This window comes from Nicotiana tabacum, chromosome 1 (assembly GCF_000715075.1).
Source record: "Nicotiana tabacum cultivar K326 chromosome 1, ASM71507v2, whole genome shotgun sequence".
NCBI classification, from domain to species: Eukaryota; Viridiplantae; Streptophyta; class Magnoliopsida; order Solanales; family Solanaceae; genus Nicotiana; species Nicotiana tabacum.
The window spans coordinates 87,116,559-87,188,647 of record NC_134080.1 but is presented as its reverse complement, the minus strand read 5'-3'; the positions used below and the strand labels follow the sequence as shown (position 1 = coordinate 87,188,647).

The 72,089-nt window shown below is 38.9% G+C and overlaps 1 protein-coding gene across 2 annotated transcripts; it reads right to left on the bottom strand.

The window, feature by feature from the left end:
- Positions 1 to 34,427: 34,427 nt before the first annotated feature.
- LOC107827303 (uncharacterized protein At1g32220, chloroplastic-like) lies at positions 34,428 to 68,314 on the bottom strand. 2 transcript variants are annotated; one of them, XM_075252109.1, is made up of 10 exons: positions 68,162 to 68,314; positions 66,787 to 66,904; positions 66,619 to 66,707; positions 58,168 to 58,223; positions 57,993 to 58,048; positions 52,838 to 52,931; positions 49,940 to 50,019; positions 36,952 to 36,994; positions 35,379 to 35,470; positions 34,428 to 35,012 (listed from the first exon to the last, which is right to left on the bottom strand). In XM_075252109.1, exons 1-10 carry the CDS (start codon positions 68,206 to 68,208, stop codon positions 34,833 to 34,835), a joined length of 855 nt encoding a protein of 284 aa, XP_075108210.1. In that variant the 5' UTR covers positions 68,209 to 68,314; the 3' UTR covers positions 34,428 to 34,832. The 2 variants fall into 2 exon arrangements, with proteins under 2 accessions (XP_075108210.1, XP_075108217.1); XM_075252116.1 differs by having other exon boundaries at positions 58,168 to 58,218.
- Positions 68,315 to 72,089: the final 3,775 nt, after the last annotated feature.

Sequence of the window (72,089 nt, the reverse complement as noted above, 5' to 3'; positions counted from 1 at the left end):
AAGGCCGAAAGTGATAGTACCAGGGGTTGCTAAAAACCCATTGTATTCGTGGAAGGAGCCCGTACAGATCGGGTTATTATCACACCTGTAACCCAGCTGCCAGTCATCAACAACAAAGCCATCCCATGGAACTATGAACGGGTGACTGTAATGTACAAGGGAAAAGAAGTCAAGGAAGAAGTGTGTGAGGTACAAGGCTTGACTCGTTCGGGAAGATGTTTTACGCCCGAAGAGTTAAGGAAAACTAAAAATAATCCAACACCAATAAAGAGAGCTGTGACGGAAGAAGAGGCTAAAGAGTTTTTAAGAAAAATGAAACTCCATGATTATTCTGTTGTGGATCAATTGAAGAAGACACCCGCTCAAATTTCATTGTTGTCATTACTGATCCATTCAGAAGAGCACCGTCTGGCTTTGATGAAAATCCTGAATGAGGCTCATGTTCCTGAAAAAATCACTGTAAATCATTTGGGAAGAATAGCCAACAGAATCTTTGAGACAAACAGAATTACATTTGCTGATGATGAATTGCCTGTGGAAGGTACCGAGCACAACAGAGCTCTTTACCTCACCGTGAAATGTGAAAACTCCGTAGTAACCCGGGTATTGGTTGACAATGGGTCAAGTGCAAACATATGCCCTCTCTCCACTTTAAGCAAATTAAAAATTAAAGAGGAGAGGATCCAGAAGAATAGTATCTGCATACGGGGGTTTGACGGTGGAAGCAGAGATTCATGTGGCGACATAGTGTTGGAACTAACTATAGGGCCAGTTGAATTCACAATGGAATTTCAAGTGTTGGACATAACTATTTCTTACAACTTGTTGTTGGGTCGACCATGGATCCATGCTGCTAAAGCAGTCCCGTCAACACTACATCAGGCTGTCAAGTTTGGATGGGATCATCAAGAAATAGTCGTGCATGGAGAAGAAAGTTTAAATGCTCACAGAAGTACCATTGTACCGGTCGAGGGAACAGAAAATGACCAGGGACCATGGGTATACCAAGTGTCCGACACAGTGTCGGTAGAGAAAATTCCAGAGGGGAAATACCTTCCGAATCCAAAGATATCCTCTGCATCAGTCATGGTAGCTTATGAAATGTTAAAAAATGGCTTTATACCCGGCAAAGGTCTAGGCTTATCTTTGCAAGGAATTATACAACCAGTATCTCTCCCCGAGAACTGGGGAACATTCGGTTTGGGGTTCACACCCACTATAAATGACGTAATAAAAGCCAGGAAGTTGAAACACCAAGCATGGGTTCTTCCAAAACCAGTCCCACGTCTGTCAAAATCTTTTGTCAAGATCGGTGTTAAAAACCGCCCGATAATAACAATTCCTAAATCCCGGGTCAATCCTGAGGAGAATTAATTGAAAGATTCGAGAAATTGTTTAATGATGTGAATATGTTGGAAAGCGGAGAAGGGTGTAGCAACGCAGAAGTTCAATTCGTTGGGCCAGAAAAAAAGCTCAATAATTGGAAAGCCACTCCTCTCCCAATTCGAAAGGAGTCTTGGTAGTTTATTTTGATTTTCTTTCAAGTTTGTTTGGGTTACTTCAGGGTTGTAATCCCAAAACTTATCTTACAGTTTGTTTGAAGTGTGCAAACCTTGTTATCTTTCATCATCTAATAAAAAAGCAGTTTCCTTTTTATTATCATTCCTGATAGTTTTCTTTTCTTTTTCTTCTTTTTTCTGTACAGTTCTTTTTACGCTGGCTCTAGTGATATGACATGCATGAGGAATCCTCAGCCCAGTCTTAAAAATCAATCTGGTTCCGAAGTAATAATTCAAGAAATATATTGTGATTATGAATCAGAATATGTTGAAGATGAGGTTTTTGAAGAGATTAGTAAAGAGTTAATTCACTTTGAGGGAAAAATCAAACCTAACTTGAGTGATACCGAGGACATCAATATAGGGGACGCGATTAATATCCGAGAAACTAAAATAAGTGTCCATCTCGAACCAAAGATCTGAGAGGAGTTAATTAAAGCACTCATAGAATTCAAAGATGTTTTTGCATGGTCGTATGACGACATGCCGGGCCTGAGCACTGATTTAGTGGTTCACAAATTGTCCACCGATCCAACGGTGCCTCCTGTCAAGCAAAGGCTGAGAAAATTCAAGCCTGATATGAGTGTGAGAATTAAGGAAGAAATCACCAAACAATTAGAAGCAAAGGTCATTCGAGTCACTCGATATCCTGTTTGGTTAGCTAATATCGTTCCTGTGCCAAAGAAAGACGGCAAAATTAGAGTATGCGTCGACTACCGCAATCTCAACAAAGCCAGTCCGAAGGATAATTTCCCATTACCCAATATCCATATTTTGATCGATAATTGTGCCAAGCATGATATAGGATCTTTCGTGGATTGTTATGCTGGGTATCATCAAATTCTAATGGATGAAGAAGACGCAGAAAAGACGGCATTCATCACACCATGGGGAACTTATTGCTACCGGGTAATGCCGTTCGGTTTGAAGAACGCCGGAGCAACCTACATGAGAGCGATGACCACAGTGTTTCATGATATGATACACAAGGAGATTGAGGTATACGTGGACGATGTGATCATAAAATCAAAGTATCAGGCCGACCACGTTGGGGATTTGAGGAAGTTCTTCTTAAGACTTCGCAGGTACAACCTCAAGCTTAACCCTGCCAAATGTGCATTTGGAGTTCTATCCGGAAAGTTGCTGGGATTCATAGTCAGTCGACGAGGTATCGAGCTAGACCCATCAAAAATCAAAGCCATCCAAGAATTGCCACCTCCAAGGAACAAAACTGAAGTAATGAGTTTGCTGGGAAGGTTAAATTACATCAGCAGGTTTATTGCTCGGCTCACAACAACCTGTGAGCCAATTTTCAAATTGTTGAAAAAGGATGCTGTGGTCAAATGGACCGATGAGTGTCAATAAGCGTTCGATAAAATAAAAGGGTACTTGTCGAACCCACCCATGTTGGTCCCGCCAGAGCCAGGAAGACCGTTGATTCTTTACTTGACGGTCTTGGAAAATTCATTTGGTTGTGTATTGGGGCAACATGACCTCACTGGCAGAAAAGAACAGGCCATCTACTACCTTAGCAAGAAATTCACAGCTTATGAGGTTAAGTATACTCATCTGGAAAAGACATGTTGCGCCCTGACTTGGGTAGCTCAAAAATTGAAACACTACTTGTCATCCTACACTACTTACCTCATTTCTCGTCTGGATCCATTGAAATATATTTTTCAAAAGCCTATGCCAACGAGAAGACTTGCAAAGTGGCAGATATTGCTCACAGAATTTGACATCATCTATGTGACTCGGACTGCAATGAAAGCCCAAGCACTGGCTGATCATTTAGCTGAAAACCCGGTCGATGAGGAATACGTGCCGTTGAAAACCTATTTTCCTGATGAAGAAATAATGCATATCGAGGAGGTGGAGCAAATTGAAAAACCTGGCTGGAAACTTTTCTTTGATGGAGCCGCTAACATGAAAGGAGTCGGGATAGGAGCTGTAATCAGCTCTGAAACAGGGCATCACTATCCTGTTACGGCTCAACTGCGATTTTATTGCACCAATAATATGGCTGAATATGAAGCTTGTATTTTGGGGTTAAGGCTATCCGCAGACATGGGTATCCGAGAAATCTTAGTCATGGGAGATTCAGATCTTTTGGTACATCAAATTCAAGGAGAATGGGAAACCCGAGACTTGAAGCTCATACCATACCGACAATGTCTACATGATCTTTGTCAGCGGTTTCAATCAGTGAAGTTCCAACATATTCCAAGAATCCCTAATGAGGTTGCCGATGCATTGGCTACCCTGGCATCAATGTTGCATCATCCGGACAAAGCTTATGTAGATCCGATACATATTCAAGTCCACGATCAGCACGCTTATTGCAATATGGTTGAAGAAGAATTTGATGGTGAACCATGGTTCCACGACATCAAGGAGTATATCAGGATGGGGATATATCCCGCACAAGCCACAGGAGATCAAAAGAGGACCATTAGGCGATTGGCAAATGGATTCTTCTTAAGCGGAGGAGTTTTGTATAAAAGAACACCAGATCTTGGATTATTAAGATGCATAGATGCCAGACAAGCTACAACTGTCATGTCTGAAGTACATTCGGGAGTTTGCGGACCCCACATGAGCGGATATGTGTTGGCAAAGAAAATCCTCCGAGCTGGTTACTATTGGCTTACCATGGAGCGAGATTGTATCAGTTTTGTGCGCAAGTGTCATCAATGCCAGATACATGGAGATTTGATTCATTCTCCACCATCCGAGTTGCACACAATGTCGACACCATGGCCCTTCGTTGCCTGGGGCATGGATGTGATTGGACCGATTGAGCCAGCAGCATCCAATGGGCACAGGTTCATTCTGGTAGCTATTGATTATTTTACCAAATGGGTTGAGGCCAAGACATTCAAATCAGTGACCAAGAAAGCTGTGGTCGATTTTGTCTACTCAAATATCATATGTCGATTCGGAATCCCAAAGGTGATCATCACAGATAACGGTGTTAATCTTAACAACAACTTAATGAAGGAAGTATGTCAACAGTTTAAGATTACACATCGCAACTCTACCCCATATCGGCCCAAGGCGAATGGAGCAGTAGAGGCAGCCAACAAAAACATAAAGAAGATACTTCGGAAAATGGTAGAAGGTTCAAAACAATGGCATGAAAAATTACCATTTGCATTATTGGGATATCGCACTACTGTTCGCACTTCAGTAGGAGCAACTCCTTATTTGTTGGTATATGGCACTGAAGCAGTAATTCCTGCAGAAGTTGAGATTCCTTCCCTTCGGATCATCGCTGAAGCAAAGATTGATGATGATGAATGGGTCAAAACCCGTTTGGAACAGTTAAACTTGATTGATGAAAAACGATTGGCCGCAGTATGTCATGGTCAATTATATCAAAGAAGAATAGAAAGAGCATACAACAAAAAGGTGCGTCCACGGAAGTTTGAAGTGGGTCAGCATGTGCTGAAACGTATTCTTCCACATCAGGTTGAGGCAAAAGGCAAATTTGCCCCGAATTGGCAAGGACCATTCATTGTGACCAGAGTATTATCAAATGGTGCACTATGCTTAACAGACATTGAAGGCAAATGCATAGCATAGCAATCAATTCTGACGCGGTAAAGAGATATTATGCATAACTTTTTGAATGTTTGTATTTAGTATTATTTCGAAGATTGAAATGACAAAGACAATTTATTCTGCTATCCAAACACTATACCATTTGTTTCCCCTTCGAGCCATATTTGTTTCTTTCTTACCCTCTCTTGGAATCAATAAAAAAAAAATCATCACTATTATCTAGTGAACTACGTTTGACCTGATTCCTCAAAGAAGGATACATAGGCGCCTCACGGCTCGGTCATAGGGTGCACAATATACATAATGTGCACAAGAAGAAACATCAAGGGACCCCAATCAAAAAAAAAACTGGGGCAAGAATTGTATTGGAAATAAGAAAATATTCCAAGAGTTGTAATTTTAAACTCATACCACAACTGTTAAACTTTTGATACCTTTCCATTTCCAACCACGTACCAAAAAGACCTTTCGATCAATCTTAGAAAAATGCTTAGTCAAACAAATGAAGATGGTTCATAACACTCTGGTACAAACAAGAAAAGAAAGTAAAAATGAGAGAGTCTTATAGGTGAAAACCCACACGGGCACCATAAGGCGATGGAAGTTGAGAGAAAGTAAAATGAGAGAGTCTTATTGGTGAAAACCTTCGTAGGCACCATAAGGCGAAAAAGAAGTAAGAAATGAACAAATGAGGAAGGTTTATCGGTGAAAACTCTTTGAGATATTACAAGTCCAACAGGTCTGTAAAAGGAAAAATGAAGATGGATTACGGAAATTCTGGGGAAAACAAAAATGAGACAATTAAGAGGAAATTGATTAAAGACTGGGTTGATTAATCCAAAATGCATACCCTGATCATTGGCGCCAGTGATTCCAATCAGATAAGTCCTTTATTCCTTTTCCAACAGTCATCCAAATTTGGATTTTTCTTTTCATTCTATAATTGTCGAAATCAGCGTATTTCGTCACTAATAATCTTACTTTTCTAAAGCTTTGAGATAAGTTTTATTCCAAACAAATAAGAAGGAATGTCAAGGTATATTACCAAGATTCAAGGTTTCATGATGCAAAATAAGTCCATGAAAGGCGGGAGATAAAAACAATAAGATATAGGAGGAAGAAAAGTAAAATCAAAAGTGGATCAACAATGTCAGGAAAGACATATGATTACGGTTAAAAGGGTCTGAAGGAAAACATACAGAGGGGAATCCTATAGTCAAGGATCAATTACAAAGACAAAATGGTCTTTTTCAACCATTCCAAGACGATAAAACAAGACGAAGAAGAAGCCTCACCATCAGCAAGAATACCCCAGTTAACCACCCTGCTTTGAACTAACGAAGTTTTCTTTGATTTAAAACGGGGGCAAAGACAATATTTGTGTCAGGAAATACCTGATAAAGAATTAAAGAAATCAGGCGTCCACCTGGAGAATGAGGAGGAGAATTAAAGAAGTCAGGCGTCCACCTGGAGAATGAGGATGAAGAATTGAAGAAGTCAGGCGTCCACCTGAAGAATGAGGACAAAGAATTAAAGAAGTCAGGCGTCCACCTGAAGAATGAGGATAAGAATTAAAGAAGTCAGGCGTCCACCTGGAGAATGAGGATAGGAATTAAAGAAGTCAGGCGTCCACCTGGAAAATGAGGATATGAATTGAAGAAGTCAGGCGTCCACCTGGAGAATGAGGATGAAGATTAAAGAAATCAGGCGTCCACCTGGAGAATGAGGATGAGAATTGAAGAAATCAGGCGTCCACCTGGAGAACGAGGATAAGAATTGAAGAAGTCAGGCGTCCACCTGGAGAATGAGGATGAAGATTAAAGAAATCAGGCGTCCACCTGGAGAATGAGGATGAGAATTGAAGAAATCAGGCGTCCACCTGGAGAACGAGGATAAGAATTAAAGAAGTCAGGCGTCCACCTGGAGAATGAGGATGAAGATTGAAGAAGTCAGGCGTCCACCTGGAGAATGAGGATGAGAATTGAAGAAATCAGGCGTCCACCTGGAGAACGAGGATAAGAATTAAAGAAGTCAGGCGTCCACCTGGAGAATGAGGATGAAGATTGAAGAAGTCAGGCGTCCACCTGAAGAATGAGGACAAAGAATTGAAGAAGTCAGGCGTCCACCTGGAGAATGAGGATGAAAATTAAAGAAGTCAGGCGTCCACCTGGAGAACGAGGATAAGAATTAAAGAAGTCAGGCGTCCACCTGGATAATGAGGATAAGAAAAGAAGAAGTCAGGCATCCACCTAGAGAATGAGGATGAGAAAAGAAGAAGTCAGGCGTCCACCTGGAGAATGAGGATGAGAATTGAAGAAATCAGGCGTCCACCTGGAGAACGAGGATAAGAATTAAAGAAGTCAGGCGTCCACCTGGAGAATGAGGATGAAGATTGAAGAAGTCAGGCGTCCACCTGAAGAATGAGGACAAAGAATTAAAGAAGTCAGGCGTCCACCTGAAGAATGAGGATAAGAATTAAAGAAGTCAGGCGTCCACCTGGAGAATGAGGATAGGAATTAAAGAAGTCAGGCGTCCACCTGGAAAATGAGGATATGAATTGAAGAAGTCAGGCGTCCACCTGGAGAATAAGGATGAGAAAAGAAGAAGTCAGGCGTCCACCTGGAGAATGAGGATGAGAAAAGAAGAAGTCAGGCGTCCACCTGGAGAATGCGGATGAGAATTAAAGAAGTCAGGCGTCCACCTGGAGAATGAAGATGAAGAATTGAAGAAGTCAGGCGTCCACCTGAAGAATGAGGACAAAGAATTAAAGAAGTCAGGCGTCCACCTGAAGAATGAGGATAAGAATTAAAGAAGTCAGGCGTCCACCTGGAGAATGAGGATAGGAATTAAAGAAGTCAGGCGTTCACCTGAAGAATGAGGATGAAGAATTAAAAGAAGTCAGGCGTCCACCTGGAGAATGAGGATGAGAAAAGAAGAAGTCAGGCGTCCACCTGGAGAATGAGGATGAGAAAAGAAGAAGTCAGGCATCCACCTGGAGAATGAGGATGAGAATTAAAGAAATCAGGCGTCCACCTGGAGAATGAGGATAGGAATTAAAGAAATCAGGCGTCCACCTGGAGAACAAGGGAATACAATTGAAGTATTGAAGTCAAAAGCCCGCTCATATGAGAAAGGAGCACACTTAGAATCAATAAAGCAGAGGAATCCAACAAAATCCCCAGCAAGAAACAACAAGAGTCCCAAACAGATGAAGAAAATACGGGACACAATGAAAAGGAAAATGGAATAAGTCAAATGCCCAAGAATCACCAAGATATCAAGATAACAAGAAACGCAAGGGCTTGATCTAGATAAGATTTTTATAATTCATGTACCATAGTCTAGTTTAGTTTTGTATTTCCTTTGAAGTAAGGTGTAAAAAGAAGGTCAGCAAGCAGTAAAAACAGCACGAAGCAGCAGTAACATCACAGTCCCACGGTAGTCCCAGCTACCCAAAACTTCCCGAACTACATTGACCTGATTCCTTTATAGCCAAGGATATGTAGGAAACCTTTGAAGCAGAGGTTCGGTCAAATCTTTCAGAAACTGCTTCCCACGGAGTATTTGAATGGGCAAAAATCGCTCGTATCCGCTCACTTTATCTTTGCACGAAAACTCTTCGAGTTTCCGCACAAAGAGGGACAGCTGTGAGCACGTGATTTTTGCCTTACGAAAACTACTCCAAAATAAATAAAAAAATAAAATAAATTTCTTTTACTGTGTAATTTTTGAATTTGCGTGGTGTTAAATATTTGTTTTATGTCCGTAAATGTTTACTTTGTCATAATAAAATGAAAAATAAAATAAAATACATGTTGCATGCATATAGGATTTAATTATGTATTTGAAAGATAATTTAAATAAAATCACAAAAAATATGCATACGTTTTATTTTTAAATATGTTAATGTGTGATTAATGTTTTGACTATGTGTTAAATAGTTGTTATAAAGTAATTAATATTTTTGTGTAAGGTTAAAATTGTTTTATAATTTTTATTAGGATTTTTTTATGATAAATAATAAAATAAAATAAAATAAAATAAATTGTAGAAATAGAATCGGACATGGATTAAAATCCAGGCCCAAAACTAAATTACCCCCCTCAGCCCAATCCAGGCAACCCAGGTACCGGTCCAATTCAAACGAGTCAAAACGACATCGTTTGGTCGTAGTTTATCAGGGGCCATTGGATCAAAGCCAACCAACGGCTGAGATCCCACGAACCTTAACCCACAATCCTTACCCGATCCGATACCCGGTCCAACCCGTCCCCCCAGCTTAAACCAAACGACACCGTTTGGCTAAGTGAATTAATCCTGGCCATCTATTCTCATTGATCCAACGGTCAAGATTAATCCACCCCACCCCTATATAAGGACCAAACCCCTACCCCGGCCCCCTAGCCAAACACCCCCCTCCTTCCCTGTTCATCGTCCCTTCCAAAACTCACCCCGAACCCTAGCCGCCCTAGGATCCCACCGCCTGAAACCCGGCGGCATCAACGCCGCCGGTCACCAAAATAACGCCCTAGAATCCCCTGAACATCCTCTATCCAGATATGCTAGCCACTTGGCTCGAATCTTCTTGAAGGTTATCGAATCTTCATTTGAAGATTCGAGCCGAGTTTAGATCTAAACCAAACAACCCCTAGTTGACACCATAGTACCCCCTAACATGCCTTGTTATGGATCTGATGTTTGCTTGGCTCGAATCAGTTCCGAGCTTCTCGAATCTTCTTTTGAAGATTCGGACCAAACAAGAACAAACTCAGATCAATTCTAAACTGACACCAAATGACCCCTAGGCTACCTTCACCCTCGTGTTATTGTTGGTTCCCCTCGAATCTAACCTGAAATGGTTAAACCCAAAATCGAACCTTCTGAAACCCTAAATTTTCCAACCTTGGCATCTTTTTCACTTCAGACGAAAGATTGAGGTTTAATCGACCTTAGTCAAAGTATTTTCAGTAGAAAATACTTCGACTAAGGTCTGTTTGATTTCAAACAAAGTCCAAATCCAAGTTGAGTTGAGTCCGGTTGAATTTGAAGGTTCGGAGGTAATTTTCTGTTTCTTATGTGTATTCTACATGTATTCTATGTTCGTTTCATTAGTTTGTTTAAATTTTTATAATTTTCTAGTTCATTCTGTTATACTGTCTCCTACCCGTCTACTTGATTCTAAATATAAATTGTTTCTGTTGGTTGTGATTATTTACAATGTAAGTAATCGACTCGATTAAGTTCGTCGATTAGTTATATTATGAATTCTCATTTATGATAATGCTGATTGAAACAGTCTGCTTCTATTGTTTTAGACTGATTATGGACAAATGTTGTAAATAGTCAACTGATTAATACTCTTCAATTAAATCATGTTTGTTTGCAAATCAGTAAATTCAAATGTATGATGTGTATATATTGTTTTCTGAACAGGGCATTGTCAGTATATTGACAATGCTCCTGTGTATGTTTGATCTTGATTCAATGTTTAAGTCCAGTCTGAATTGTTATAATGATTTCATTGATATGTTGTTATGATGTTAGTTCTGAATTCAGTGTGATTTTACAAATGTTGATTAGATGTAATTGTGTTAGAAAATTACATCCTTAGTTAGGATTCAGTCCAAAAACTTTAGGATTGGTTATAGCTGCTTAAACAGATTTTAAAATCTGTATTGTTAGATTCTGAATTTAAGGCAGTAATAACAGTAATTACAGTAGGAAATCTGGGACATTTTTTGGGACAGAATAGTGAGGGTAATGTGATAGAATAAGTGGACTGAAAGTGGGATGTTGGTTGGCTATAATTTAAGATACTAATGGGAAACAAAGGGTAATGGGCTGCTGAAAATCAGGATAAGAGGACTTAGATTTAAAGTATTCAAAAGCAGTTTTAATGGAAAACTTTCTGATTTTTAAAAGGAGAAAAGGGTCCTGGCAGCACTATAAGGGTACAGGACAACCCTGTATAAATAGAGGGGGATTGGGACTGATTTAAAGGGGCTTTTTCAGAAAGAAAAACAAGGAAAAAAGAGAGCTTTCAGGCAGATTTGAGCAGATTTTAAGAGAGAAAAAGATCAGTCTTTAAGAGAGAAAGAAAGAAAAAAGACAGAAAGAAAGAAAGGAGAAGAAAAAATCAGATTTTAAGAGGAGAGTTCAAAAAATAGGAAGAAGAAAACAGAAACAAAAAAAAATAGTCAGAAACAGGAATCCGAAACAGGAAGAAATTGAAATCTGAAAAAATGTTATCCTTCTAGAATCTACCCGTTGTTTGTTTTTTTAATATTATTCAGTTTGAATCTGAAATCTTTCCCTCAAGTTTCTGTCACTGTTCATCTGGGTTAACGGCTCCTGTTCAGACTTGCTGTGTTATTGGTATATTCTACTGATTTTGTTACTGTTGTAACTGCTGAAATTCACTCCTTCTACCTTCATTTTCAGGTATATATCTCTTAAATTCTATGTTGGAAAGAGATTCAACATGACAAATAAATAAAGTTTGAATTGTAATACTATCTTTTATTCATTTGAGCTCTTTAGTTAAAAATTCAGTTTTGTTTATCAAATAAGTAGTATATGTTGACAGGATGACTGTAAGTTAAATGTCCTTTATTGAAGACTGTATAAGTGTTGTAACAAGGTTAATTTCTAAATTTTCATTAAAGTATAGTTATGATTGAATTGTTAAGATAGGGAACATGGCAGGAAGTTGGATATTAGTTAAGTCCTATGACATTATTACTCAGGATTAGAGTATTCTGAAATATCAAGAAAATGCATGGTTAGGGTACGCCTGATCGTTTGGTTGTAGATAAAGGTTTGATGTTGTTAGTTGAATAAAGAGTAGTATAAAAATGTCAAAAACCATATTGTTAGTTTATTCTAATACCTGATTTGGTTATGGGTTGAATGATGTGAGTTATACGTTCATATATGGCATGATAACTGGTATATATATAACCATTAGTGGATGGTGAGTTGATTATGATGTTAAAATGCTATGAATGTTTTAGACGTACATCTATATTGCATGTAAGGCAATATTATTAATCGATTTATAATTCCTTTTCTTATCAATTTGATGCCTATCTACCATCGTAAATAAATTAATTTCGCCTATTAGATTAAAACAAGTATATGAAAATGAGACGAGATATATAAACACGAATCGCAACACTTTATATCAAGGGTAAGTAGAAATAAAACTTGCACTAAATAGAAATAATAAAAGTTCTTGGAAAATATTCTTCCCTTTATAAATCATTTTTAGTTTCATATACAATTCATTATTGGGCATATAGATATATGTGTTGGATTTGTCGAAATAGTGTTAATCATATTTTTATTCCTTTCTTTAAATTTGAATAGTCTTGATAAATATAATTTATGCGCGGGAATTATAATCAACGGGCAACATTTAATAAATTATGAATCCTTTTAAAAAATAATTTAAAGGCATCCTTAAAAATGTGAATTTCTCAGGATTTTCATATAAAACGTGTAGATATAATAAACAATTTGTGGAAAAACCATAATACCTTTATAAATACTTTGCACAATTAGGGATGCGTTCGCGTACCCTGATTATATTTTAAAAGCAAATTCGGATTATGCATACGCGCAATTCCGAGCGTATTTAATAAAAAAGATTTCTCCGCGGATGTCAAAATAATTCCATATAACCCGAGATGTGCAGTTCATTGTCTAAATACAAGGGTGATGATATTCCGGATTTTATTTTAAATTTCGAACATATTTTTTTTTAATAAAAAACTATAACATGGACAATTTTATTGTGTACACGTATGCGTGACACGATCCTCTGTAATTATAAAAGAGATATAATACGAATATGCGTACGCGTAATTCGTCATAAACAATAAGTAAAAGCGGTAGTTAAAATCATGCAATAAAAACGAATTTAGTAAAAAATCAAGATAATTAAGCCAATAATAAAAACAGTTAAGCGACCGTGCTAGAACCACGGAATTCAGAAATGCCTAACACCTTCTTCCGGATTAACAGAATTCCTTACTCGGGATTTCTGGTTCGCAGAATAACAAACAGAGTCATATTCTCCTCGAATCAGGGATTTAAAAATTGGTGACTTGGGACGCCTTAAAATTCCCAGGTGGCGACTCTGAAATAATTAAATAAATCCCGTTTCGATTGTCCTTCAATTGGAGAAAACTCCCCACGCGCCCCGCGGGCGCGGTAAGAAGGAGGTGCGACACACATGATCTAGGGAGGCATCGATGCCCCACAAGAACCCATGATGAGAAGAACAAAAATATCCATCACCAGAGAAAAGCGAACTCGGGATTACATACTCGAGGATGCCCTCACATTCAGCGATTAGGACATCGAGACCTTGTCTAATCCCCACAACGATGCACTTGTAATCTCTTTTCGTGTAAATACATTTCAGATTAAATGTGTACTTGTAGATCCAGGCACCTCGGCCAACATTATCAGGTCAAGGGTGGTAGAGCAGCTCGGACTGCTTGACCAAATCGTGCCCGACTCTCGAGTCCTCAATGGATTCAACATGGCGAGCAAAACAACAAAAGGGGAAATCACCCTTCCAGTCAACGTGGCCGGCACAACCCAAAATGCCAAGTTCCATGTCATCGAGGGAGACATGAGGTACAACGACTTACTCGGAAGGCCGTGGATACACTGCATAAGAGCAGTACCTTCCACCCTCCATCAAATGATGAAATTCCCTACAAAGTATTGGATTAATATCGTCTATGGGGAACAACATACAGCGAAGGAAATGTTTGCGGTACACGATGTGGCCCCGACACCGGCACCTTCACCTTCGAAAGAGCTAAAGGATAAGCAAACAGTAAAATAGCGATAACAAACTACACTCCCGACTATCCCTGACTAAGCAAAGCAGGGGACTGTACCGCGTCCTCATCACAAGCAACTAAAACATATCAGGGCTCGAAACATCACCGGCACATTCTACACTAAGGTATGGTCGTTTCCTTTCTCTTTCAATTATATTCTACACTGACCTGAGTGCAGGTATCCGATCGAAACGGCCGAAGCACTCTCCAACTCGAAGGCCTTAGGCTTCAAAAGCATGCGTTGCACTCTTTTCCTTCGACCGGGTTTTTATCCTAAAAAAGGTTTTACCGGCGAGGTTTTTAACGAGGCAACATCCATATGCTGCCTAAGGAAAACTCAACAAGTGTTCAAGGCTTCTTTTGCAGTCAACCTCGAACACTAGGGGGCATCCCCCCAGAAGGTCACCCACTCGGAGAAGACAAAATGCGCTAAGTGGGCTCTCGGTAGGAAAATAATGTACCGGGCCAAAAGGTCAAACGAACCGTGTCCGTATAGAACAATCGAGCCTGCAACAGCAAAAACATGTATACTTATACCAAGTAATCAAAGAATACTTCCCAAAAGCATTTTTGCATTTCAAGGAAGCTCGATATTTTTGCAAAAAATGGCCCCAGAACAAAAAACAACGTCCCGAATACTCGGGGGCTGGCATCAACAACTCGAAACAATGCGCCCCCCAGGTCGGAGCTCCTAACTCGTAAGCCCTCAATGAGGCGACATCAAGACCACAAAGTGGTTCCAGAGCCAAAAACGCCCCAAACACTCGGGGACTAGCGTCGAAAACTCAAGGCTACGCGATCTCCGGGTTGGAAACTCCAAAATTGCAAGCCCTTAATGAGGCAATACCAAGTTCACAAGTAATGGCTCCCAAGCCAAGAAACCCTCGATGACTCGGGGAATGCCTCCAATCTCCATCTCCGTCGACTTATCAAAACCCGAGGCCATAAGACCACATACAGGCAGCCTCGGTCTCGTACGACCTATATAAGGCAACAGAAATATCTGTAAGACCTCAAGTAAGGCATGAACCATACTTGTACCAAGTATCCAAAACTGTAAGACCTTAAAGGAATGTAAAACTGTAAGACCTCAAAGGCATGTAAAACTTATAAGACCTTACTAAAGGCATAAACCCGATCTCAAAGTTTCGACTATATATCGAACTTGTAAGACCCCTAAAAAGGCATACCCTCGATATAGATGTCGAAACTACTTCACTCGGTACTTAGAGGCTCCGGCCGAACACAAATGACTCTGGTCACAAGGTTGTACCAGCCAAACTAACGCGACTCGGGGACGCCCGATCGTCGCTATAAAATCATATGCCTTCAATTACTTCGAATATACTTCGGAAAGAACCGGTTAAACAGGCTACCCTTGACATAGGCAAAACATCTTCGACCACGTCAGCTCCTACACACTGGTTTCGAGATACTCAGCCTCCGAGCCAAACCTCTCGAGGTGTTCGATCATCGCCATATAAAAACTCACAATTGAGGTTTTTTATTAAGCCGTCGAAGAGTCAGGCAAACATTACTTCAAAAAGTCCTTAACGAGGGAAAATTAAAGCCTATATTAGAGGTCCCATCGACCCAAGGCGTAAGAGCCACTGCCGTCAGCCCACATATATAAAAGGTCGCATTGACCCAAGGTGTAAGAGCCACTGTCTCCAGCCCACATGTATAAAAGGTCGTACCGACCCAAGTCATAAGAGCCTAAGGGCCACCTTGCAATTCAAAAACTTGAGGGTCGAACGAACTCGAGTCGAAACCTGATTCTGAGACTAAACCCAACAACTTGAGGGTCAAATGAGCTCAAGTCGATGCTCGACTCAAGGACTGAGTCCAAAATAGTTGACTTAAATATGCCTAAGAGCAAAAGCGTAAGAGCCATTGTCGCCAGCTTATACGTAAAGGTCGCATCGACCAAACGCGTAAGAGCTTACGGGCCAGCCCAATGAGCCTCAAGGCCATACCGTGAATCTAAGGATTCACCTTAACTCAAAGACCAGTTCATCTGGCTAAAATCAAGGCAAAACGAAATGCAGAAGAAACAAAACCGTGAGGTTTCCTCTTTACACATACATGTAGAAAAATACAAGCTCTATTTATGAACGTGCTTTGAAAACGCTATGTGCAAAATCGAAAAGCAAAATCTACACCCCCCAGGGAGCTATGGCTCGTCGGCCTCATCTTCGCTATCCTCGGCGTCGAACAGAAGTAACTGAGCACCACGCTCGTCCGCCCTCGCCTGCGTCAACTCTTCCGAGAGGTCAAATCCCCTAGCATAGATCTCCTCGAGGGTTTTCCGCCGAGACTTACACCAAACGTATTCTTTGCTCCTATCTTTGCGGTCAAAGATCTTTCTCAGCTTAGTTTGAGCATCGGCAGCGTCCTTCAAATAGACTGCCACTTTCTGGTCAGCCTTAGTTCGGTTCATTACAGCTCCAGCCCGGGTATCCACAACCTTGGCCTTTATCTTCGAGAGCTCAGTCTCGAGCTTCGTAATCATATATGTTCGAACCAAACTATTATCATGAGCTAAGCGAAGTTGAACCTCAAGGGAGGAAGCCTTAGCTAGAGCACCCATCTCTGTCGAAGCCTGAGCATCCGCCTGAGCCTTTAACTCATCATACTCGTGCTTGGCTCGGCCAACCTCGTCTCGAAGGTACTCCAAGCCCTTCGCCTTTTTCTGAAACTGAAAAAAATGAAACATTAGCCTCAGGAGCTAGAAGGAGGAATGCTCGCTCACTCGAAAATAAAACTACATGCTCCTTCAAGTAGCTCTCATGATTCGAGCTCTGACTCGCCTCATACCGTAAGTATGCCAACTCGACTTCCCTTTCATCGCAAAGGAGCCTCAGGGATTTCTCCTCATCCAGAGCTTTTCGCAGCCTGACCTCACGGTGAAGCAGCTCAGACTTAAGTTTATCGAAGGCCTACAAAAGAAACTCAGTAAGGTTGGGAAGGCGCGAAACTCGAAAGGCCTGCGCGAAAAACTCACCACAGAGTGAAGCTGTTGTGCTTCCTAGAAGGTCGAATGCAGATCTGCTAACCTAGCTCCCTCAGCTCCGAAAGAGTCAACCCCGGCCGAGGCACAGTCGCTCGGTGCATATGATCCCGGGGTTCGAGTATCCCTCGAAGTACCTCCAACAGAAAAAGAAGATGATAGTGGAGGATAAACAGCCTCTCCAAAACTAGAAATCATGGGCGCGGTAGGCTCAATCAATACTACCACTCCGGGCCCCCGGTCCAGGTTTCCTTACTTCGAGCGACATCGCCCTACAAAGGTATCTCTTGCTTATCATTATCTTTCTTTATCCCAGAAGCTAGCGATCCTTCCCCTCCCCCCAAGGGGGAACGACCTCGCTTCAGAAGGCTCCCCAATGCCTACAATAACAGGGTTAGCACGCAGAAAGAGAAAGTTTTTTTCCAACTAAAAGAAGGGAACAAATTGGACATCACATACCGTGGTATTTTGCCTCCCACCTATCCTTAGATAAAGCTCGCCACTTACGCTTGTTGTAAGTTGAGTGGGTCGCCAACTTCCGCACCCAATCAGGCAAATCGGGAACCTCGCCCGGCATCCACAAAGTCGCTGCAGAAAAAGAAAAGAAGGCACACTTAAAGAACACCCCTTCACCATAAATGAAAAGCTGTGAAGGCACGAGTGTACCACTTACGTGTATAATTCCATTCTTCAAGGAATGGTATAAACTCCACAGGGATAATATCGATGGTTCATACTCGGATGAATCGACTCATCCACTCCTGACCCCCGTCTTCTTCATAAGTAGTAATCAAAGGCGTGGCCGACCGACATCGTAACGTTAGCAGACCTTGATAATGAAAGGGCCGGTATAGCCTGATAAGATAGCTAAACGTAAATTCAAGCCATGCCTTCTCCGCAAAGAACCTCACCATCATCACTATCCGCCAAAATGACGGGTGAATCTGGGCCAAGGTAACCTTGAACTTTCGACAGATGTCGAGCACAACCCTATCAAGGAGGCCCAGCATGAAGGGATACGTGAACACATTCAGAAACCCTTCAGCACAATCCGTAATACTCTCATCTATGGAAGGTACCTGCAATACTACCTTTTCCCCCCATTTACAGTCTTTCCTCACCAACTCGAGGTGTCCCTCTCCTATCAAAGAAGTAAACTTCAAGGAATGCTCCCGTTGATCCTAAGCATCGGGGCACTTTTCTAACGAAAAGTCCCCTCTCGAAGTAAAGAGCCCCGAGCCAACAAGGCGAGAACCGGAGGCGGAACTCTCTCCTCCCTGCCAAACAGATCCTGATGTAGCAGTCATGACTACAACAAAATTAGAGAACTACCGAAATTTAAGCCAGAGCGTCAATACTGAAATAATGATAAGCCTAATACATGAAAAAAGGGTAACTTCTTAGAATGGTAGAATCTCCGAAATGGCGGAAGCAACCTTATATACGGAAAAAAACGGCGACAATTTGCCTGCCCCAGAGGCCGATTAAAATGCTGGCCGAAGTCACTTTGGGAAGATATGCCGGTAGGGTCTCCTCGGTCACTTTACAGCTGTGTCGCCCATTTGACAAGCGCCATATGACATTTTGGGGCCGGGGACCCCCGTACCAAACAAGTCCCGAGGTGGTACCCGACCTCGAGTACCTCCATCAAAAAGAAGTTAGGCTCTAGGAAGCCTTTGACATCATCACCAGTCTCGAGAGGGTATCCGATCTCGGGGATCTCTCCAAAGGGCCATCGATGTCATTACAAGACTTGAGATGGTACCCGGTTTCGAAGGCTCCTCTCAAGGAAAAAATAAGCACTTAAAACTCCACTCATATGGGCTTGGCCTTGGGGTGCCATCTAAACCTGGGCAGTCCCTCATCCGAGATCTATCTAAAATGCCTTAAGGCTATCTACACTAAGTTCAAGACAAGTTTCCAGACGGCCCGAGTTTGAGCAAACCCCCACTCAGGAACTGTTCTCGAAAGCATAAAAGCAGTCTCTATTCTCGAGCTTCCGAGCAAATCCCCCTTTGGAGATTATTGCAGGGTCTAAAGGCTAAGTCTCGATTTGGGGGTTCGAGGCCCTGCTCTCATTCGACTCGAAGTTGGGGTCCCGACAACTCGAGTTTATTAGTCCGGCTCGGGCTCGATATTTGCACCAACTGATGGGGTCATGCACTCAGATTCTACACAAGCATAAATAAAGGGAAAATAACATACACCAGAGACAAATTAAAGAAATATTTTTTATTCATAAACATTCGATTACAAAAGCCAATGAGGGGTCCTTACATATGATTACAAAAGCCTACTGGGGGTCCTTACACAAAAACAAAGAAGCAAAAAGGTACACATATAGTAAAAGCCTAGAGCCTAGCCTATTCTCGAGGGTGCATCCTCGGTGGGAGTATCTTTGAGCGCCATCTCCTCGGGAGTCTCATCTCGATCCTATATAATGATATCTCCAAGGGCGAAGATGAAGAAGAGGAAAGTGGTGGAGAAGAGCAAAGTGACGCAGAAGAAGCAGAAAGGAACGAAGAAGTGGCTGGGTGAAAAATCTGGCTAGTATGGATTTCGCCAGTGCTACTATTGTAAAACTACTTCTTGGGACGTTGCCCTGATGTGGGATGCAACAGTTAGTATATAATACCACCTCACTCCACAAAAAGCAAAAGGAGTGAGGCGTCGCACCGGGTGATCAGGGGAGGTGAGCAGCGGTGTAAAGTCCGAACTCCCTCGTGAGCAGCGGTGTAGAGTCAAAATACTTTCATGAGTTGGGAGAATCAGTCCCCCTATCTCCTCGTCTTGGGTTTATGTGGAACATTAACAACAACAACAACAACAACAACAACAACAACAACAACAATTTGGTATAGTCTTGCTCGATAGGGAAGAGCCCCGGGAAAAAACCATGGCATATATGATGAGAACGCTACCAGACAGCCTTGAGGCCATGGGCCTCAGACATGGGAAATGACAGCGGATAAGGATGGAGAGAAGAAATGAGAGAAAAGCTGATTGAAGAGCACTTGAACAAAAAGTTGGTTCTAGGAGGCCCCCATTTATAGGAGGGGCAGCAGCGTAACCGATGGCGCCATTATTGTCTTTGAAAGACTAACAGCAGGCACATTTAATGCATCATTGGGGCTGAACCGGCGGTGACATTACCGCTTTGAAGAAGAAGAAACAGCAATGCTTTGAATGATTTTGGAAAGTTGAAATGACGGGACATCTCGGTTGTCACGGAGGCTTGCGCCATCAGTATGATGTCATTGTGGGAAATTCGGAAAGATGGTTATCAAGGTCATTTCTTATCGTTCTACCCTAAGAAACGCGGGGACTATCTGTATACGGTAAAATCGGAGGGTCCAATTTTCCATCGTTATAACGTCTCGAAGGCTCAAAATCACGGTCAAGTTTTATACCTCGAGGGCCATCGACACTCGACCTCGGGGCAGTATGAGATCGACGGTTATGGAAAGAAAGCGGGGAATTCCCAAGGCATGAAGCTAGAGTCAGCAAAGTCTGTCAGGCTAGTCGAGCCCGTATCGTGGCATCAACTAGCTGTCCCATCTCCATATCTTTGTACTAAATGCACTTGTACTATGTTGGGATTTCCCCTCTTATATAAAGGGGATCTTTGTCATTTTGTAGACATCTGTTGCTCCATACTAAATATACAAGAACATTCTCTCTGCTCTCTAACATATTCTCTTGATTTTATTACTTCATTCATTGCTCGTATTTATTGTGTTCCACTAAAAGTTCATCATTTGTTGCTTATTATTGACCATAAAGAGCTGTCTCTTGATTTATTTATAATTGTTAGTCTCTATCGACCACCTTCGATAGCTCCCAGCTGAGCCTCCGACTCGACCCCGAGGCCCTCGAACAGGCAAGCTCGAGGCCCCGATTGGCAGCGATCCGGTTTGATTAACATCTCATTTTTAAGTTGTTATCTCGTTTCTAAGTCTTTCACATAGCATCAACTGCCTAAGGACTAGCATAAAAATAGATCACGTATTTTTAGATTTTTATTTTCTTTTTATATGGTTATTACCATTTTCACGGTAAAAAATGTTCTCTATAACAATATTTCGCTATAACAACTAAAAAAATCTGGAACAAACGAGACTGTTCTAGAGAGATTTGACTGTATCCCATTAGAATTATTATAGAATCAGAGTTAATAAAAATCCATAGGTTATATTTATATACTTAGCCGTTATCATTTGATATAACATTTGTCATGATTCTTCATACTATATTTTGGAGTTCTCATAAAAATGATTTTAAAATGAAAGTCTTTTCACTACTGGAAAATGGCAGAATTCCGACCGTCAAAATGGTCGGAAATCGGTCAAAAATCATGAATTTTTGACTACTTTCCGACCGAAATTGGTCGGTCGGAAAACAGTTGGTCGGAAATCAATTTCCGACCGAATCTGTTGGTGATTTCCGACCAAATTGTCGGAACGTTCAAAAGGCCAGACGACCAAATATTCTCAAATTTCCGACCAAAGTGGTCGGAATTTACTGACCGAATCAGTCGTAATAATATAAATAAAAATAATTATTTATTTAAAATTAAATAATAAAAATATATAATTTCCGACCGAATTGGTCAGATTAATAATTAAAAAAAATAAATTTTATTTAATTTCCGACGGAGTCCATCAAAAATGGTTAAATATTAATTATTTTAAAAAAAAAATTGGGCTGCTGTCCGACTGTTTCCATCGGAAATCAGTCGGAATTTTCTGTAAAACTGGGCAGAATTCTGCCCAATTTTGAGCTACACCACCTGTCAAACTATTACAATACAATAACACCAACAATACCAACCATTAACACATTTTAAACCAACAATACCAACTATTAACACAATCTAAACTAATAATACCAATCATTAATACAACTTAAACCAACAATACCAACTATTAAACCTAATTATTTTGGGCATAAAAACATCCAAATAGTATCCCACCTTTAATTTTAAAAACAAAACATAAAGTTATCTCTCACAATCAAGTTTATCAATCAACCAATACATCACACCTAAACTACTACACATTAGATTCAGTTTATTCATCCTCATCATCAGATAGATCATGCCCATGTTTTCTCATGAATTTTGCATCTTTACAAATGTTCCGAATTGAGAGTCCAATTGTTGCTTCAAATCATGAATTTTCTTTCTCATATCTTCCATATGTTTTTGATTTTGAGAATAAGAAGAATTGGCTAAGAGTGGGTTTGGATGACCTGTAGGTCGTTGACGTACTCCAATTCCGTAGATTCTGCTTTTGTTTACTCCACCCGCTGCCTCTGTCCACAATGAAGGAGGCTGAGTTTGTTGTCATTCGTCCACCCTTTTATGATAATCTTCCTGAAATGAAAACATAACTATTATGTAAAGAAACTAGTATTAATAAATCATAAATAATTATGAAGTTAGTATTTTACATGTGTGTCTGACCCACGCGTCTCCACCCAGTGTTCTCTTGTACCATCCTTGTCCTTTTTCTTATGTGTCTCCTCGAAGACCTCAGTGTGACTCATATCTCGCCCTCTTTCCTTTTCCTTCATAACAAAAAGTATGAGTTAGACATTACAAACATAAAATTCTATATGTAAAACCAAGAAAATTTTTATTAGTAATTACCAATCTTAGTTTATGGGCCGCAAAACTGATCGAACCTCAAAAATACCATTTATTTCATTTTGATGTTAACTACTAACAATAGTCATAGATTTACTTTAGCTAACACAATCAATATTTACAAACCAAACTAGGAGCAATTAAACAAAATCAGTGTATTTTTTAAAAAAAATAACAAAGGAGGGTGAGGGAAACTTTCCTGGCAGTGGAGGGTCGTCGACGGACCTGCAGCTGGCGGCGGCGGCGGCGACTCCTGCTAGTTGATGGCTGCGGCGGATTTGGGTGAGGGAAGTTTGAGTGAGAGAGAGAAGAGAGAAGGAAGAAAAGAGGGGAAGGAAAGGAATGAGGTCGGTGGAAGGTTTTTTAAAAAAACTTTCCGATCGATTCGGTCAGAAATTTGGTCAAAGTAGTCAACCCTCGTTTTATTAAAAAATTCCGACCGAATCGGTCGCTACTTATTATTATTATTTTTAATTTTTTTAAAATTGTTTCCGACCAAATTGGTCGCTAACAGTGATGCGGAATTTTCCGCCAAAATTTACGACGGATATAGACGGGATATTAGTCGTAACTATTATTAAAAATTAAAAAATATATTTTTATACATTTTCCGACCGATTCCGTCGGAAATTTCCGACTACTTTTTTCGAATGATATGATTGTGGTTTTACAAGCTTCAAACTGGAAAATAATTATCGTTTTTATTCCCTATATTACTACCAATTTTAGAATTATTTCTTTTTTTCCAATTTTTGTATTGATCTTAGTCCTGGCCTCATTTCTCCTTTTTGTCTGGCAGAAAAGGATATGTAAGCATGTAACATTGCTGCTGCTTTGAAACCGTAGTCTTTTTATACTTACCGCTACTAGCTTGTTTGTTTGTTTGTCCGTATGTTATTTGTGTGCACTCGTCCTCCTATTATCGGACTAGTTCAATTGAATCTATTTGTGAGAAAATTGTACTGTGCACAAAAACATTTGTATGTTAAAAAATAAATTTTCCTCGAAATTAAGGTAAAAGTATAACAGTAAATTCAAATAGAGAAACAAGCGGAGTGCAATTGTCAAAATCACCCATGAGACTTGATAGTGAAATCAAGAGACTATAATGGATTTTTGTTACTTATTCCATGAAGAATTAGTTCTTATTTAGTTGAGACATCGGATTCCTAATGAACTATTTATACTTTAATTTATTGCTCAAAAAAGGGAAAAGACAATTGTATAGGGTGTCATTGATCAATGCCAGGTGGACGCTCGATGAGTTGACACATGAAACTGAAGACAAGTATGGTATGAGTCAGCAAATAGTTTGTATCGGATAAAAACATGTGACGGGTGCTGAATAAGTTCCGAAGGTATTGGAACCGAGAACGAAGATTTGAAAGGAAGACATTGGTTGGAAAAGACAACATCCGATGGGTAGCCATTTCAAAGATTCTATGTATTAATAGTCAACTGTTATGCAGTCATCAAGGGGGATTTTATTCTCATTAAAGAATAACTTGATTTGGGGATCTTGTCTCTCTAAATAAAGCTATAAATAGGAGAATTTGTATCTATAGTTGGACACGAAAAATTATTTGTACTCAAAGGCTATATTTTTCTCTTACTATATAAAATTGCTCTCTTTCTTTTGTTCTTAACATTGCTCTTATTACTGCTTCCGGAGAAGTTAAATCCATATCCAGGCTTTTTTCTTCAAGTATTATAATAATCTTAGTTCTGTTTTTACTATTTCATATTCTTGGATCAAACTAATTTACATGTCTATAAATCACGTTACAAATTTAACTGTACCGTTTTACGGGTAAACAATTTAGCGCCCACAGTGGGGCATAGGCAATTATGTAATTACTTTGATTCATTCGTCTGTTACTAATGTAGTTTGATGTTTTTTAAAGAAAAATCAAATATGGCAGCTAACGATGTGAACAATTCTTAGAATGTTGGAACAAACAACGAGCGTGAGGATATATTCCAACGTGATGATTCAACTAGTGAAACTCACAACGAAGGAGATAAAACAACTTCGGTTCGCGAAGAACAAAATCCTTGACATGTGAGAAGTCCAACTTCTGATGATCCAGATGAGGAACATGTCGAAATGATCAAAATCTTCAAGGAGCAACAAACAAAAATTATGAAGCATCTCGCAATGCAGGACAAGGTGATGACATAATTGAAGCATACACTTTCGATTGCTTCCAATAACTCCAATGGAGGAGTTCAGATTCCTTCTAGCGTACCTGCAAATCAAACAGTTGAAAGGATCGGTAATGTCACTCTAAGGGAAGAGTTCGATTTTAATGAAAATAAGACAGGTGGTGTAGGTAGTGGATCTGGGAATGACAATAATTCTAATGATCCTTTCAAAATCGAGTTCCTGAGATTCATGCGGAAAATAAATTATTGGATGGATCAGATCCCGGGAGCACCACTGGTGTTAAAGGGACCAAATTCAAAGAAGTATACGCAGTTGCTATTCAAACCAAGTGCGGCCCCAGAATTGATTCTGAAGAGATTCAAGATACCTGATATTCCAAAGTATGACGGGACTTCGGATCCACAAGAGCATATAACAACTTATACCACGACTGTAAAGGAAAATGACTTGGCTCTGCATGAGATCGAATCTGTCTTATTGAAGAAATTTGATGAAACCCTAACGAAGGGTGCTTTAACTTGGTATTCTCTTTTACCTGAACATTTAATTTATTCTATTGAAATACTTGCAAATTCTTTCATTAAACCTCATGTTGGGGCAAGAAGGTACAAGCTAGAAGGGCGGATATATTCAGAATCACCTAAGTAGAATCTAAACTATTATGTGAGTTCACGACCCGGTTTTAAAAGGAGAGGAAGCTGAAGTATTTGCCAAAGGTCTCAATCTATTAAGCTCGGATGCCTCTAAGAAACTGAAGGAATGTTTGTTGGAATTTCAAGTAGCCACATGGGCAGATGTTCACAATCGCGATGAATCAAAAATTAGAATAGAATATGATCAACTGAGATCTTCGGTGCCTTCCAAAGGACGTACTCGTGATCAGAATCAGGAAAAGTTCAAAACTAATTTTGATGCAGATCAGTGGTCTTAGACGAGTCACTTTCAGCCTTACGGAAAGGGTTGAGGGGCAAGGAAATAAAATATTTCAGTCATCGGACAGGTTTGCTTCGGATAGAAGGGCGGATCATGGTCGGAGTAGGAGAGTGTTACAGAATAATAAAACATCGGGGTCGCGAGATTCAGCATACCCCTACTTATCCGAATACAATTTAACATCAGTTTCTTAGAATTAGTGTCGGCTATGAGAAACATTAAGGAGGCTAGATTTTCGAAACCAATTCGATTGGATCCTAGTCAAAGGGATACTAATTGATGGTGTGAGTTCCACGGAATGCATGGTCATAGGACTGGGGATTGCCGACACCTTCGGGAAGAGGTTGCAGAACTACTGAAGAATGGTCACCTTAGGGAAATTTCTAACTGATCAGGCCAAGAATAATTATGGGAAAAATTGAGACATTGCGGAACCATCCAAACCGGCTGCATGGTCACCTCGCCTAAGGATAAACATGATCTTTGGAGGTGATGAAGTAAATGGAGTATCCCTTTTAGCAGCAAAGAAGATGAAGATATCGATAACTCATTGCAAGAGGATCTGAGAAGCATCAGAAGATGATAAAATCACTTCACAGAATAAGATGTTGATGGCCTTCTTTTACCATACAACGATGCTCTGGTAATATCACTTAATGTTTTAGATTTTAGAATTAAACATGTGTTGGTTAATCTAGGTAGTTCAACCAATATCATTCAATGGAGAGATTGGAACAAGCAAAGTTAACCGGAAACATAGTTCCGACAACAAAGCTTCTGGCCGAGTTCAACCTAACAAGTATAACGACATGGGGAGAGATTTTATTGCCCACGCATGACGAAGTCACAATGAAGACCACTTTGTTCGAAGTGGTAGATGGTGACATGAGATACAATGTGATCCTTGGAAGGCCATGGATACATGAAATAAAGGTTATGCCATCAACTTATCATTAACTGCTAAAGTTTCCCATATCGAAAGGGGTCAAATAGATTAGAGGAGATCAGCCAGCTCCAAAAGAAATGAATGCAGTTGCCTTGTCAAGTAGCAAAGGGAAAGAAACAAGCAAATAACAACTGCAAGAGCTAGTTCCCTCTTCCATCCCAATTGAAGACAATGGAGAAGAAGAGTCATCGGATTTCTATCAGGTACCGAGGTCTTTTCAGGTAACAGAGGAAACAGGCACAACCAAATCCACCGCATAGGAGCTCGAACAAGTTGCCTTATTCATGGAGTTCTTATAAAGGAAATTCCACTTAAGAACTGGGTTGAGCCCCAAACTAAGACTAAAAATTATTGATTTTCTTAAATATAATGTCAATTGTTTTGTGTGGTCACATTCAGATAGGATAGGTATTTCATTGGAAGTGGCTGTCCACAAACTAACTTTGGATCCTAACTTCCCTCCGGCAAGGTAGAAGAAACGACCGATAGCAGAGGTCAGAAACAGGTTTGTCAAAGAAGAGGTAACCATGTTACTGCATATAGGTTGAATTCGAGAGGTATATTATCCCGATTGGTTAGCTAACGTAGTGGTCGTACCTAATAAGAATAATAAATTTAAAATGTGTGTAGATTATAAAGATTTGAATAAGTCATGCCCTAAGGACTCTTTTCCTGTTTCCAAACATTGATGCTACAACCGTGCATTAATTAATGAGCTTTCTTGATGCGTATTCCGGGTATAATAAAATTAGGATGCACATAGAAGATCAAGAAAAAACCTCATTTATCACAAATTTTGGCACATACCGCTATAATATGATGCCTTTGGGGCTTAAGAATGCAGGAGCTACTTACCAAAGGTTCATTAATAAAATATTTGAACAATAAACTGGTAAAAAGATGGAGGTTTATATTGATGATATGTTAATTAAGTCTCTTAATGCAGGAAATTATTTGGCTCATCTACAAGAGATATTTGATATTCTGAGAAAATACAACATGAAGCTCAATCCTGAAAAATATACTTTTAAAGTTGGTTCCGGAAAATTTATAGGGTTTTTGGTCTCTCAAAGAGGAATCGAAGTAAACCATGATAAGATAAAAGCCATCAAGGATATTCCAGACCAGTTAACAAATGTGAAGGAAGTGCAAAGGTTGACCGGTAGGTTGGCGACCCTAAGTAAGTTTATATCAAGGTCTTCAGAGAAATGTCATCATTTCTTTTCACTTTAGAAAAAGAAGAATGATTTCGTGTGGACTCCGGAATGTTAGTAAGCGTTGAAAGACTTAAAAATATACATGTCTACTCCTCCATTATTGTCAAAACTGAGGGAAGGTGAGTAGTTATTAATTTATTTAACGATGTCGGAAGTCGCGGTAAATGTTGTTCTGATCCGAGAGGAGGAAGGTACACAATTTTCCATTTATTATATTACTAAAGTTTTACCGGGAGCATAGACACACTATCCATACCTAGAAAAATTGGCTCTAGCTCTCGTAGTTGCCTCTTGAAACTTAAGGCTTTATTTTCAGTGCCATCTAATAGTCGTTATGACGAATTTTCCCTTGATGAACATCCTTCATAAACCTGAATTATCAGGTCGTTTGGCTAAATGGGCAATAGAAATTTTTGAATTTGATATAGAATATAAATCTCAGAAAACTATCAAATCATAATATTTGGCCAACTTCATGGCTGACTTTAAACCGGGACTGATGCTTTTAGCTGCTAAAGAAGCAGTACTGGTACAGGGAACTATATCAGGTTGTCTGGACCTTATTTACGGATGGAGCTTCCAACATAAAAAGGTCTGGTCTTGGTATAGTACTACTCACTCCTTCGGGAGAAAACCTGAGACAGGCCGTTAGAACTGTACCATTAACTAACAATGAAAGCCAAGTACGAGAATTTGATTGCAGGACTAGAGTTAGTTCGAGGACTAGTAGGAGAGCATGCAACAAGACTTGAATAAGATTCAAATATTACTCTCCTAATTTAGTTAATGGTTGATCATCCACATTCCAAAAGAAAAAAACGTTGAGGCAGACACATTGGCCAATTTGGGGTCGTCCACGAATATGAAAGGAGCTAATTCTGGTGTGGTTGTTCAATTATTGCAATCGGTATTAGACGTGGATGAATATTTTGAAGTTAACCAACCAACCTAATTTGGAATTCGAGAAATGGGTTTATAGAGTATTTAAGTTAGGGCAAAATGCCTAAAGATCTAAAAGCACCCCGGGCACTTCGGACTAAAGCTGCTTGTTATTGCTTTATTGACAGTCAAATATACAGAAAGTTTTTTCAAGGAACATTGGCTCGGTGTTAGGGACATTGGATCTGATTTTGTGATGAGATAAATTCACGAAGGAGTATGTAGGAATCGCTCCGGTGCAAATTCGTTAGTACTCAAATTAATAAGGGTTGGCTACTATTGGCCCCCAATGGAATAAGACGCGAAGACATTTGTACAAAAATATGATAAGTGTCAGTGTCACGCACAATTAGTGCATCAACCGGCAGAACTTTTACATTCGGTGGTGTTACCATGGCCATTCATGAAATGGGGGATGGATATAGTTAGTCCCTTACCACAAGGGACCGGGCAGAAAATTTTTCTTTTGGTTCTAATTGATTATTTCACTAAACGGGTTGAAGCATGTGCTTACAAAAAGATAGAAGGGCGAGAAGTGATTGATTTCATATGGGATTACATTATTTGTCGGTTTGGAGTACCAAAAAAATTGCTTGTGATAATGGGCCACAATTATTAGGTTCCAAAGTTACAAAGTTTTTGGAAGAATTAAAGATCAAATGGATTACAACTTCTCCATATCATCCAAGCGCTAATGGACAAGCGGAGTCAACCAATAAAGTTATAATTAAAACCTCAAAAAGAAATTAGAAAATGCAAAAGGTAACTGGTCAGAAGAGCTACCGGGAGTACTATGGGCATACCAAATGACGGAAAGTCGAGCACGGAAGAAACACCATTTTTACTTGTGTACGGTACAAAAGCTTTGATCTGGGTGGAGATTGGGAAACCAACCATAAGGTATTCCCGAGCAAACGAGGAGGAGAATAATGAAGCAATGTTGATTAAGTTGGATCTGCTCGAAGAACATTGAAATTTAGTGTATGTGAGGATGGTGGCACAAAAGTAAAGAATGGAAAGATATAACAACCGCAATGCAAATCTTTGATATTTCAAAGTCATAGATTTGGTTTTGATAAAAGTAATTCAAAGTACTCGAGAGGTTAATGTCGGGAAGCTAGGACCAACATGGGAAGGACCTTACCGGGTTTTAGCTATAACTATGAAAGGTTCATTTCAGTTGAAATCAAGATGGAGTTAAATTGCCAAGTAATCAAAATGTGATTCACCTCAAAAGGTATTATTGTTAAAGATCCTTACTGATACTGAAAGTATGTGCTTCATTTTTTTCCCTTCATCCAGTTTTTGTTCTAATTGGGTTTTTCTGGCAAAGTTTTTAATGAGGCAGCAACGTAAAGCATACTACGAGGAAGGATCATCAACGATGTCAAGAACTCCAGCTTTCGAATTCTTATGCTCAGCATTCGAACAAGGGGGGAACCATAGTATATTAGAATACTAAAAGTGTCACGAAGACCGGGGACTATTAGAATCGGGAGCTATATTTTGTCAGGACTTGCATGATCAACCCCGTAGCAATAAGTTGTACAAAGTTAGCCACATGTATTGGCAACTTTATTTACTTAAGTAAATAAATGTTAATGTAAATGTGCTTTTGAGAATTGAAGGAATAAATCAAAGCCCTTTTGTTTTTATCTTATTTCTTGTCCAAATGATAAGTTAATTTCTTTTTCAATTGAAAGTTAATAAACTTCAAATACTCGTGTCAGAATGAACATGAGACATCCTCTTCAATAGCACCATAAACATAAGGTCACTCTCTTATATAACCCTCATAGTCAAAGGGTAGATACCGAAAGTATAAATGCTCGGGATTAAAGTTATCAGATGTAAAAAGAATCCCCTATTTGGCTTCTTCCAAAGTCTTCCTCCACATCTGGTAAATTGCATATGTTTTCTCGAGGAGTAAGGAGTCTTCATGATCTTGGAGTCGAGCCTGGAGCCACTTAATTTGGATTTCAACTGATCATTTTCAGTCTTCACAATGCCATAGGTTCGGTTGAATATCCGTATTTATCTTTCCGTGCTTGCGGTTCTTCTCTATCACCTTTTTGAACATTTCCTCCATTTTGACTCTCTTCTCTTTGGCAGCATCAATCTTCTCGATTTTTGAACATAAGTTTACATTCCAGGTTGTTGATTCATTCCATAGATGCAGACTCACATTCGATCGTAACAGTTACGACATCCTGCAGCTCATCCCACATGACCTTCAAATCTTTAAGCTCTTCATGTAGTTGAGCGGCTTCTTGGTTGTAGGCCATCCGTTCTTGCTCAGATTGCTCCAGTCGGGCTTCGAGTTTGCCCATTTGAGCAACTTTTGCTTTCAAAACCGAGAGGCGCTCGACAAGTTTGTTCTATTCGGCAACAAGCTGATTGTGTTCAATTGTAAGCTCTTCTTTTTTCAAGATTAGCTTTTGTAGGCCCTCGGAGGCAATAAGATTATCTTAGAAGGGGGTAAAAATTAAAATAAAGAGAATAAAATTTTGCAAGATAAAAGGGAAGAGAAGAAGTTTAAATTGATACCTGAGCTGAACAATGCATGATGTTGTTGATCAGACACTCAGCAGAAAGAGAATCCATTTTTCTCCAATCTTTGTCTGTGGCCAGGGGTTTCAAGTAATTTTCAACCTCCGATGGTTTGGGCAGTAGGTGGCACTCATTCAAAATCGTGAGAATGACACTTTGTTTTCCACTAGGGTTTTGAATGGATGTTGGGTAAGTTTTTCCTAAATTTCTATGGTCGGATGACCGTGGGGAAGGAACATCTTCTGTCTATTCGGTTGAGGCTGGAGGAGAGGTAGCATTTGGTGTAGAAGGTGTTGCGATTGGAGTAGGAGTTGATGAAGGAGGAATTTCAGGGGAAGAACTCCTATAAAGGGAAACACTGATAGGAGCCTGGAAACGAGACTCGGCATTTTCAACTAATTTTATTTTCGTAAAAAGTCCTTGAAGCTCTCCCGGTTGGGGTGTTTGAAGTTCTTCCGACTGAGCATCTGGTTGAGCTGATGAATGCCTTTTTCTTCTTTGAAGAGGAATCGCTTCATCATCAGTTTCTTCTTCATCAATGACCACTTTGGTTGATCCAATTGGAGCTTCTTTTGTTGAAGTTTTCTCCTGAGTCTCAGCCGTAGAGGTACATTTTCTTTTTGGTTTCTTATCCTTGGATTGGGGACTCCGAGAGGAGGCACCTCCACCTGAAGAAAGAGCAGCTTCACAAGCCCTCTTCCGAATAAGGAGATCTTGCAAATGAGATCATGAAAATGATGAATACAAAGTCTCTAAAATGAATAATATTGAGTTAACATTCTAGAACAATAGTTCAGATAGATATAATTCAAAATAGAAAAAAAACTTTGCAAATTAAGGAATTTATATTGGTTAAATAGATCAAAGTAGAAATTTATCTATTGTACTTTTCCATCGACTTCTCAATACGAAAGTCAAATTGTTTAATTTTCATCTTAATATGTCAGTTTGTTAATTTTTATATTATAAATTATAGGTATTGGGAAAATAAAATTTCTATAATTAAAAGTATTTAGTAGAAGTATTAAATATTAGCAAAAAATAAACATAATCCTCAATCAATATAACGTGGCTTAAAATGAACAAAAGAAGTAGCTTTTTATCTATAAAAACATAAAAGAAGAATCAATAAGCAATAAATAAATATTACTCCTATCAAATTTAAAAAAATTCCTTTTGCATTTATTAAAGACAGTGCTTATTATAAATAATTGATATTAAAAAAAATTCACAAAATTTATAATATATTAATATGGGCAAAGTCAATTAATGATATACAATAAGATTTTTATTTATTTATGTCGAGTCATTAAAGATTGACATACCATGTAAGAATACGTTCTAAAATTATTTATTAATAAGCATGTATTTAATAAATAAAAGTAGTTAATTAAGTTACAAATAGTAAGAAAAGTAATATGCATTATAATTTTTCTATACGTAGTTCAAACAAGAAAAAATTTATATAAGTTAATATTCTAATTGATTTTAAAATTTTAATAATATTAGAGGACTTCTAACATATTTCAAATAAGAAAATATTTACTAATAATTTTGAAATTATATGTGATTTCAAAGTGTGAACATTTTAATACAATATAATTGTATCGTTCCTACAAATTATTAGGTTTATAATATTAATCTTTGTAATTGTGATAAAATTTAGTTGTAAAATATTATTAATTTAGTGAAAAAGAAAGGATGATAGCAATACGATTATTTTATTTTGAATAAATCTAGAACATTTCATTTGTATTTTATTTTTGGTTTCGAAATTAAACAAATGAAAGCCAAAATGCGAAACAAAAAACAATTGAAGACTTATCCATCTCTTTCTTCTCTTTTCTTTTAGCTTGTTATTATTTTTCCTTTTGAAGATCTGTTATATTACGCATATGTTAAATAAGGAAGGTTTTGGGATACAAAATCTAGTTGATTTTACAGTCCTAAATATTAGGAAAATAATTAAATGACTATTCCTAAATATTAGGGAAATAATTAAAATAACTATTTTGTATAGTATGAAAACTTTTTTTAAAGGGCAAAAAAGACAAACGACATTTCGCTAAGAGCATTCGTGCTTTTAATATAGTATAGATAGATATAGATTAACCTCGTTAACCATATTACTGATAAAATATCAGTACATAGAATAAGTTGCTCAGTATTAGAAAAAGTCCAAACCCCTCATCAGTCCACTATTTATTTCAACAATTATAGAGTTAACTTGAGCTCAAACCTCCTCTCCTCTTTATTAATATGAAGTATTTTTCTTTATTTTTATAGAAAGATATTAAAAATGCCGTTTAACTTGGGATCTTGAGGATTCAGATGTAAACGAAACACTACTGTAATTTAATGCATGGTAGTTGAACGCCTCAAGATTTGTTTGATAAATTACAGAAATATCCCAAGTGATCTCGTTAATTATATGCTATAAGTCATTCATTTTGCATATACCTTTTGTTTGTTCATTTTCAGATAAAAACTAGCCATAGGGGCATGCTAGATGCAGGTTTTTTTCTAAAGCTACTCTTTATATATTGTACCTTGTTCGAACAATCTTAGCAAATGTAACCTCCTGCTTCATAAGCAAAACGACTAACGATCGGTGCTCTTCTTCTTAATATTCTCCTTTTCTCATCTTTTCCGCACAAATCTTAACTACGCAATGTAACAAGAATTGCTCTTATCTGCAAGTGTTTATTTCTACCATCAAGGAGCAATCAACCAAACCAAACAAAGTCACATATGACTAAGCTTCTAGTTGTTCGATTTAAGGAAATGAAAATCATTACCGACCATGACGAAACTATAAGACAGAGCTTCCAAAGTCATTTTTACTACCAACCTAATGTATGATAATTTTGTTTAAGGATACGTTATTGTCATTCCTGAGGGTTCTGCACTCCTAATTCCGACCAAATTTTATAACTAAAATTGTAGTACAAGTTGGACTACCGATAACAAATTGTAACTAGTCATCCAATAAGTCCCACACAATGATCTTAAGTTGTTGAAGAAATTGAACTACATATTAAAATAACCAACCTTAGCATTTGAACCGGAGTTAATTCAAAAGTTCCCCACACGTCAACAGGAAAATTTAGACCAAATGGTGTAAAGTTGTAAAGAAAACTGAACTAACTCTACCCATAAGAATATTTGACCAAACTTTAAACCACTTAATCTAAACTTTCGATACCTTAACATGTCTGCAAACTCTGACTTTCAAACTCATTGTTTTATCATGCGCCTTGCAGCCATAAAAATGCTGTGAAATATTTTGGTCCATGCCAGATGTGATTCTGAAGTAGAAACTGTAATACTTGCAAAAGATGCGGTCACCTTACCCCATTTACTACTCATTAATACCAAAGGGGAAGGAAAAATAAGAGAAGGATTCATGTGCTTGCATCATGCTATCATGCCAGTCATTCACCTACATGGATCTCTGCTGGCTGTAGCGTGAGATTCCATGAACATCAATGACACCAGGAGGGAATACAGGGTCTGTTGCAGCTCTGACAGCAACCTTTGCTACCGCAGTGACATTTACAGGAGGGATAAACAGCGGGCCAACAAGGGGAATTTGACTCAGCAGTTTTGCATGTTGCAGGATCTGAGGGAAGTAAACATTATGATTAATAATGGACGTGAAACTTATAACATAGATGTTGCAGCATATGCAGGAGAACATAATTAGATTTGCATATACAGCCAACTATTGCATATATCTTTGAAGGAGACCTCTCCCACAGTTTTTCTTCTCCTTTTCCGCTAGCAAGAGAGGAATGCGACGCACATCCTATTCGTTATCTATATATGAGGGGATACCTAATAGAAAAAAGTAAAAACTTCTATGTATGGCCTAAGTGACGCAAGGGTGAAAACGTTAAAGGAAGCAGTGCAAGTCGTCTCCTCCTTAATTGCAGCAGTATATGCATATATAAAAGAGTTCGAATGCCAGGGATCAAATGACACCTACCATCTCTAGAGGAGAACCAATTACACCTAGAGGCAGCTTCATGCTCCCAACACGACGCGTACCATAAATAAATCCAGGCCTCAGAATTACTCCTGCAAAAGACAGAAGCCGTTACAAAGTGAGCTCTTGAACTATTAAAATAAATGAATTTTCAATATTGGTATGAATAGAATAAAGATGAAAAGGATCAACATCGATATTCCATTTACTGTTCCGTACATAATAGGATAAGTGTTTCTGGAGAATCTATAGTTATCCATTCAAAAGATTGTCCGATATTATGGATTGTACTGAGGGAACTAACACAGGTAGTTTTATCCTTGTCAAGCACTTGTATGGGTATTCCAATTTCCTTTTCCATTATGACCATGCCCCAAACTTCAGTACCAAATTTTCATTTGGCTTGAATTTACATGTAGCTTAAGTTTCTCACCACACATAATTATTGCAACACATTGAGATAAACTTTTGTTATCCATCAACTGCGCAAAAAATAGCACAATATATAAATATATGTGTGTGTGCCTCTGTGTGTGTGTGTGTGTGTGTGTAGCAAAACAATCAACGAGTTTAGGGAAACTTTGCGGAGAAAAAAAACTGGTAAACAGGTAGGAACAAGAAACAGTACCAGAAATCTTGATCACTCCTCCCCTCCTCCCCAACAAAAGAAAGGCCAGGACAAAGGGGAAGGTAAGATTCCGGTTAAGGGGAAGAAGATACCAGTTAAGGAAGGGGAAGAAAGACACCAAGAAGAGGGAGAAGAGAGATCCGGATAGGGAGAGGGAAAGAAACCAGATATGAGGGATGTGGGAAAATATTGGAATGGGAAGTAATTCACTGGTGGAGAGATGAATCTCTGAGAGAGGAAGAAGAAGAAAACAGAGAAATGGGAAAAATGCATACCCTAGACCTATATTGGAAGGAATGAAATAGTTGACTTGAACCTTACCCCGAGGGATGATTAAATTCTAATTCACCACTTCGAGACGACATTCCCGAAAACAACACATAAGAATTTCGGTTTTGTATTCAATGCAGACACCAATATGCTAAGAGATGTAGTATAAATGAAATAATATGTTTTCATGTCCAAAAACAACTTCATCTTTCAAATACCCTTTTCTACTTAACTTCAGATACTACCTTTTTTAAAATATCAACCAATTCATGTCCAAACGCCTCTAAACCCCATTTGGGTTACTGAACCAACCCTTAGCACACAATTAGCTATAGCAAATAAAAGCAATCCAGCATGCTCCTACCAAGACTTCATCTGATCCTTTCAAGAGTAAATGACACATGTTGAACAATTTGCCTCTAAAGGGATGGGCTCATATGCCTACTAAAAGACATGCAAAAGTACAACAAAAATAGAAAAGCTCTAATTCTGTATTAAATAGCTCATGCATCTTTTGTCCAGAAAAGTTTAAGGATGTCAAGTGGACAGGTTTGGTATATAGCGGGCACACCAGAGATTCTGAGTACTCCAATTGACAAGTCATCAAGTTAAGCAGATATAGTGGGCACACCAGAAAATTGTTAGGAGAAATACGACTGAGCACAGCTTGCTTACCTCCATATGGATATCTGGTCAGCAGTTCAGTTTCAGCTGCCCTCTGCATGACATGATACAGATATGAACTTATCAGAAAAGAACGGATAAAGAAACAAACTACTCACTTTCGAAGTATTTCTGAATTGATGTGCGCCAAAGGGGTGGCTTAGCAGTTGAAGACATGAATAACAATCTTAGGAACATAGGTTCGAATCCCTGCAGAGGTGAGACTAGGGAAGTCTCCCCATCTATAGAGTTAATTTTAGTAAATGGCAAGAAATCCACATTTGATGGCTTTTCTTATTGCCCAAGTACAAGTTGATGTCCTTCACACAATCTTAACGTAGCCCCTTGGGGTAGCTGAATTTAAGCAGTTTTTAAGCACCACGTGCATGCTCGTTCAGCCGTTCAGGTCCAGCTGGATTTAAATAGTTTTAAACACCACATGCTGAACATCACGTTTTAAGCACTGGGGCTGATTTTTATGAATAAACAGTACGTGTTTGGATAGAAGTGCTGAAAATAAGCAGTTGATATGTTTGATTAAAAAGTCTGATAAACATTTTTTCTGTTAAAACAAACAAAATGGCCTTGAAGCTGTTCAACACTAAAAACGAGCTGATTATTGCAACATTTGATATTTTAAGTTAATTCAAATTCAAAATAAATTCGTATTCTAATTTACTAGGTTACAAATTGATTAAATAAGAGTATTTTCCATAAAGATAAGTCATTTCTTTAAATAGCATAAGATAATACAATTTTGATTTAAGTTTGCAAGTAAAAAAAACTTAAAAAGAATTTTTAGCTTTCCATGAACACCATTAGACAGCCCCCGAGATTCCGACCACTCCACTGAATCTCTTCCGACGAAGCAGCCTCCACGCGCGGCTCTTTCCGGCGACCTTTCCCCCACGCGCCGGGCGCGTGAGCCAAATTCCGGCAGCTTTCAAAAAAAAAAATTTTGGACAGCTTCCTTTACTGCTAATTCCGACCAGATTGGTACAATTTTTTCAGATTTCCGACGACTTTTATTTTTCCGGGAGCGGGAAATCTCTGTTTTGGCCCAAATTTCAGTTTCTTTTACCTCAACAGCTCAGACCATCAAATACTCCTTATAATTTCCATAACCTGAACAGCTGGGTTGTACAATATGGGAGACAACCGGATTTATTTCAACGCAGGATTCAAATCTTTTGACATCACCAGATGGAATTCCAACAAAGAGGTATGGTTCGAATGGGTGGAGAGAAGCCGCAGCATGATGAGACGTTCATCCATGGGCAGAAAGGTAATGGAATGGATTTGTGTTGTACTTAAAGAAGCGTCGAAAGATCAAATGAATTTAGTGAAGCGATGGAAGTGAAAGGAACATATGACAGAACATTTCTGTACCAGGAAATTCAACGTTCACGGAAGATACATGAGCATTCTGTCACTGAAGGGAGAAGGGAGGTCTATTATTATAATTCCAGAGTTAGCCTTGAATGCAGGTTGGAATGACATAGCAGCTAAGATAGAAAGATTCATACATCAGACCCCCAAAATGAATCCCACAGTCCCACCTAGAATCACGGTGGACAACTACCCTTATGTCAAAGCAATCAAGGAGACTAAATGGCAATCCAATACCCTTCGAGAGGCAAAGGTCAGCATAAACAATGGAGATATCTCTGTTGTGGAACCGACAGGTAGCGAGGATTCTGGTTTACTAAAAAGATGCATTGTCGGGTTTTTTGGGAAAGAAATCAATGAGAGACCCACTTTAGCAGACATAAGGCGATGGGCTAGTGTGTCATGGAACAAAGCATATGGAGTAAACATGTATGAAATGACAGGCAACATGTTTCTTTTTGAATTTCCAAACAGATTCATGGCGGAGCAGATTATGCAAGGAGAATGGAGTTGGAAAAAGTTCAAGCTTCATCTGGAATGGTGGAGTCATACTGCTGGAAGCATTCCAAACTCACAAATCGAGGAAACATGCTGGATTAGAGCCATGGGGATTCATTTACATTTATGGTCACAAAAGATCTTCAAAGAAATAGGAGATCTCTGTGGGGGATGGATAGCTACTGAAGAAGAAACTGATCTCAAAAATCATCTTAAGTTGGCAAGAATTAAAATTGTTGGTGATGGCAGAAAAACTCCCAATGAGGTTGGGATTGTAAGAGACGGTATCAAATTTTTCATCCCAATCTGACCTGAAAGACAGACAAGATATGAGCTGAAGATGCAAAAAAACGAACAATGTTTTGAAATAGAGAGATATTTGAACAATCAAGTGGGGTGCACCATATTGCAAAACACTTATAAAGGAAAGGCAAGTGTGCAACTTACACAAGGTTCGAGTTCGATGAATCAGAACAGTAAAGTGACAAACAACGAGCTGAAATCCTATGACTCCGACTTGGCTGCACAAGTCATTTTTAATGATCTCTCGTGTGAGTTTGCTGATGATATTAGGCTGAAGCCTTGTATTGAGGAAATGGGAGGACATTCTTACCTGGGGGCAAAAGAGTCCACTCCAGGGGATCCAATCCCCAATGAAAACCTTGAAAGTATGACAAAGGCAACATTCAACAGATGCAGTCAGCCAGAAGGTGGAGCAAAGATAGCAAGACTGGAACAGAAGGCAGGGGAGCAGAGCATAAACACAAATATGGGGGAAGATCAAGTTGGAAGTGCTTTGGAACAACTAAAGCACTTTAGCTCTATCCAAGATTGGGAAATCGAGGAGGTGAATCCTATAGCAGTTCAGCAACACAATCCATTAATGGATAAAGACATGGATGCAACACTATGGGTCCATCAAAATATGATCAAATTGGGGAAAATGTTTGGAGTAGATTTTCAAGGCCATGAAGAAGAAGCATTGGAGTTGTTAATGCAAATTGACAGTTGCAGACAGGTTAGAAGGGTGGAGACAGAGCTGGAGGTGAAGAAACAAAGATTCAAAGGATCACTGGAATTAAAAGGTTTAACTTCGTTTGATGTCAAATTCAAGAGTGACGGGAAAAGGAGTAGGGGAAGAGATCTATCAATCATTTCAATATGAAGATCAAAGTAATTTCCTGGAATGTAAGGGGATTAAACGACAAGAAGAAAAGGGAGATCATAAAAAGTCAAGTGCAGAACTGGAGGGCAGACATTATATGCATGCAAGAGACAAAAGTGGAGGGGGATATTAAGGAAATAGTCAGTCAAATATGAGGTGGTAGATGAGTGAGGTATGCAAGTTTAGAAGCGAGCGGAACGAGAGGGGGATTTTGTTATTATGGGATTGCAGAGTATGGAAAGGGGAGGTGTTACAGACTGGTACATATACTTTGACTTGCAAGTTCGAGGCTCTTTTACAGAATTTTCAATGTCACATAACAGGAGTGTATGCCCCAAATTGTAGAATAGAAAGGAAAATAGTATGGAGAGAAATTGGTGCAGTGAGGGGATTGATGGAAGGTCCTTGGGCGGTTTGTGGCGATTTTAACGTTACAAGGTACCCTTCTGAAAAACGGGAATGTTCATGGAGGTCCAAAGCGATGGTGGAATTCTCGGATTTTATAGAAGATATGGAGTTGATAGATCTACGACTTGAAGGAGGCTACTATACTTGGTTCAAAGGGGACAATCATACAGCCGCTTCAAGAATTGATAGATTTCTCATTTCAGAAGAATGGGATGAAAGCTTCAGAAACATCAAGCAAACTATCCAACAAAGGTTGATTTCGGACCATTCACCTGTGGCTCTATACTGTGGTGCGTGGGAACAAGCTAAATCATACTTTAAGTTTGAAAATTGGTGGCTGAATGTGGAAGGTTTTGATGACAGAATTAGAGACTGGTGGACATCTTTTGAATTCTCAGGAAGACCAGATTACATTTTAGCTTGCAAGTTAAAAGCTCTCAAGGGCAAGCTAAAAGAATGGAGTAGAGTTTATGAAGGTAATTTGGGACTGCAAAAAACAAAATTGCTAAGTCAACTAGCAGGTTTTGAGACAACACAACAACTAAGAGCGCTGACAGAGGAGGAATCAGTGAGGAAAGCAGCTACTCTAATGGGGATTGAGGAACAACTCAAGAATAAAGAAATTGTATGGAGACAAAAATCAAGAGCTCTGTGGCTCAAAGAAGGGGACATGAATACAAAAATTTTCCATCGCACTGCAAATGCACACAAGAGAAACAACAATATTGATCAACTAATGATTCGACATGAAGTAGTCGAGGATCCTGACAGAATAGAGATTGAGATAACTGAATTCTACAAGGAGTTATACAAAGAGCCTGAAGAGTGGAGACCAACGGTCAATTTCGAAAATAGATCAAGAATTTCTGAATCAGAAAGGGAGCTTTTACAGAGTAACTTTGAGGAACAAGAAGTTTTGACCTGTTTGAAGATGTGTGCAAGTGACAAGGCCCCAGGTCCGGATGGATACACAATGGGTTTTTTCAGAAAGTGCTGGGACATTTTGAAGGAAGACATCATGGCGGCCTTCAACAACTTCCATTCTCAGGAGATGTTTGAGAAAAGCTTCAATGCAACATATATAGCTTTGATTCCAAAGAAGACAGGTGCGAAAGAATTGAGAGATTACAGACCGATCAGTCTGATAGGGAGCTTCTACAAATTGCTCTCAAAAGTCTTAACCGAAAGACTTAAAAGGGTGGTAGGGAAAATTGTCGATGCTCAACAAATGGCTTTCATCAAAGGAAGACAAATAATAGATGCAATGTTGATTGCCAACGAAGCTGTGGATTCAAGAATAAAAAAGAAGGAACCTGGAATCTTATGCAAATTAGATATTGAGAAGGCCTATGATCATGTAAATTGGAGCTTCCTACTCAGAATGTTAGAACTCATGGGTTTTGGGCAGAAATGGAATAGATGGATGAAATTTTGCATATCTACCGTAAAATTCTCCATTCTCATAAATGGATCTCCTAAAGGTTTTTTCCATTCACACAGAGGTCTAAGACAATGTGATCATTTATCTCCCTTTCTATTCATTATAGCCATGGAAGGATTGAACAACATGATCAAAACGGCTAAAGTTAGTGGATGGGTTAAAGGTTTTGAGGTAAACAGGAGTGGGGCAAACAATCTAGAGATCACACATCTCCAATATGCTGATGATACTCTAGTCTTCTGTGATGCCGAAAAGGAACAACTTAGATTGCTAAGAATCATTTTGGTCTTATTTGAGGGAGTCTCAGGATTACACATCAACGGGAGAAAGAGCAATATTTTTCCCATTAATGAAGTTAACAACATGGAGCAACTGACACAGATATTGGGAGGAGAAGTTGGGTCCCTACCAACTGTTTACCTTGGGATGCCTCTTGGTGCAAGATCCAAATCAAAAGAAATCTGGAATTCAGTCATAGAAAAGTGTGAGAAGAAGCTGTCAAGATGGAAATCACAATACCTATCATTGGGGGGCAGGCTAGTTCTAATCAACTCAGTATTAGACTCACTTCCTACTTATATGATGTCTTTGTTCCCAATTCCAGCAGGCATTTTACAGAGATTGGACAAACTCCGAAGATCATTCCTTTGGCAAGGTAATAAGGAGAAAAAGGTCTTTCATTTAGTTAAATAGAAGACACTCACAATGGATAAAAAACAAGGTGGTTTAGGAATAAGGAATTTGAAGAATCATAGCAAGGCTCTTAGAATGAAATGATTATGGAAGTACTCTCAAGAACCCCAATCTTTATGGGGCAAAGTGATCAAAGCAAAGTGTTAGCGGAAACGTAAAAGAAAGAACACAAGATTTAACGTGGTTCGGATCAAAATAATCCTACGTCCACCAGAGAACAATTTCCCTTTTAATATTAACAAAGGAAGGGGAGATTTCCCAATTACACTTAAGAGAATTTCTCTCTTTAACTCTCTACTCACTACAATGTATTGTATTATTTTGGGATGATTTCTACAAGTGAAGGAGTGCATCTATTTATAGAGGTAAAGACCTCCTCTTGATGTCATTGGTGACATCAAACTACCTCCTCTTGATGTCATGGGTGACATCAAAGGAGGAAGCTTCCTCCTAGCATCCACACCAACTCTTTCCACCAACTCTTCCAATTGGCATGCCATTATTGACTAAACATAAACCAACATTTTCAGCATGCCATTGTTAACTAAACATAAACCAACATTTTCAATCTCCACCTTGGTTTGCGTTTCGAGCGTGTGAACAACTCTGGCCAAAACTTCTAAGCTTACTGGGCAACCCCGTTGTAAGAAACAAGAAGAATCAAACCATTGTTGAACATACCACCTCCACCTAGCAACTGTTCTCTTCGGAGTTGCATCAGTTGATGCACACCCCCGCCAAGTCCTTGCAGTGTGCAAACTTAGCGAGCGGGACTATCTTGGTCAACATGTCTGCAGCATTATCGTCTGTGATAACCTTCACGACCTTGATAGTTCCCTCATCAATAACATCTCGAATAAAATGAAATCTGACATCAATGTGTTTAGTGCGCTCATGAAATCTCTGATTTTTCATTAGATGAATAACACTCTGACTATCACATCTAAGAGTTGATTCCAGCTGAACCAAACTCAATTCCGCTACTAAACTTTTCAACCAGATAGCTTCCTTTACCGCCTCCGTTGCTGCCATGTATTCTGCTTCTGTCGTAGACAAAGCGACAATCGACTGCAAAGTCGACTTCCAACTGACGGCACTGCCAACGAGGGTAAAGATGTATCCAGTTGTGAGATCTCCTGCATAGTCAGAATCCACATAACCGAGAATTGAAATACCTGTACCACTTTTTCGAAAGGTAAGACCAACACCAGAAGCTCCTTTGAGATATCTCAATATCCACTTGACAACTTCCCAATGCCTCTTTCCTGGGTTGGACATGTATCTACTTACCACACTTACAGATTGAGCAATATCTGGACGTGTGCATACCATAGCATACATAATACTACCAACTGCACTAGCATAAGGAATCTTTGACATATGCTCCACCTCATCCTCGGACTGAGGCATTTGTGACTCTGAAAGTTTAAAATGAGGAGCTAATGGTGTACTTACAGGCTTGCACGTTTGCATATTGAATCTTTCGAGAACCCTTTCAATATACCTCTTCTGAGAAAGATGTACAACATCGTCTTCTCTTGAAATCTCCATACCAAGGATTTTCTTTGCAGCTCCTAAATCCTTCATGTCAAATTCCTTACTCAATAGTTTCTTCAAAGCATTTATCTCTGTAATGTTGTTAGCAGCAATAAGCATATCATCAACATACAACAGTAAATAAATCATTGAGTTACCAGACATCTTCTTGTGATACACACAACTATCAAATGCACTCCTTGAGAATTCATGTGTAGTCATGAATGCATCAAACCTCTTGTACCACTGTCTAGGGGATTGCTTCAAACCATACAAAGACTTCTTTAGTTGGCATACGTGATCTTCTTTTCCCTCAGCTAGGAAACCTTCTGGTTGATCCATATAGATTGTCTCTTCTAGATCACCGTGTAAGAAAGCAGTTTTGACATCAAGCTGTTGAAGCTCCAAGTCAAATTGTGCAACCAATGCTAGTAGCACGCGAATTGAGCTATGCTTCACGACCGGAGAGAAAATCTCATTGTAGTCAATTCCCTCCTTTTGGCTGAAACCTTTTGCAACCAATCTCGCCTTGAACCTAGCATCTTCCACTTCAGGAATTCCCTTTCTTTCGGTAGACCCACTTGCATCCAACTGTCCTCTTCCCCTTTTGTCTTTTCACTAAGACCCATGTCTGATTCTTGTGAAGAGACTCCATCTCTTCAGTCATGGCTAACCGCCATTGTGCGGCATCCTTGCAAGAAGTTGCTTCAATATACAAGGAGGGCTCCAGATCTTTAATCTCTTCTTGTGCAGCTACGAACGCATATGCAATCAAGTTTGCTTGATTTATAAGGCGTTCCGGTTCTCGTGTCTGCCTCTTCTCCCTCCCCTTCGCAATTGTGTATGGTTCATTGACAGCAAGTTCTTCAACGCCTACGTCTTCTGACTCATCTTTAACCTGAGTCTCTTGATCCTTTTCCTTGGCAAGCTCCACCGGAAGCTCCACCTGCTCGTTGTTCTTGTTTCCTGAAAACTCCACGGAAACTTTACGGGGATCAAGTATAGAGGATTCATCGAAGGTGACATCTCTACTAACTATAAATTTGAGTAAAGACAAACACCAAAGTTTGTACCCTTTTACTCCATCCACATACCCTACGAATATGGCCTTCTTAGCCCTTGGTTCAAGCTTTCCTTCATTAACGTGATAATAAGCTGGACACCCAAATACTCGTAAGTATGAATAGTTAGAGGGTTCACCTGACCATACCTCATTCGGAGTCTTAAAGTCAATTGCCGATGCTGGAGATCGATTGACAATATGAGCAGCAGTGTGAACTGCTTCAGCCCAAAATACTTTGGACATTTTGGCTTGTAGGAGCATACAACGAGCCTTTTCAAGAAGAGTTCTGTTCATTCTCTCGGCAACTCCATTCTGCTGTGGGGTATGCCTGACAGTCCTATGTCTTGAGATCCCATGAACCTTGCAGAATTCATTAAACTCTTCATTGCAAAACTCCAAGCCATTGTCTGTGCGAAGATACTTGATTTTCCGCTCCATTTGATTTTCAACCAAAATCTTCCACTCTTTACATGCTTCAAAAGCATCACTTTTTGCCTTCAAAAAATACACCCAAACCTTTCGTGAGAAATCATCAATAAAAATGAGAAGATACCTCTTTCCGCCCTTCGATGGAAGTTTAGAAGGACCCCATAAATCTGAATGGATGTAGTCTAGCACTCCTCTTGTCTTGTGTTTGCCAGTGCTGAAGCTGACCTTCTTCTGCTTCCCTAGAACGCAGTGCTCACAGAAGTCAAGCGTGCTGATCTTCTCACCTTCCAAAAGTTTACGATTGCTCAACATCTCCAGTCCACGTGCGCTCATATGACCCAGTCTCATGTGCCATAGTCTTGCCTTGTCATCATTAGATAACTGCACTGTAGATGCATTTGCAGAGCCAACAATGGTGCTTCCGGCCAATGTGTAAAGGCCGTTCTCCAGCTTGCCTTTCAGCATGACTAAAGAACCTTTAGTCACCTTCATAGTTCCTGCTTCGCTCATGTACCTGTAGCCTTGTTCATCCAGAGTACCCAAGGAGATCAAATTCTTCTTCAGATCAGGAACATGATGGACTTGTGTAATAGCCCTCACGATTCCATCATGGCAGCGAACCCGAACTGAGCCAATGCCAACTATTGCACAAGTTGCATTATTGCCCATTACTACGGTTCCTCCACTTTTCTCGTAGCTGCTAAACCAGTCTTTTCGGAACGTAATATGCAGAGTACAAGCAGAGTCTAACACCCATTTGTTTTCATAACTACTATTATTATTACACAATGTTGTTAGTACATAATCATTATCAAAATTATGTACCTGTTCAACTGTAGATGCACTCGCCTTTTCCTTGGACTTTGACATTGGGCAATCTCGTTCAAAGTGCCCCTTCTTGCCACAACCCCAACACTCTGTATTCTTCTTGTTCACACGAGACTTTGATCTGTGCTTTGATTTGGTCTTTCCCTGTTGGCTAGTCCGGCCTCTTACAAAGAGGTCACTTGCCTGGTTATCTCTATCTCCTTCAATGTGTCTCCGCACATCACTAGAGTTAAGTGTCTGCCGCACTTGCTCAAGCTTGATAGGCTCCTTGCTATACATCATTGAATTCTCAATATCACGATATCCTGAAGTCAATGAAAATAGCAAAGCACATGCAAGCGTCTCCTCCTCCCTTTTAATTCCTGCAATCTGTAAGTCCATGACAAGTTTATTAAACGCATCTAAATGATCTTGTAACGAAGTACCTGACCCCATCTTAAATGTGTGAAGACGCCGTTGTAACAACATTCTTGTTGTCACTGATCGGTCTTGGTATAGCCCTTCTAGCTTTTCCCACAACTGTTTGGCCGTCTCTTCGGTACCCGTACTCACTTCACAAAGCACGTTAGGTGCAAGGGATAGTTGGATTGCACTCAATGCATCCCCTTCAATCTTCTCCTTGTCGGGAGCTGATATATCCGTAGGATACTTTCCGTCAATAGCATGGATTGAACCTTCCCTCCGCAGTAACGCCATCATCTGGATCTTCTAGATATTGAAGTTGTTGCGTCCATTGAATCTATCAATTTCAAACTTCATGGAACTCATATTTGCTTGTTCTTTCTCCTTGGATCGTTAAAGAATCCTGTCGCTCTGATACCAATTGTTAGCGGAAACGTAAAAAAAAGAACACAAGATTTAACGTGGTTCGGATCAAAATAATCCTACGTCCACCAGAGAACAATTGCCCTTTTAATATTAACAAAGGAAGGGGAGATTTCCCAATTACACTTAAGAGAATTTCTCTCTTAACTCGCTACTCACTACAATGTATTGTATTATTTTGGGATGATTTCTACAAGTGAAGGAGTGCATCTATTTATAGAGGTAAAGACCTCCTCTTGATGTCATTGGTGACATCAAACTACCTCCTCTTGATGTCATGGGTGACATCAAAGGAGGAAGCTTCCTCCTAGCATCCACACCAACTCTTTCCACCAACTCTTCCAATTGGCATGCCATTATTGACTAAACATAAACCAACATTTTCAGCATGCCATTGTTAACTAAACATAAACCAACATTTTCACAAAGTATGGTGAGGAAAATAACTGGGTGTCAAAAAAAGTCAGAACATCATAAGGAGTAAGTGTGTGGAAATCCATCAGAGAACTTTGGCCTATAATGAAGAATCACTCCTCCATAAGAGTGAACAACGGAAGGAACACATCATTCTGGAATGATAATTGGTTAGGAAACGGAAGCTTAAAGGAAAGATACCCCGACATGTTTAGTTTAGCACAAAACCAGCATAAGACAGTAGCTGATATGAGGAGTCATCAAGGATGGGAAATCGCTCTAAGAAGATAGTTGAATGACGGGGAGATAACAAGATTAGCTGACCTTTACAAAGAGCTGGAAGCATTTAAAAGATTACAGGAAGGTTTTGATTCACTTTGGTGGAAGAGGCACAACAGAGGGGTATACCGGGTGAAGGATGCATATAAGATTTTGAATCATAATAATCAACAGGTGGAACCATGGCCTTGGAAACATATATGGAAAACAAAGATTCCATACAAGGTAGCTTGCTTCACTTGGCTACTAGCAAAGGAGGCGGTATTAACCCAGGATAATCTCATAAAAAGGGGAATTTCTCTGTGCTCAAGATGTTTTCTGTGCGGGGAAAATGCTGAAACTGTCACACATTTGTTTCTACATTGCAAGATTACAGACCAACTATGGAAAATCTTTATTAGTCCTAGGGGTATTTCATGGTCAATGCCATACAGGCTTAAAGATGTCCTTTATAGCTGGGAAAAAGCTGGAGCTGAAGCAACTAGTAGAGATAGATGGAGGACTGTCCCGGCTTGTATCTGGTGGACAGTTTGGAGGGAAAGGAACGCTAGATGTTTTGAAGATAGAAGCAATCCAGTGCAGAAGATCAAATCAATTGTATTCTTCTTTTTTGTTTTTGGTGCAAACAGATTTACACAGAAGATACATTGACAATCATAGACATACTAGGATCTTGCTAGGTCTCGAACTAGAACATCTACTAATCCTCTCCATGTAAATTTGGTTTTCAGTGCAACCTATGTACTGATGTTTTTAATATATACAATAGTTACCAATTCAAAAAAAAAAAATACTTAAATAGTGCAAAAAATTCATATAAAAATCACAAGCATTCAACATTACAGAGTAGACCCTAAATTTATTGTTCAAATCTAGCAGAACAGTAATGACAAAAGTTTATTGTGAAAAGACCACTATTTTGAGATTTTGAAAAGGAACCCAACAGTTCCACATGAAAATCCATGCAAGAGGAAAAGAAGGATCAAAAGACTTCTACTATAGCTAACAATTGCAAATATCACATTCCCAATGGGAGGTTAACCTATAAAAATTAGTTCACCTGCAAATAGAATGCCTCTTGTCTGGGCAGAAGCACCAGAGTTAAAATTTCCTAGATCCTCGCATGTTGGAGCTTTTAAGTTTTTAATTAGTTGTAAGCATTAAGTACCTCAGAACTGAAGCATTTCAGTGTAATCAGATGCTAAAAATGCAGATTAAAATGAGACCATACAGTAGCTACGCCAAAACGGTTTTGCAACAACTTTTATTTGAGCCGTTATCTTGGGGTTTAGATGAGTAAGGCACATTCGGCAAAGAAATTGAAGATATAAAATGCTTCCCTTTGTGTGGATAAGATGGTTTTATAAGAAATCAGCTACTGATGATGTTGAGTTTACAGTTACAAAAACAAATAAGAGGTGGCCACAGTGCAGTCCAAGCAATGAAAGAAGGAAGAAGAAATTAGCGAAAGAAAATGGGAATATTGGCTTTTCTTGAGGAAAAGGTGCTTCAGAGAATATGAACATATGAAAGGAATAATAAAGTAAACTACTTGGTCAGATAGAAATAGCTTTTAGGCTAAAAACCAATTAAGTTGGTTTTCGAGTAAGGAATCCCTAGTTGAATGATTCCCAATCAACTTTGTCCTGTTAAATGAATCCAGTTTTCATTTCGTTGGGGAAAATCTCTAAAATCTAATGTAGGTGCGAATTCTCGCCTTTCATTTGCTTCTCTTCGATGGAAGTTTGATTTTTCCAAGGTACTTATTAGATCGAATGTACTTATTCCATCTAATAGGCACAAGGAATCGTGATGTCTTTCTAAGGTATTGCGGGGCTCTTGATTAGCTCTTATTTGTGGTGCACCCCAACTCTATCTTTTGACTTGTTTTGACTTAAAAGCAGTTGGTTTAAAAGCACTTATGATGCTTACCAAACATAAAAAAATAAGACAAAGTGCTATTAAGCTGGTTTGACCAGCTTTAAGCTAACCTAAACACCCTCAAAGTCACTTTTGAGTATTAGACAAATACCTTTCCCTCATAATAACCTTGTAACAAGTAATTTGCAACACCAAAGTCCGCAGCAGAGATGTAAACAAATCTTTTAACACCTGCACACAGAAATGAGCCATGTATACAGTGTCACTGACCCAATATCCCACAAAATATATTTAGATTTACTTTATAGAAGTGTGCTGACAATTTTCCCTTTTTCTTAAACCAATCCATGCATCAATTAAAGATGTGGGATACAAGGCTCAATGAGAAATACAGCAGAAAGACCACAGATTATACTACCTCTACAAATTACTCCTGTTCAAATATGCATACATATAAATGAGTTGAAATCTGGCTAGATTTTTTTTACCTTTCTGACAGACTAATAGTTGCGTACGCAAATACAACTTTTGCAAAGATACCCAGGCTCATATAACAATTCCAAGATTTATCCCTCCTCGTCCCATATGATCTAAAATGTGATTGTTTTACACTAAGGCCCTCTTAGGAAACATTTGAAAAACCAAGATTCAAGTGAGGAGTGAATATGTATGAACATTTGGGCAAAAGCTACCGATCATTGGTCAACCATGAACAATTTCTTTTATCATTAGAAAATGAATCTAGTAAACTCTTCCTGCACATAATGCATCAATTAGGATTTTAAGGACTATCGTGGCTCTCAAGCACAACAAGTGATTGACATGCACTCTACCAAATACTACATTAAGTGAAACCTTCAGTCAGAAAAAAGAGGTTGAGGAGCTCTCCCTTTCTTAGAGATGGAACAACGGAGGTACAATAAAAAAAATTAAGTTGGAATCCGAGATGAGTAGGGGTTCAAAATACATGTCTTTAGCATTTAAAAGTTCAGTACTGAGACAAGCCAAACAGACTGTGAGACATATTCACTCTTCTATATTTAAATCGAAAGGAAATGGAAATTACAACAAAGAAAAAACCATCTTATCGACCGAAATGAAAGATGGTGGCATAGTTTAAGACTCGAGCTGAAATATTTGATATAGTCACAAATACGTCACAAATACAGTTTGCGAGTAATGGTTAAACAATTTGAGGGGCTTCAAGAAACTGAATTAGGCTGCCTAAATCTGTGAGATAAGTTTGATTTACTCATGTGTGATGTGTTTTTCCGTTCCTATTGATCATTGCAGTCCACTAACTAGTTGAAGACACTCCTTGCTGCTAATCGCCTTAATCCCTAAATGTTAAAATAGAAAAAAAACTTGTCATTGACTTAATTTAGTAACGATGTACAACAAGTGCTCCTCATATAGGAATCTTAGGTGGTAGCTATTCGATCTATGCACTAGAAAGGTAAATAAATATTATATAATGAAATACATAATATCTTACGGCATCAAGTAGCATTCTATAAGATTTTCCTTGTTCAAGAATAATTAATCTTAGATGCGTATGAATCTACACACATAAACCTTTGATCTTCTAACTGGCCCCCTCAAACTCAAAGTGGAGAACCCAATTTGAGTTGCATATTTTGGACACAGAAAATTGAAGTCGAAATCTTGCCAGAATAGCACATAACCACCAGAAAGAAGATCGATGTTTGAATTCTTTCTTCCGGAAAGTCAATTGGTAATAACGCAACGAAAGAAGGTGATTCTTACACTATACACGAAAAGGAGTTTATTCTCAATCATCAAAAAGATATATGGTGTTACCAATCTCCGGTACAATATCAGTATAACTTGAATTGGTATAACAATGACAAGAAACATAAGATCTAGAGGAGCGCAATGGTCGCATAGAAAGAAGCACTGATGGTCGCGGAATAGAATAAAGGCACCAGAATGATTGTCCGAGAGATAAACGGTGCTTGAACGAACTTAGAGAAGGGAACGGCGGAACATGTCAAAGAGGAGTGATGGATGAATGGTCACCGGTGAGAGAAGCGATGCCTACACAATCTTTTGGAGAGTAGAGGCACCAGTTTTCTGTGAGAGGAGAGACACTGAACACCGTAAGGAAAAGAGAAGATGAAAACATAGTTGGACGGGCAGCACACGTTGGCCGGTGCCTAGAATATTTTTTCCTATTTTTAACGTGAAGAAAACAAACCTTGAGCCTAGCTCATGGGATAAAGATTGCCCAAAAGGCCAAAAGCATATGAGGAGATAACAACTCATTGCTTAACCAATATGAGACAGTCTAGCACCTCCACGTGCCTAACCCTACTTATTTGGAGTGAAGATAACATAATGCCGGGGCCTAACATTAGATAAACCAAAAATAAAGACTGGTTAAGCTCTGCTACCATGTGAAGAAAATGAACCTTGAGCCTAGCTCAACCCTAGAAGCTAGCATGAGATTGCTTTACACAATAAGGAAACAACACCATATTCTCTCAATGAAATGAGGACAACCTAAACAATAGAAGACGGAAGTGTTTTGGAAATCTTACGTTACAATTTTTCCTACAACGCAAAAGTTTGGCCATGGTTGAAAACTATATCTGCCATTAATCACATTATGCCATCGACAATTTGTTGTTGACCTGTTTCAAGCATCTACTAAATCATTTCCTATCAACAATACGTTTCTGGCCCATAATTACTCAAATTCAACCCATATTTACCTACTAGAGGCAAATAGTTAAAGACTAGGTTGAATGGAGCAACCTACTATAGAAGCAAAACCAAATGTGGTTATTTGATTAATTTTAGCTCTAGCCATTATACTCGAGGCTTGAGATATGCAACGACACCAAGAATTACATTCTTGGAAAACTGCTTTATAGGCAAAAAGGAAAAAAATCCTAGTCGAAACCAAAACTTCTTTGACATCGCAGTATTCAACTAACATTTCCACAGAAAAGCAGGGGTACACAGAGTCTCACGCCAGAGGTGCTTAAATACCATGAAAAATAGAAAAATGGAAACTAGCTAATACCTTCTTGTGAAGCAGCTCTGATTGCATTTATGTTGGCTGTCCCATTTATTTTATACATGTATGAGTTAGATCCAAAGCCACCCACACAAGAGATCTGCAAATACAATTGCCTCAGGACTTATTCTTGCACAAAAGAAAAAAGGGACGGTTACACTAGATTCATATGAAGCAATACCGCATTTAAGATGGAAAAGTAAAGAAGGATGTTGTAGGACCTTAGAAGGAGCAAGTAGACTTCACTAGACGGAATGTTATTACACATTGATTCAAATAGTATCCTCCATCTTATGAATCCTGTGCAGCTCAAGCTCAATTATATAAGAAAAAAAATTCTAGTTCTATGCCTCTGGTCCTATATTTTTTTTTTCAATCAAGTACATAAGTTCTCATTGATGAAAGGGCCAAAAACAAAAGCAGCCGTATACAAGGGGTATACCCAAAGATAAAAACCTACACAGGTGGTTATATGCCTCTAGTCCTATTCAAAATGTGCCTGAAGTTCCAATTTACAACACATAAGAAAAATTCTAATTATGAGGAAAGATGGAAAAGGTTGCAGATTTCAGACTTAGACGTACATCGATCCTATACCCATAAAAACATAAAAATGCAATTCTAGTCATGAGATAATGCAACAACAACAACAACAACCACCACCCAGTATAATCCCACAAGCGGGGTCTGGGAGGGTAGGATGTACACAGCCTTACCCCTATCCTAGAAGGACAGAAAGACTGTTTCCGATAGACCCTCGGTTAAAGAAGGTGAAAGAAGTCCTGATAGCAAGTAATAGCAAGACAAATAATTAGAATGAGACAATGCCCAGTCATAATTTCGATAAAAGCCAGTCACATGTGAACTTGTTTATGCTGCATTTGTTTTGTGTTATTTCCTGAGTGTTGGTTAGCCATATTAATTAACAATGAACCAATCCATGAGCTGACAGCAACTTGTACTTATAATTTGTCTTCAGTTGTCATCACATGTTCCTTCAGATAGAATAAACAGCAGCTTCATAAGGGATTTCCGGTGCTCAACAGAAGATTATTTCGCAGCCAAAAAATCACAATTGAGCAAATCAAAAGTCCTATCTAAGCCATAGTAGCATCAATTACAGTATAGAACTAGATTGCCGACATCTTCTTGACAATGTCAAAACGAGAGAATCTACAGTTGATGAGGTTGATAGGACATGCCAAAATCTGAAGGTTCCATTCTTTGACCAGCTCTCCCAACCAAACCCAAACTTGCATGCACGGTGCATCTAAGTCCCTATTCTGTTGTTCCATTTTGGGACGAAAAGAAAAGAATCCACAACCTTTACCAAGTACGAATGATAGTCGACCACCAAATCCCTTGGTCCGCAATAACTGCCCAAGCCACAAGCACTTTTGTACCTATACCGGTTTGAGCAGCCAAAACATTGATATAGAATGACACACCTAGGTCTCAGGATGAGATTCTGAAAGAGTAGTACCGAAGAAATTCTTTCTTGATTCCATCTATAGAAGTCCATATGCGTGAAATTATGCTTTTTTTAAGAAACCGGGGTGTTTGGATTAGCTTTTGTGCAAGCTATGTTTAACCTGACGGGAAGAGGATTGGTTTCAGTTATTCAACTGAAATTTCCCGTGTAAGATCCTAGAATGACCTAGGTGAATATCTCTACTTTTCCAATGGATTTTCCCTCTTCTCTTGCCTCGTGTGTATCTTTGTAATTCCAGCATTTAACCCTGAGAGAAGTGTTTTTCACTATTCTTTTCATCAGATTAATAGTTCTCCTTTTTGTCACCGATCCAACAAACAAACAAAAAAGTATTCTCCATTTCTCAAATGTTCTAACCTCCGTTCCCAGCAAGAACGCTCAATATCTCACATGTTTCTAAGCGTGTTGCATCAGAATATATCCAATAGTTTCTCGCATTAGGTTTTATCATCCACAATTCTCTTTTTCACAAATTTCCTATTGCCATTCCTAGGAGTAGAGCTTAGGATCTTACATGTTTCCGAGCCATGTTGCATTACAGTAGGTCAAAAAATTTCTACCATAGTCTCCTCACACAAAGGAGAAAGAAAAGGGCAGTCTAGTACACAAAGCATCCCGCGCTCACGCAGGGTCCGGGAAGGGCCGCACCCCAAAGGGTGTGATGCAGACAGCCTAATACAAGCATTAGTGGTTGCTTTTACGGCTCGAACCCGTGACCTACAAAGGAGAATCGAAGAGAAATTCTCTGATGCTTCCGAGTCCAACCATCTCTGCTACTCAGCTAATACTAATCTCCTTCTCACATGCCTATTGGACAGACCAAGCAGTCCTTTCTTAACTTTGAGAAAATCATATCCAAAATAAAAGTACTACCACCATTAAATCTCCAAAGAGGGACATTATGTACTCCTAGCAATTAACGTTTCAAATTAAACCAGGAAGTAATTGAAACAAAAATCCATCTGTAACTGCCACTGCTGTGTGCATCTTATAAAAGGCCTATACGAAAAGCCAGATTTTGATCTTCACCGACGAGCTGTGTGCACATCAAGCTAGCTTACACTAGAAGAGGACAGAAGAATAAATATTGATATTATAGTACTGATCAGACTTTGCACAAGGTTCAAGTAATAAACTTCAAAAAGAAACAAATCCGTACAAGGTTCAACAGTTCTCTTGTGAACATTAGCTGGAGCATATTAAAACATTCATGTGATCGGAAAAGATATTACTCAGCCACCTAGACAGCTTACTTTGGATTACCATGTCAATTTAAAAATTTTCTTTAAACATTAACTAATGGATTAAGAAAACCTATGTACAGGTGAAAGGTACCTTAATACCCTAAAGCAAATCTTACAACTAAACAATGCTAGAAAATACAAATGCTATAAATGTCCAAAAAAGATTCGTTAACCAATAACTAGGGCAGAGGGAGTAACTTCATATTTATTTTCATTCCCCCATGCCAACACCCACAAAAGCGGTGAAAAGTTCTTCAGGAAACAGTTCACAGTTCAGCTTCTGGAACACAGGATTTTGTATACTAGTATGGCCCGAAAAGTTCTTCAGGAAACAGTTCACAGTTCAGCTTCTGGAACACAGGATTTTGTATACTAGTATGGCTCCTGCGCAAAGATTACACACACAAATAGAGAGTTGGATGGCAGTCTAAGAAGGGAAAGGAAGAATATTATCCCACTATAACCCGACAAGTACAGTAGACCGGTAATATTTAAACTTTAGTCAGGCGCACGCTTTAATCTTAGAATTTTTTTGGCAACAAAGATGATCTTGAACTTTTAAAATACAATAATCTGACACTTCTATTAGATTCATTTACTCAAATTCCATGGGATTAAAAAAATAGAAACAAAAATGTTTTACTGTTTTTATTCCATGTATAAAGATGCTTCATCCCTTTCACTTTATTTATCTATTTCCATCCTTCCCACACTCCAGATGAAAAGAAGAAACGTCTCCCAAAATTTTTAATTAATCAAATTTCAACAACAACAATCCCAGTAGAATCCCACAAGTGGGGTTTGGGGAGAATAATCTGTACCCCTACCTCATGAAGATAGAGAGGATGTTTCCGATAGACCCTCGGCTCAAGAACAGTTAAAAGAAAGGAATACACAAATAATAGCACCAACAAGGTAATAGGCAATAGAAACAAATGGCAAAGTGTGTAATAGCAAAGATATTACAAAAATACAAGAATAGCGGCAATACTACTGGTAAGAATGACCCACCGTGTAATAACAAGGAACTAGGAATAGGAAAATACAAGACTAGTGCTAATACTATTGGTAAGACAAAGGAGAAAATCACGGCCACCTGTCAACCCACAACCTTAATTCTCGACTTCCACATCTTTCTGCCGAGGGTCATGTCCTCGGTAAGCTGAAGTAGTGTCATGTCCTACCTAATCATTTCTCCCCAATACTTCTTAGGCCTCCTTCTACCCCTCCTCTGACCCACCACGATCAACCGCTTACACCTCCTAACCAGAGCATCAGTGTCTCTCCTTTTCACATGCCCGAACCATCTCAGTCTCGATTCCAGCAACTTGTCTTCCACATGAGCCACGCTCACCTTGTCCCTAATAACTTCATTCCTAATTTTGTCATGTCTTTCCTGGTATGCCTACACATCCATCTCAACATCCTCATTTTTGCTACTTTCATCTTCTGGACATGAGATTTCTTGACTGACCAACACTTGGCTTTATACAGCATAGTCGGTCTAACTACCGCTCTGTAGAACTTGCCCTTAAGTCTTGGTGGCACATTCTTATGGCACAAAACACCAGATGCGAGCCTTCATTTCATCCACCCCGCTCCAATACGATGTGTAACAAAAGGCCCGTCAAAATTTCTCAACCTTAGCAGTATTTGATTAAACTTACCATTATATTTAGTAGAAGCTAACATAAGTGACAAGATACTATGTTCCAATATTTCAAAACCATCTTTGCTTCTAAAATTGTTAATAATTCTCCGGAAGATTTCTCAGTTTCAAGTGTGTGTTTGGCATAACAAAAGTCTCTTTTCAAAAGAAAATCAGGAAAATGACTTATTTTCTGAAAAAATTTTCCCGAATATTTTCGGGACAACATATTTGTTAAAATTTGATAATAATATAGCAAATCTGGTAAGGTTTCAAATAATAATCTTGAGCATTAGAGATTGATAATGATATCAACATATTGGTTAAACAGTGATATGTAGTTAAGAGTTGAGATAATTGTGAAGAAAAATACTTCATCAAAAAGGTGAGGGAAGTCCGCTTTCCCTTTGGCAGAAAAATGTTCTCCCTCATAAATATTTTTCAGCACCCAAACACCAAAACATAAGTTGGAATATATTTTCCTTCACACCAAACACACACCCAAAGACAAAGCATCTTGTGAAAACTAAAATGACACTGATGAACCTATTCAGAAATACTTTCAGTGAAGACAAGTGATGGAAATGTTGCTGGATATACAAAAAGCCTTTTCAAAGTCCCTTTCCCTTGCCCAAAAGCCAAAAAAAATAATACTAATTGCAAAACAAATAAACATAAAACAAAGAAAAGACAGGTAGCAAAATTTTCCATCAGTTTGCATTAGATATTGAAATGTTCCACAAGGATACTTGGATAAAGGCCAAAGGCAGTACATACAACAGAAGTTACTCCCTTGAGTGCATCACTCCACGAATCAGTTGAAAGTAGGTTTCCTGTCCGTCGGATATAGAAGCGGAAATGATTAAATCCTCTCCAGCATCATCATATCCATAGCTAGAAATAAAATAGACCCTCCGGCGAACAAACCAAAGTAGATATGAACATAGCAAACCTTGATGCCAAGTCACACTGTTAGCCCAGGATTCTTGTATTGATGACCTTCCTGTTCTACAAGCGGAAAAGAAATAATTTCAGAGCAGAAAGATTGAGATCGATACACGACCAACTGCAGCCCAACAAAGAGAGGGGAAGAATTCTAAGGAGGACCCAACAAGCACACAGTTAGCACCGTCTGAAGTCAGAATAAGCTTTCCATCGTGAAGGTTTATGCAATAACCTAAATGCTATAGCTCTAATATTAGGAATAAAAAGGAAGCAGAAGAATAACCTGCAAATAGGTGTGAAAAATTGAGAGAAATTACAAACAAAACCTTAAGTGATTTCAGATATTCTGTTGTTGTACTTTACAAGGTTAAAATATTTCTTTATTTCTTTTGATCTTGATAGAGAAACAAAGACTCCGTCAGGGAAGAGAATGCATAGAGGACACAAGGATAAGTGCAATAAAATTTTCATCAATCAAATAGTGGGCTATGGTACATAAGGTAGCGTAAATATATGTTGGTCTCTTTAATGTGTCAAAACTTAACGGAATGGGCAGCAACATAGAAATATCTGATGAAACCATATTAGGAATATTGAAAAGAACATAAGACTACATCAGCCTCTTACTTGTCTGTAAGAAACATAACTTCTTACAAAATTTAATATGCTGTCTTACAAAAATTGAGGCTGTCAATGAAGCTAAATAAAGCTATGTGACTATGCCATTCATGATCATGGTGTTTCCCAACGAAAAGGTGTCCGCCACTTAACATAATATAAGCATTCTATAACTATGTCTAAGGAAGACTCAGCCTAACCACTATAACAACCCACCCCCTAGCTACTCTAGCTAAGAAGCACCCTACATCCACTTCCACCTTTCTTTGTGCCGTTAGAGCAACCAACCTGGTGCATGAAACTTTTTACTAAAGCTTTGTTTGACAGGTGCAGCAGTGGCCAACGAACTTGGAGGAAGAATGTTGTCAGACAATTGTATATGCAAGGGACCATCAGCATCTCAAGAATTGGAAGATTCACATAAAAGGCAAAGAGTCAAACAAAGTTTTTAACTTTTCCTAACAAGAAATGAGCAGTTTTACGTCAAACCTTTTTTTTTGCTAATTAAACATATTTAAAGTTTAAAAAAAAAAATTGGAGCAACCAAACGACTATCTAATATAAACAGAAGAGTTAGGTGCATGTTGCATGCACCAAACACTTCCTGCATTGAAGATGTACTTGTTAATAATACTAAGAATCGACTACCTCCTGTTCAAATATTCAAAACCGAAAGAAGAGAAAAATAACAACAACAACAACACCAAACCCAATAATTTTCCACAAGTGGGATCTGGGGAGGGTAGGATGTACTCAGCCTTACCCCTACGCCGGAAGGGCAGAAAGGTTGTTTCTGCTAGATCCTCGGCCGGAGAACGGATGAAAAAAGTAACGGCAACAAATAGGAATAACAACAAGATAAAAATAAAGACCGAAGCCAAGAAAGCAGTTAAATTATAGGTAGTAATATCAATGAATGAATAAAAGGATATCGTACTAACACTAATGCTAGCGAACTCAGACAAAGAGAAATGTTCGACTACCTACTAGCCTTCTACCCTAATTTTCCACCTCCACACCCTCCTATCTAGCGTCAGTCAGCTCCAGCTGCACCACATCTCGCATGATCACCTCTCCCCAAGACTTCTTAGGCCTACCTCTACCCCTCCTGATACCCACTAAGGCTAACCTCACGCACCTTCTAACTGGGCTTCTATGCTTCTCCTCTTAACATGCCCAAACCATCTCAACCTCGCCTCTCGCATCTTATCCTCCCACAAGGGCCAATCCCACCTAATTCCAAATAACTTCATTCCTAATCTTATCTAACCTGGTATTGAGAGAGAATTGAAAATGTGGAATTTTGCCAAGGTGGAGATTTGTTGAAGTTTGGCAAAATGCCAAAGTCCCACATTGGTTGGGAGTTAAGTTTGGGGGGATTTTTCCCCTATAAAAGAAGGCCTAATGTTTAGGATTGAAACACACCTCTCATTTGCCTTCTCATCTGTTTAAGGCATTTGTATCTTCTCTCTTTAGTATTATTTCACTTGTATTTTTGGAATGGAATAAAATATTGGTTGTGTCCGAGGAGTAGGCAAAATTAGCCGAACCTCGTAAATTCTGGTGTTCCCTTTATTGTTGTTTTATTGTCTTATTTATTATTTGGTGGTTGTCATAATTTTTGGTATAGTAGTTGTGATTTATTCACACTATATACATTTGGCTTCCGCAACAATTGGTATCAGAGCCAAGGTACTGTCTAAGTATGCTCTGTGGTTGCAGCATAGTCTGATCTTCCACATCAGAAAAGATTTATCTTGGTAACTGAGTCAAGGTTCTGTCTGAGTATGCTCTGTGGTTGCAGCTTAGTCTGATCTTCTACATCAGAAAGGAATAATCTTGATTTGTGTCGTCAGCTATTAAATAATATTTGTGTCAAATATGGGAGACAATAAACAAGAAGAATCTACATCAAGTGTCAACAATACGTCATCATTGGCATCTTCGCTTATGACAAGAATTGTGTCAAATGCGAAATTTGCGGTAGAAATTTTTGACGGGTCCGGACATTTTGGGATGTGGCAAGGCGAGGTTCTAGATGTCCTTTTTCAACAAGGGCTAGATCTGGCCATTGAAGAAAAGAAACCAGATGTTATTGGAGAAGAAGATTGGAAGATTCTCAACTGTGTTGCTTGCGGTACCATTCGATCCTACCTTGCTAGAGAGCAGAAATATCCATACACAAAGGAAACTTCTACAAGTAAATTATGGAAAGCACTAGAGGATAAATTTTTGAAGAAAAACAGTCAAAATAAATTGTACATGAAGAAGAGACTGTTTCACTTCACCTATGTTCCTGGTACCACGATGAATGAACATATCACCAGTTTCAATAAGTTGATCACAGATTTGCAAAATATGGATACAACTTATGATGATGGTGACTTGGCCTTAATGTTGTTGGCGTCACTTCCTGATGAGTACGAGCACCTTGAAACTACTCTACTCCATGGAAATGACGAAATTTCTCTCAGAGAAGTTTGTTCGGCTTTGTACAGCTATGAACAAAGAAAGCGAGAAAAACAGAAGGGCGGAGAAGGAGAAGCACTATTTGTGAGGGGTCGTCCTCAAAATCAAACGAGGACAAAGAAGGGAAGATCCAAGTCAAGATCCAGACCCAACAAAGATGAATGTGCCTTTTGTCGAGAAAAAGGGCACTGGAAGAAAGACTGTCCGAAGTTGAAGAATAAGGCCAAACATAACAATGGAAAGGCCATTATGGATTCAAATGTAGCTGATTGTGATGATTCAGATTTCTCATTAGTTACAACAGAGTCATCAACATCATCAGACATATGGTTGATGGACTCGGCTTGTAGCTATCATATGTGTCCCAACAGGGACTGGTTCGTGGAATTTCAAGAAGGAGAATATGGAGTCGTCCACACAGCGGATAACAGCCCTCTTACCTCATATGGCATTGGTTCAATACGATTAAGGAACCATGATGGAATGATCAGAACATTAACAGATGTTCGATATGTACCGGATTTGAAGAAGAATCTCATCTCTGTGGGAGCCCTGGAATCAAAAGGGTTTAAAATCATTGCAGAAAATGGAGTGATGAGAGTATGCTCCGGTGCACTAGTGGTAATGAAGGCTAATCGGAAGAATAATAATATGTACCGCTATCGTGGCAGTACAGTTATTGGGACAGTGACAGTGACATCCAGTGACGACAAAGAGGCAGAAGCAACCAAGCTATGGCACATGCGCTTGGGACATGCCGGAGGAAAATCCTTGAAAACTTTATCAGATCAAGGATTGTTAAAAGGAGTAAAGGCTTGCAACTTGGAGTTTTGTGAGCATTGTGTCAAAGGAAAACAGACAAGGGTTAAATTTGGTACAGCGATCCATAATACTAAAGGCATTTTGGATTATGTACACTCTGATGTTTGGGGTCCTTCCAAAACACCTTCATTGGGTGGGAAGCACTACTTTGTAACCTTTGTTGATGATTTTTCTCGAAGAGTGTGGGTGTATACAATGAAAAACAAAGATGAAGTGCTGAGAATTTTTCTCAAATGGAAGACGATGGTGGAGAATCAAACAGGCAGGAGGATCAAGTGTATTCGCACAGACAATGGAGGTGAATACAAAAATGATCATTTCAATAAGGTCTGTGAAAATGATGGCATCGTCCGACACTTCACTGTTAGACATACACCACAACAGAATGGAGTGGCAGAACGTATGAACCGGACCTTGCTGGAGAAGGTACGGTGTATGTTGTCCAATGCTGGCTTGGGCAAAGAATTTTGGGCTGAGGCAATTACATATGCATGCCACCTCATTAATCGTCTACCATCTGCTGCTATTGATGGCAAGACACCATTTGAAAAATGGTATGGAAAACCTGCTGTAGATTATAACTCTTTGCACGTGTTTGGCTCAACTGCATATTATCATGTGACGGAGTCAAAATTGGATCCAAGGGCAAAGAATGCTATTTTTATGGGAATTACTTCTGGAGTCAAAGGATATCGCTTATGGTGTCCTATGACAAAGAAAGTAATATTCAGCAGGGATGTTACCTTTGATGAATCTATGGTAAATAAGATAACAGAAGATACCAAACAAAATAAAGGTGCTTCTAAGCAGGTGGAGTTTGAGGGAAAATTTATTTTTCCTACACAAGAAGCAGAGGAGGAAACAAATGAAGATTACCCTCTGGAAGGAGAGCCAGTAGAGGAGATTCCAACTCAGGAACCTCAACAACAACTTGAATCAATAGCAACCAGCAGGCCAAAAAGAACAATAACGAAACCTGTTCGTCTCATAGAAACGGTTGTTTGTGCAACCTCAATTGTAGCTGATGATGTTCCTACCACTTATAAAGACGCAGTCCAAAGTTCAGAAGAAGATAAGTGGAGGATTGCCATGAATGATGAAATACAGTCCCTTCATCAGAATCATACATGGAGATTGGTCAATCTCCCGAAGGGAAAGAAAGCAATTGGGTGCAAATGGGTATTTGCAAAGAAGGAAGGATTTCCTAACCAAGTAGATGTTCGCTACAAAGCAAGATTGGTGGCCAAAGGATATGCTCAAAAGGAGGGAATTGATTACAATGAAGTATTTTCTCCAGTTGTAAAACATTCCTCCATTAGAATTATGTTGGCTTTGGTAGCACAATTGGATTTGGAACTAGTTCAGATGGATGTAAAAACTGCGTTTTTACATGGAAACTTGGAGGAGGAAATCTACATGACTCAGCCAGAAGGATTCAAAGTTGCTGGAAAAGAAAATATGGTGTGCAAACTTGAAAAATCGTTGTACGGATTGAAACAATCTTCTAGACAATGGTACAAGCGTTTTGACGAGTTTATGTTGCGGCAAGGGTACAAGAGAAGCAAATACGATCATTGTGTGTATTTGCACAAGCTTAAAGATGGTTCTTTTGTATATCTTCTCCTATATGTTGATAGCTTCCAAGAATTTGGAAGAAATTGATAAGTTGAAGATTCAACTGAAGAAGGAGTTCGAGATGAAGGATTTGGGTGAGGCAAAGAAAATTCTTGGCATGGAGATAATTAGAGATAGACGTTCAAAGAAACTCTGTTTATCTCAAAAGGAATATTTGAAGAGAGTACTTCAACGTTTTGGCATAGATGACAAGACTAAGCCAGTTAGTACTCCACTTGCTTCCCATTTTAAGCTAAGTACTATTATGTCGCCAATGGATGAAGCTGAACGAGAGTATATGTCAAAGGTACCATACGCAAATGTTGTTGGTAGCTTGATGTATGCAATGGTTTGCACAAGGCCTGACATTTCACAAGCTGTTGGAGTTATTAGCAGATATATGCACAATCCAGGGAAGGAGCATTGGCAAGCTGTGAAGTGGATTCTACGGTATATTCATAATACTGTAGATGTCGGGTTAGTTTTTGAGCAGGAAGACAATCAGTCTGTAATTGGATATTGTGACTCAGATTTTGCGGGTGATATGGACAAACGAAGATCAACTACTGGTTATGTGTTTACTTTTGCAAAGGCACCAGTTAGTTGGAAGTCTACTTTGCAGTCAACAGTTGCTTTGTCTACAACAGAGGCAGAGTACATGGCTATTACAGAGGCTGTGAAGGAGGCAATTTGGCTTCAAGGATTGCTAAAGGAGCTTGGTGTTGAACAAAAAGGTATCACAATTTTTTGTGATAGTCAAAGTGCTATTCAATTAGCGAAGAACCAAGTTTATCATGCAAGGACGAAGCATATTGATGTTCGGGATCATTTCGTACGAGAAATCATAGAAGAAAGAGGAGTCACAGTGAAGAAAATTCATACTACGGAGAATCCTGCTGATATGCTAACTAAGGTGGTGACTGCGATCAAGTTTCAACATTGTTTGGATTTGATCAACATTGTTGAACACTGAAGATTGAAGATGAAGACACAACCAAAATTTGTTATTGAGAGAGAATTGAAAATGTGGAATTTTGCCAAGGTGGAGATTTGTTGAAGTTTGGCAAAATGCCAAAGTCCCACATTGGTTGGGAGTTAAGTTTGGGGGGATTTTTCCCCTATAAAAGAAGGCCTAATGTTTAGGATTGAAACACACCTCTCATTTGCCTTCTCATTTGTTTAAGGCATTTGTATCTTCTCTCTTTAGTATTATTTCACTTGTATTTTTGGAGTGGAATAAAATATTGGTTGTGTCCGAGGAGTAGGCAAAATTAGCCGAACCTCGTAAATTCTGGTGTTCCCTTTATTGTTGTTTTATTGTCTTATTTATTATTTGGTGGTTGTCATAATTTTTGGTATAGTAGTTGTGATTTATTCACACTATATACATTTGGCTTCCGCAACATTCTTGATAGGCCAACACTCGACTCCATACAGCATAGTCGGTCTAACTACTACCTTGTAGAACTTATCTTTAAGTCTCAGCGGTACATTCTTATCACACAAGACACCGAAAGCGAGCATGTGTTTCATCCATCCTGCTCCAATACGGTGTGTGACATCCTTATCAATCTCCCTGTTAGCTTGTATTATAGATCCAAGGTACTTGAAACTCTCTCCTGGGATGACCTGTGTATCAAGCCTTACACCCATGTCTACTTCCTCGGTAACTTCGCTAAACTTGCACTCCAAGTACTCCGTCTTGGTCCTGCTCAGCTTGAAACCTTCAGACTCAAGAGTCTGCCTCCGAACCACCAGTCTGTCGTCAACACCTCCTCGAGTCTCGTCAATCAGAACTATATTATCCGCACATAACATACACCACGGCACCTCCCCTTGAATGTGTCGCGTTAATGCATCCATCGCCAAGGAAAACAAAAACGGGCGAAGGGTTGATCCCTGCCCCATCACGACCGGGAAGTGTTCTGAGTCTCCTCCCGTTATCATGACCCGTGTCTTAGCTCCATCATACACGTCCTTAATCACTCTAATGTAGGCAAAGCACACATTAAGAAACATGATTCTCCTTCGCCTGATATCTTCTCTCCCTGGCTCCTTGTTCTGCAACCCTTCCTTTACCACCTTTTCTGCTCCCAACTTCAACTTTTCCCCATGTTAACATCTCTCTCCCATGCTCGTATCCCTAACCCAACGCCACCTTCTGATCCATGAAGTCAAAGGGCGAGACAGAAAAGCTCATGGATACTCAGACCAAGACATTTCAAACAAATATCTCAACAAGATACAGATGCAAGAAAGCTTGCTTTCTTTCTTTATTTCTTCCCTTCAAGTCTTCTACCTATCATCCATTAGCAGCCTTGAGGATGAACCTCCGTTTCCCTTCCTTTTGTTTCTCTGAGATGTTTTACTTCATTATTTCATCATAACTTTTAGTAAGTGCTTTAGATGGGTGGTGGCAAGAAGTAGGAGAAATTTGGATTAGTAAGGTAGACTGCCAATAGATTTCATATTTCTTTTCAGTAATGCAATTTCTTTACTCTAGCCAATCTGCAAAAGCAGATTAACGAGTATGGATCGTGTGAATGTCATGGGGATGTTTGCCTTCTCAATTTATAGTCGAAGCTTTAGTTCACGAAAAAGGTTGTGCAGGATCCAAAGTTGAAGAGCAAAATTATCAGCTTTTGATTGTTCGCCATGTGTAGCCTCAGTACTTACTTCAGCTTTGAAGTGATCAATCAGAAAAACATAGAGTGTAGAGGACAGCCAAGCCAACAACTCAACATATAAAAGAAAAACAAACAGCTTAGCTACTAGACTGCCAAAATAGAGCTTTTCTTTGTCTTCTTTCCTTCATTAACTTGAATGTGGCAAGCATGGACTCATTACAGTACTTTATTCTCCACATAAAATAAAATCCAACTAAGAAGTACAGCTACATATATAAACAAGCGATTGTGTAGGAAAAACGAAATACCTGCTAAGACTGGCAACAGTAAGACCACGGTCCAAAGCTTCTTTGCAGACATGTGAGCCAACAAATCCATTTCCACCCAGCACAAGTAGCTGAAAAGAGTGTAAGATAGTCACTTCAGAAAGCAAGAAGCTGTGGTTCAGTCCAGCTTAAACTTGAAACATTATGCACCTTCTCCGTTGGAGGTGGAGGCACATTTACTGTTTCTGCTTCCTCAACTCTAAATGGCTCATCTGTTTTATTAGACTCGGTTGACAAAAACAGAAGATTTCTAGATGACGTCATGCTCCTATTCAAAACTTAGCAAATTAGCTCAACTATAACATCAGCATTCGCGAAAAAAAGGGATAAATTAGAGTTCCATTTGACAATAAAAATGCATAGTGGCAGATGAATTTATAAACTACGGGTTCATCAGAACCCGGCATTTTTAACATTTTTTAACATGGAGAATAAATATATAATGAAAACCCTCTAAAATTTCAACAAGTATCAAATTCTGAACCCATAATTTTAAAAGTATAACGAGTTCAATGCTAAAAACCTTAAAGGTTTGAACTCATCAATTTTAAATCAAGGATCTTCCTCTTAGAATGAATGGAGTATGGACCAAGAAATGAAGCAGAAACAAAGAAAAGAAGCCAACTAAAAAATACTACACATAACGTATTGATATTTGTATTATGAGGATTCATCAACGTACACATAACTAAATGCCAATAATGCAGCAACCGGTGCAAATATCTAGAAATAGATGTTTAAGAGTAATGCTGAAGAGACAACCCCCAAATTAGGACATATTATTTCAGTTCTGAACATATCGCACTTTTTTCCCTAGCCGTGCGTTTTTCTCCTACTTATAGAACTACGTATATAGGTGATATCTACTAGTTGAGAATAAGTTTTAGTCTGGTTAGAGAACTTCTAATTTTATTATTATTATTATCATTACTATTATTTTAACTTCTATTTTATCTAGTATGATGATGAAATGTGTTGAGCTTAAGAGGAGAAATGAGATTCATATAGGCGACCCCAACTTGTTTGAGTAACTTGTAGTAGTTGTTGTATATAATACAGTAATAAAAAGAGATCATGCAAAAATGAGACTCTCATAACATGGTTACTTTTTGTATGAAAAGGTCACGTGCATTGAACATGATCTCTTCATTGGCCTTCTTGAGTACTCAAAGTGTGTTCTCATTTATTCATCATTATTGGATTAAATAGAAGTATCAACTGATGCAAAATACTTCAACATACGCTCTCTCTCGCGCACACACACAGACACTTCCCCAGAAGATAAAATGCAAAATTCAAAAATACACAAAGCCAAACAAATTCAAACCCAAATTACGAGCTCGTCATTTCCAATAGCTGGACAATATGCCTTCAATTTTTTAACTACCTCGGACAAATAAACACCAAAAAATTTAACATGTAAAACGGTGGAAAAGGACGAAGTAACCAGGACTGTGCCTATAATTTTCAAACTAACTTTAAAGTGGAGACGGAATGGGAGATTAGGAGTATATAAAGAGCTTACGAGAATCTGGAGAGGGAAAGTCGAGCTTTGATCAAACGTGACATCATGTATTCACCTTTCGACAGCAGTTGCAGAGAGCGGTATAGTTGAAGAGAAGAAACTGGCTTTCTCTGTAACGTAAAATGTAATGTTGTATCTCCCGCCGCGGGGCTGCTGCCCTTTGAAAATTGTTAGAGAGAGATGTCGCGTGGCGGGTTATACTAATGACACGTAAGTGAAACAGGCGGCTTCATATGTGCCTAAACTATTGGGTGGAAATTTTTTACCTCAATACAAACTTATTTTTAAAGAGATTAGTCCTTTGTACATAAGAGATTTAAAAAAATATTATTTTATTTAAAATTATAAAAAGACATAATGCACAATATCACTTTGGGATCCTATAGCATCGCCTATTATTTTGTAACTAGAAATTTTCTACTTAATAAAATATTAGGGTAAATTCAGAGACCTTATTTCCCTTATTTCTAATTAGTAAAAAAATTCGTGTTTTGTACAGTTTAAATTGTCTTTTGTCAAATAATTAAAACTCACTTTTGGATTTTAGTTTGTAATATCAGGTACAAAATCTTCATAAGACAGGTGCATCCACGCAAAATTGCTTGTTAATCTTGAGTAAGTAATTGAATTTGAAGTAATTTTACCCAACTTCATATATCTAGCAACGCAGGTAGTAGAAAACATTGATTTGTTTCTAAAGTGATAACTACTTCTGGGTCAATATACAGAGACCTAAACTCAACTAATTAATTTCCTTTCCAAGAAAAAACAAATGTAAAGATAGTTAACACATATTTTAGTCCCATTTGGTCGGAAAACAGAAGTATCCACATGATTCTGTTAACATGCTATATAACGTTAAAATAGCACGGTCTAGCCAGTTTTCGGATTAGTCATTCAAAAATAGCCAGCATTTGCCAAGTTAACGAAAAATAGCCACTATTTTGCTGGAACAGAGACCGGTCCAACATAATATACTGGAGTTCGGTGCACTTGTGTATGAACTTCCAGCATATTATGCTGGACCGGTATACTTTGTTGACTCTAGAATAATATACTGGAGCACCGGTGCTCCAAACTCCAGTATATTATGCTGGACCGGTATATTATACTGGAACTCCAGTATATTTATGTTGAAGTATTTTTCTGGATTTTGAACAGTATTTTCGTTCAAATTTATCTTTTCATAAGAAGTGGCTAAATTTTGATTACTTTTGAAATTATGGCTATTTTTGAATGACCACTTGTAAATTTGGCTATTTTTAAATTTCTCCCTTGTATAACATTACGTGAGGTGTCCGTAAAAACCACTATAGTTTAAAAATGAAATCATTACAATTTAAATATGAAAGTATAAATTTAAGTTTACATATTTGAATTTAAAAAAGAAATAAAAGAAACAAAGAAAGTTGTTGAAACATACTGTTTGCCTCGAAAATATGAGTAACAATTAAATTTGATTTGTGGTTTTAAAGATATGTGATTTAGCTCAATACCAATTAATAATCAAGAAATATGAAGTAGAAATGAAAGAAATAAGTGAATCAAACCAAAGTTACTAAGCAGTGGTGACCTCGAGCTTAGTGACCTCGAGATGAACTAAGAGCAATAAAGTAAGAGCAATAAACGTAAAGGACAATTTTGATGAATAGTAAGAGAAAAAAGTAGGATAGTATATCCTTGCAAATGATGAGATGATGTTACAAATGATTGGGGCCTCCTTTATATAATAGAAGAACCCTAAATAAGGTATATTTCTATTTACAGTAAGGAATTCTTGATACAGCTGTCTAACCGCCTAGTACGGAATCGTACAATCCTATTTCGGGATTTGCGCCATGATCTTGGGGACGTGGGAGGAATCTAGCTCATTCTGTTACAAATCTATAACGGTACAATTTCGGGGTCGAGCATACTTAACTTCGGTATTCCTCGCACTCCTATCTTCGGGCATTGCATTCCGTCCTCGAGCTCGAGTCTAGTCTGTCGACCCCAAACTCGAGCTTACTTGAACTCGAACCTAAGGCGATCTCTCGAGCCTATGAAATCGGGTGTGCCCGATTTCGACCGTATACATATAGTCCCCGCGTTTCTTAGAGCAAGGTGATAAGAAACGATTTGAACCTCGATTCTCTGGAGTCTCTAATGATGATGTCATTCCCGTGACGTGGGCGTTCAAAGTGACTGAAACGTCTCGTCGGTTCACTTCCCCAAAATATTAAATGCATGCCACTAATGGTCGGCCACTAGCGCCGCCGAACCGTCGTTCATCTATAAATGCGAGGCTACTTCTTTAAATTGAAAACTTTACCCCTTCGTTCACAATTACTCTAATCATCTCTCTTCTTCAACTTTTTCTTTCACCGTCCGTTTCCACCGCCCTTTTAAACGCCGGAAACGCCAAGTTCTTGTAAAACACCACGTTCTGCTGCCATCTGTATTCTTTAGCTTTAAATCATGGTTAAAACTTCCAAAACAGTTCCCAAAAAAAGATAAAATGTCGTCTTTTTCTACCTCCCGGTCGGCCAAACCGGTGATGCTGCCGACACTTGAAGAAATCACCTCGGCCCTTGCGTGATTAAGAAGGACTTCAATATTGAAAATCCCCCTGTTATCCTAGGCCGATGCAAAAATGTATCTCGATATATTTGTTCGATATCGAAGAAGTACTTCAAAGCCATAAAGAGGGACTACGGTTGGGGAGACGAGGTCCTGGTTCAGATCCCGAGCCCCGAGGAAAGCATCACTGCCCACGTGGAGGGGTTTTTAAGTGTTTACACGTACCCCTTTACACTGGGTCCCTTTGATCCGGTAGATCGACTTCTGCAAAACATACGAGGTCACCAGATTCACCCCTCCTTTTGGCGCATCGTAATCATGTTGCGCTACATTTCCGAAAAGGCCGAGGGGTTTGAATTCACCCTTAACCATCTTATATGGTTGTATCGGCCCCAGTTGTTTCGATGGCTTATCAAGCTGCAACATCGAACAAAGAAAGACTTCTTTGCTAGCAACGATGAGGACAAAGATCGAGGCTGGATGAGCTGATTCATCAGAGTAAGGACTTCGGATGTCATCCCCAGGGATAAAATACCGTTCCCGGAGAAATGGAACTTTAATTTTAAGTGGAGTTCTTCTTCCTAATGTCTATTCATATTCAGTTTCCGCATCTTATAACATCCTTACCCTTTCTGCATCCACTGTGCGGACTCCCCACACGGTCCCCGACCTCGAGAACTTTATCTGAAAGTTAGCTGTCACCTCCTCCTACGATGAGCGCAAATGGCTTGAATTATCGAGGGGAAAGTGGGAGGGTAATATATCAATATATCTCAACCGCCTAAGTGGGTCCCATAGAGAGCTGCTTGTGCGGTCTCGGGCAAAAATGCAAATATCTCTCTACTCCGATGTCGTATTGATGAACGGTTTAATGTATTGGAAATTAGACTCGTAGATATTCAATTTGGTGGGTGGATCGTCCTGTAATTCCAAGTACATTGATAGAAAAGTTTGGTAATGTTAGACCTAAATTTTAAGTAAAATTAAGAACGTAAGTTGTAGCACCTTTTTGTCGACTTTTATTTCATAACTCACTTGACTTCAAGACTTATTATACGGATATTATATGATTCAAATACCTTAAAACACAACCTCTTAGCATATCAAGCACCTCTAGGTTTACCCGAAAATACGGGTTACAACATCTTTGATTCATTTTACTTCTAACTTCTATTATTTGTTAACCACTCTTATACACCCGTGTACCATTTAAGGCCAATAGGATTAAATTTTTATCATCTCAAAGATAATCTCTTCTCTAATTTACATCAACTAAATTATGGCGTGACTTAACGTACACGAATATGGATTGCAACACCGATCTGATCAAATCAATCGGTTTTGAATTATGGACAAGGAAAGAGCCACT

Excerpts from the sequence above, each read along its gene's own strand:
- LOC107827303 (XM_075252109.1), bottom strand. The coding sequence starts at position 68,208 with ATGATGTCACGTTTGATCAAAGCTCGACTTTCCCTCTCCAGATTCTC. Across the intron at positions 58,049-58,167 it reads CAGTGTGACTTGGCATCAAG|GAAACCTACTTTCAACTGAT; the intron begins GTTTGCTATGTT and ends TCCGACGGACAG. Across the intron at positions 36,995-49,939 it reads AAGGTTATTATGAGGGAAAG|AGGGCAGCTGAAACTGAACT; the intron begins GTATTTGTCTAA and ends CATGTCATGCAG.